Below are 72,089 nucleotides of genomic sequence, written 5' to 3'. Positions count from 1 at the left end.
ATTTTAGGGATTTTATTTGCTCATTTTAAGAATTACACTTGTTATTGTTCATTTGCTCAGTCATGTCTGACTCTTTGCCACCCCATGGACTGCAGCATGCCAGGCTTCCCTGTCCTTCACCATCTCTCAGAACTTGCTCAAACTCATGTCCATTGAGTTGGTGATGCCATCCAACCATCTTGTCCTCTGTCATCCCCTTCTCCTTCTACCTTCAATCTTTCCCAGCATCAGGTTCTTTTCCAATGAGTTGGTTCTAGCATCAGGTGGCCAAAATATTGAAGCTTCAGTCTCAGCATCAGTCCCTCCAATGAATATTCAGGATTGATTCCCTTTAGGATTGACTGGTTTGATCTCCTTGCAGTCCAAGGAACTCTCAAAGCATCAGTTCTTCAGTGCTTAGCCTTCTTTATAGTCCAACTTTCACATCCATACATGACTACTGGAAAAACCATAGCTTTGACTACACAGACCTTTGTTGATAAAGTAATGTCTCTGTTTTTTAACATGCTGTCTAGGTTGGTCATAGCTGTTTTTCCAAGGAGCAAGCATCTTTTAATTTCTGCAGTCACCATCTGCAGTGATTTTGGGGCCCAAGAAAATATAGTCTGTCACTCTTTCCATTGTTTCCCCATATATAGCCATGAAGTGATGGGACCAGATGCCATGATCTTCGTTTTCTGAATGTTGACTTTTAAGCCTGCTCTTTCAGTCTCCTGTTTAACCTTCATCAAGAGGCTCTTCAGTTCTTCTTCACTTTTTGCCATAAGCATGGTGTCATCTGCATACCTGAGGTTATTGATATTTCTCCTGGCAATCTTGTTTCCAGCTTGTGCTTTATCTAGCTCAGCATTTTGCATTATGTACTCTGCATGTAAGTTAAATAAGCAGGGTGACAATATACAGCCTTGTATTACACCTCTCCTAATTTTGAACCAGAATTACATTGGGTTGATATTTTCTTTAAATGTGTATGTTTTCCAGATAAATAGGTTGATACAGAAATACAGTTAAATGTATATTTTGTTGTTGTTCTGTCACTTTGTGACTCTTTGCAACCCAATGAACTCAGCATACCAGGCTTCCTTGTCCTTCTCCATCTCCTGGTGTTTGCTCAAATTAATGTCCATTGAGTTGGTGATGCCATCCAACCATCCATCTCATCCTCTGTCGTCCCCTTCTTCTCTGTCCTCAATCTTTCCTAGCATTGAGGTCTTTTCCAGTAGGTCTAAATAGAAAATAAGATGCTGATTTTTTTTCTAGTTTTGAGAATTATTTTCCAGTCTTCTTCTTGTCAAAATAACATAGTTTATAGAAATAGCACCAAATTTAGATAGTCTGAGCTCTAATAATTAAGGCATGAGATGAAACTTATTTCCTTCTATAATACTAGCTCAAGCTACCTGTTTCAGCAGTATCAATCTCTCTGGAGTTGAATTACAGTTGTCATTTGATAAGAGATATAAAGAAGTGATTTTTTTTTTTAAGTGTAAGAAGAAGATCGTAAAAAGAGTGAGTAGTGATTCTACAATTTAGTGATCCAAAAAGGCAAAAAAAGACAACTGGCATGAGAGAGACAGGGTGGGACAGGATGACAGTTGTAGATGTCTACAGCCATGCACAATTCTTATCACATAGCCTGTGTTTAATAAAATTGTATTGGATGACATGATGAAGGCCATAGTTATGGTATTATGATCTTAAATTTTAAGGCAAATTAAAATAAGAAATAAGACTTTATACAGATTCTAAACATAAGAAAAATCATAAAACAGAAAAAAAATATAAGTACTTTTAACAACACACAGAATCTGTCACGTTTATGATTATCTGTTGCTCCTCAACAAACTCATATTCATTAAAGTAGACAAAGATGAATTGGCTTGGCCAAAAATTTCATTCAGATTTTTCAGTTACAGAAAACCTGAATGAACCTTCTTGCCAACCCAATACTTCCTGACTTATTTCCTCAATAGGGAGTGTTCCCTGCCACCCTCTTCCTCACTATTCAAAGTCCTCGCCTCCTATAAGCTAGACTTGTCAGTTAAAGAAAGAAAGAATTTAGATCATGCTACTCTCATATTTGTATTTTTCCAAGATTCCCATTGTACTTCAAAAACAAGCAACTCTGTATCATGAGCTGCAAATGCCTGCATCATTTGGTCTCTACCTACCCCAGCTTCCCACCTCCCATGCGTATTCTCCTCTCTCTGTCCCATTGTGCTAAAACCCTCTTCTCAGTTCAGAAATATACCAAGCTATTTCCCAATTCAAGGCCTCCAGGGGCACAGCTCATTCTTCCTGGAATAACAGACTCCTTCTTCGCCGGGACACAATGCAGGTAGGTCCCAGCTTATGGTGACCCCTAAGGAGGGACTTTCTCCCATCATCCTGAATCTTTGTAGATTTCCTGGTGTTAATTGCTCTCTTACTGGTCACTGCTTTCTCCCTTCATAGGACTTATCACAGTTGGGAATTATAATTGTTTGTATGGCCATTGCCAGTCTCCTATTTTTGAGTGGGAACTCCATGAAGGTAGAAGCATTTCTGTTGGGTTCACCACTTTATATTAAGCACCTGTAGTAGAAATCTTGCCATACAGTAAGTGCTCAGTATTTCTGAGATAAATTTATGAATTACAGTAATATGTACCAGGAGTCCACTTTAATTATCTAGATAAATTTTATTCTTTATTTTGAAATGGCAACTTAATGGCAAAGAAAGATTTAGTTCTACCTAATTGTCCAGGGGAAAAAAAAAATTACAAAAAGCTAACATGACTATGCAATTAGGACAATGAGAATTGAATCCATTTTGTGTCCTATACAAGAAATCTTAAAGCTTAAGTGGGACTAAAATATTTTATTCACTTAATTTTTTTATATCTTATTTCATTGTGTTAAGAAAAATTAACTTGAGATTTACCCTCAACAAATTTCTTAATGCACAATACAGTGTCATTGACTGTTCAGTGTGGTCCAGGTTGTTTCTAGAGCTTACTCCTCTTGTTTAACTGAAACTTTATGCCAAAGTATGATTGTTTCCCCCTTCCTCTCATCTTCTGTCAACCACATTTCACTCTTTGGTTCCATGAATTTGACTATTTTAGATACAGCATGTAAGTGGAATGATGGAGTGTTCATCTTTGTGACCGGCTTATTTCCCTTAGCATAACATGCTCAAGTTTTAGCCATGTTGTTGCATATTGCAAAATGTCCTTATTTTTCAAGGCTGAATGATATTCCACTGTATGCATATGCCACCTCTTCTTTATCTACCCACTTGCTAGATTGTTTCCACATCTTCCCTATTATGAATAACACTACAGTGAAGATGAGAGACCTAATATCTCTCCAGGATCCTGATTTCAGTTCTTTGGGATAAATACCCAGAAGTGAGATTGCTGGATCATATGGTAGTTTTATTTTTAATCTTTTGGGGAACTTCCATACTGTTTTCCATAGTACCTCACAATTTTACACACCTACCAACTGTGCAAAGTTTCCAGTTTCTCCACAATTGTATCAATACATTTGTCATTGGTATTTTAAACTTATTTTTAAAATTTGAATTTTTTAAATATTCATAAATATTTATTAAATTCAATTGTAAATAACACTAAATCAAGCAGTGGAGAAATAAATAAAAACTTATGTCCAGCCTCCATTCTAAGGCAATGAATATAGTGATGATGATTCAGTGATGACCCAAATGATAGCTGACACTTTCAAAAAGCCAGGGTCACATATTGAAGGAAAAGGAATTCAAATGCTTGCTCAGGACACTGTCACAATTTTCATTTTAAATTTTCAATGCAAAAAAAAAAAATTATTCTGCAGGATTTTCATTTCATTTGAAAGACTACTGTTTAAAGAGGAAAAGAAAATAGCAATTAAAAACTGTTTAACAAATATGCTCAAAAGACCATGAGAAATGTTAATAACCAGACGCACTGAACCATGTGGATTTGGGCTCATAAAGTGGTCTTTAAGTGATTGGAAAAACAAGTGCTCTCATCTGCTATTCTGAAGTGCATTTAGGAAAGTCAAGAATTGCAACAAAGAAAATTGTTTTTGGCTTTGTAAATACTTCCTATGAACTTTTGAAATCCAATCTGGTAGCTTTATGTACACAATTACCACAAGGATAATAACTGCAGATGGTATGTGAACTCTAAATCCCTAGCCGTCTGGGATTTTTCATTCCTAATTTTTGTTATCATAGCTTTTTACCAGCATACTATGTAAACAGATCCTATTTTTAGATATTTTGAAAGCAAAGGAAAAGATCTATATATCTCTACTGTCATAATTCTTTTTGGCTTACTTATCTAATAGAGAGATGTAGTGGTATAGTAAGATATCTAAAACTTTATTTTAGGGAGTTGATTAAAAGAATTTTAAAAAATGACTTTTTTTTTAAAGCCTTCATTTCCCTGCTTTGAGGAAATGTCACAATACCGTAATATGCAGAGGGATTTTGTATTCTCCTCTTAAGTTTCATCCATTACATCATTTATTTAAATAATTTTTTTGGCTGTGCTGGTTCTTCATTGTTGGGCAGGTTTTTCTCTAGTTGTGGCAGCAAGCCGGGGCAATTCTTTGTTCCAGTGCTTGGGCCTCTCATTGCAGTGGCTTCTCCTACCGCGGATCATGAGCTTGGGGCATTCAGGCTTCAACATTTGCAGCGTGAGGGGTCAGTAGGTGTGGCTCCCAGGCTCTAGAGCACAGACTCAGTAACTGTGGTGCGCATGTTTCATACCATATGCGATCTTCCCAGACCAGGGATCAAACCCATATCTCCTGCATTGACAGACGGATTTTTACCACTGATCTACCAAGGGAGCCCCATCCATGACAGTTTAATAGAATTTCCCAATGATCCCCAAATCAGGGACTTTCCAGAAGACCAACAATGACAGATCTGTAATGCCAATTAATCCAATTAATTTTTGAATACAAGGGATTTTAGATAGAGCCTGAAAGCTTACTGGAAACTAAACAAGCTCCAAACCTATCTAGATAGAAGTGGAGATGGATATGTGGTGATGGATGTAGGGTGGAGATGGGGATGGAAATGGTGTGGAGAAGGAGAAGAAAGAGGTAAAGGTTGAGAGAAATTCTCATGAACATAAGTTAAAATGTAGGACAAATGTAAAAGGCACCTGTCAAATGTTTTAAAGTACTTAGGTTATTAGTTTACAACAATATTTTTCTTAATTTCTCATTGAGATGATAAGTACTTTGTCAGCTACAGATTAAAATAAAGCACGTACAGAAGATATGACCAATAAGTGACAATACACCGAGAAGCAATAAGAACGAATAACCCAACAACTGATAGATTACACAGGCTTCCCTGACAGCTTGGTGCCTGCCAGCACAGGAGAAGTGGGTTTGATCTCTGGGTCAGGAAGATCCCCTGGAAAAGGGAATAGCAACCCACTCCAGTATTCTTGCCTGGAAAAATCCCATGGACAGAGGAGCTTGAAAGGCCACAGTCCATGGAGTCGCAAGAGCCAGGCATGACTTGGGGACTGAACAGTAACAGATTATATAGTACTCTTAAATTTTCTTGTCAGGTAAGAGTATTTGGGAAGTCACAAGTTGCATCCAGAGAAATATATAAAATTAAGTCCTCTATTTATTGTTATTTATTTGCACCTATTTGTGTAGGTCACAGACTTAATGTCTTGGCAAACCAGCATTTTATGTATCTTCAGCAAGAGTGTCATTATTTCCCAGTAAAAGAATTCAGTGTTGATACTTATCTCAGGAGCAAAATGGAAGAACATGATCCTCATTTCTATATATACTTCACTTTGTTTTCTTTTCACTTGGAGAAGTGTCCCACCTCCATTTAATATTAATCCTTCTATATGTGATCTTTGTATGATTCCTTCCCAAATTCTTGAGGATAACCCAGTATTTATCACTCTGTATCCTTCCCTATGGTTACCTCAAAGATGCTCAAATTCTGCCCCCTCCCCCACTACCTCTGAATAATCATTTTTCCCTCTTACTTATTTTACTAAAAAATTTCAATTAGTGGATTCCTCCTGCTACTGATTCCCAGATACTCACTTTTCCTGAAAACTGGCTTTTGCCTCATTGCTACCTGAAGCTATAAAGTCTCTATGAAGTCTTCTAATCATAAAATCTAGTAGTTTTCTAAGTCCTCATTCTCCTCCTGTACATTGTTGACAGGTGTTTTTTTTTTTTTTCATGAAAGATAAACCACCCTCTCCTTCCTTGACAATATGCCCTCATCTCCCTTTTCTGAAAGAGCATTTACTTTAAAAACATGTAATTGTGTCAATCCCAAATGCATGTTTTTAAAGTATATAAAATAGATAACTAATGAGAACATACTGTCTAATACAGGGAACTCAATGTACTGTGGTGACATAGCTGAGAAGGAAGTCCAAAAGGAAGTGGAGATATATATATGCTACTGCTGCTAAGTCACTTCAGTTGTGTCCAACTCTGTGGGATGCCACAGACAGCAGCCCAACAGGCTCCCCCATTCCTGGGATTCTCCAGGCAAGAACACTGGAGTGGGTGGCCATTCCCTTCTCCAATGCAGGAAAGTGAAAAGTAAAAGTGAAGTCACTCAGTCGTGTCCGTCTCTTAGCGACCCCATGGACTACAGCCTACCAGGCCCCTCCATCCATGGGATTTTCCAGGCAAGAGTATTGGAGTGGGGTGCCATTGCCTTCTCCGGAGATAGATAGATAGATAGATACACACACATATATTGCTGATTCATTTTGCTATACAACAGAAACACAACACTGTAAAAAAAATTAAAATTAATTTTTTAATGGTAAATTCTTTTTTTTTTTCCCCTTTAAGGTGTAAATCTTCTCCTAGCCCTTTTCCAGTTTTACAACCTAGGGCTGACTTTCTCTAGGACCTGGAATTATTTCTTTGGATATAATCGGGAAAGATAAAGCCCATCTCTCCCAATTTCTCTGAGAGGGTAGGAGCTTAACATCAGTTCCCTTGTGGCTCAGACAGTAAAGACTCTGCCCACAATGAGGGAGACCCGGGTTTGATCCTTTCATTGGGAAGATCGCCTGGAGAAGGGAATGGCAACTCACTCCAGAATTCTTACCTGGAAAATCCCATGGACAGAGGAGCCTGGCAGGCTGCAGTCCATGGTGTCACAAAGAGTTAGACATGATTCAGCAACTAAACAACAAACCTGGTGCTTAAGAACTATCTTTTGTTTCAAGGGAACTGAAGTCAATCTCTCTCTGGGCTGCAATAGTCTTGAATAAAGTCTTCCTTGGCTGTTTAATTCCATCAGGTGCAATTTTTCTTTGACTATTGTCACCTCAAAGAATTATTAGCATAACATATGCATGTTAGATTCAGAAAGGAGAATTAAGAAAAAAAGCTTTTGCATAGCCTATTCAATACTTTGGCAACCTGAGGTGAAGAACTGACTCATTGGAAAAGACCTGATGCTGGGAAAGATTGAAGGCAGGAAGAGAAGGGGATGACAGAGGATGAGATGGTTGGATGACATCACTGACTTGATAGACACTAAGACTGAGCAAGCTCTGGGAGTTGGTGATGGATAGGGAAGCCTGGCACGCTGCAGTCCATGGGGCCGCAAAGAGTCAGACACAACTGAGTGACTGAACTGATGACTTACTGATTCTGAACTAGTTATTCCTGTTAAAGACAAATTCATATTCTTTAATAACTGGTCCCTGAGCATCATTATCAGAGACAGATGACTGAGTGGAAGTGGACAGAATGCTGAATTCATGACAGAATCTATTTATTTGGTCATTTTTTGCATCCATTCAGTGTGATTTTTTGGCAGCTTCTAAATATTAGGCAGGGTGAATAGGCATTTACTATTAGCAAGATGATAAAATCTAGTCTCCTCCCACATGGACTTCACAGTCTAGGCAAGGGTGACAAAATGTAAACGGTCATTACAGTACCATGTGATCAGTGCTCCAAGAGCTCTGATGCCAATGATTATGCCAACCTCTCACCCTTGTCACATGCCTCAAGTCTCCATGGATAATGTTTCCTTGTGAAGCCACCCAGTCCCAATGCCAACCAGCAGATGGCTTTTTTTTACCAACAAATATTTATTTATTATTGGGTATAGTTGCTTTAGAGTATTGTGTTAGTCTCTGCTATACAACAAAGGGAATCAGCTATATATTTTCATGTATCCCCTCCTTCCCACCCTCCTCATCACCCCATCCCTGCCCCCCACCAGGTCACCAGAGCACCACAAGCTGAGCTCCCTGTGTTATACAGCAGGTTCCCATCAGCTATCTGTTTTACATGTGGTGGTGTATACATGTCAATCCTAACATCCCAATTCATTTCACCCCTCCTCCCCTACCCCATCATGTCCACACATCAACTGCTCATGCAGCTCAATATATTAAAAAAAATCAAAAAATGATTAGACCTAAATAGACATTTCTCCAAGGAAGACATACAGATGGCCAAGAGGCACACGAAAAGATGATCAACATCATTAATAATGAGAGAAATGCAAATAACTACAATGAGTTATCACCTCACACTGGTCAGAATGGCTATTATCAAAAAATCTACAAACAATAAGTGCTGGAGAGGGTGTGGGAAAAAAAGGAACCATCTTGCACTGTTGGTGGGAATGTAAATTAACACTGCCACAATGGAGAACTGTATGGAGGTTCGTTATAAAGCAGGTGGCTTCTTAATGAAAAGAAACAGCAGAATTCACAACTCTAGTTACTTCATTTCTAGATTCCAGAAGGTAAATTTTCTCCATCCAGGTGCCCAAACTTCTGAGCCTTGTTCATGTTTGCTGAAATGCAATTGGCTTTGTAAGATACTGTTTTGACCTCTAACGTTTCTTCTTTGTTAATCTAAATGTCTCTTCCATTTCTCTTACTATTCTATTAGATGAATAGCAATTAACCTTCACTTATGCTTACTCTGACCTTGAGTAGTTTGTATATTAAGGTTAGAAACTGATATTAATAAGTGGCACTGCAATTTAGAGCAGTTAAATAATCATTTTCCTCAAAACTGATATTCTTTCACCTGTTTCAATTTTTAGGTCAGGAGAATAAAATGCCAGAAATGAAGAGACTTGCAGCTAGTACTGGTCACCTTTACATTTAGATTATATAAGTGCTTTGAGGAAGTAGAGTTTGGTTGATACCATTTTTGCTTGGGGAACAATAGGAGACAATCTCTTCTCCTGTCCCTGATTACTGATTTATTGTGCTTGTTGCCATAGTGACAAATCCATAGCTCCCAGGAGATGACTGTTTTGAACTCTGAATCTTTGACCCTCTGAAACAAGCAATATAGAAAAGCTGGAAAAGCAACTTCTAAAATCCCTCAAGTGGACAAGTCTATGAAAATGCATGTTTTGCTGCTCTGTTCCAAACTCTATCCAATGTAAATTCCCAGCATTTCAGAATAGAAAAGTGTGAATAGGCTCTGTGCCTTGAATTATCAAACTATTGTGAAACTAGTTTTATGAAAAATTCTGTTAGAACCTGTCCCCAGGCTTCCATGAGTAACAACTTTGACCTTACAAAAAACATCATGATTAACTTTTTAGATATTTGGTTTTTGAGTTTACAAAGCATGCAATAGAGTGTACAAAAGTAGGTCTTTTCCTACAGAAATTTTATAGTTAATTTATATACTAAGATTTCTAAATAGAAAACAAAACAAAACAAAATACTACATATAAATAACAGTTTTTCTTTACTTCAAAAGTAGGAAGTACCTTAAACCTTCAAGGTTAAGGTACAATTTAAGGTAAAAATGAACTGACCACATCTTCACATAATATTTCATGCATTTATGCATTTGTTTATTAATTCACAAAATATTTGTGTGCCTACAATGTGCCTATGTTGCTAGAACTGAAGACATAAAAGTTATGCATTATGTCAATTGTCTTGGGTCTTGTAAAACTTCCATTCTAAAAGGGAGATAAAATGTAAACATATATATTTGATTGTATGTATATAAATAAGTATAAATATCTATTGATGCCACTATATATGCATATATGCACGTGTGCATGCTAAGTCACTTCAGCTGTGTCTGACTCTGTGCCACCCTATGCACTGCAGCTGCCAGGCTCATATATATGTATATACACTTACTATATTTGCACAAACACAGACACACAACTTTGGATAGTAACTAGACACAGGAAAGAAAGAAAACAGTGACATAAGAGATTATGGTAGGCATATTCAGGACCAAACAAAAAGCAAGAAGATCTAGTAAATAGAGTGAGTAGGAGAGAGGGAAATGGGAAGGAATAAGGCCAGAGAGAGAGCCAGGAGCCAGATCTTGTAGAGCCTGTAAGAGTATTTTAAAGTATCTGAATGTATTCAAAGTACAGTGAGAAGTCATTGGAGGGCCTTAAGCAAGGAGAGTTAATACAATTAGATCTGCATTTCCAGAAGTAGCTGCTGGATATTTTATTATTTACAGCACTAATTTGATTATATATTTAGAAATTATCAAGCAATTTAATTTTGCACAATTTTGTATGACTTGGTCATTAAAATGAATGGATCATCCATGCATAATGCTAATGATTGCTGGAACCAATTGCATGTCTAGACAGGACATCAGTATGAATCACCTTAATTTTTGTGTGCCCTAAGCTCTGACTACTGTAATGCTACTGATGACAGCAACGATGATAATGAAGCCACCATTAGTAGAAGGAGCCATCTATTAAGAACTCTCTATGTTTTAAATACCATACTGAATGATTTGTATAATACGTTATATTTGTTACTTACCAAAACCTCATTCAATGTCTATTTTATAGATGAGTAAATAATCTTGGAATGATTAAGAGTTCTCCCTGATTTCAAGCAGATTAGATAATGAATTATGAGTTGATTCAAGATTTGTCTAACTTCATAAAGCAAAGGGATTCATAAAGCCACCAGGGATTCCTTGGTGGCTCAGATGGTAAAGCCTCTGCCTGCAATGTGGGAGATCCGGGTTCAATCCCTGGGTCAGGAAGATCCCCTGGAGAAGGAAATGGAAACCCACTCCAGTACTCTTGACTAGAAAATTCCATGGATGGAGGAGCCTGGTGGGCTACAGTCCATGGGGTCACAAAGAGTCGGACACGACTGAGTGACTTCAGTTCATAAAGCAAAATTTTAGATGTTGCACTTTTCTGTCCTGAAATGTAATCTGATAAAGTTTCTTTTAGAAAATCCTAACCCAACAATTTTCTTTTTAATTTAAAGTTTAAATTTTCTCCACTAAGTACATATGACAACAACTTTTGATTTTGAGTAAAGATCTAGAACTCCATTCCATTAGTATTCATTATTTTTTCTTTTACAAAGAAGCAAGATTAGAACAAATTACAATATTGGCACTGTCATTTAATCTACAAAGTTTTGGTCAATACAATACTTGGAAATTGTACTGTCCCTGAAACATGTTAATTTTAAGAGGCATTAGCAAAACAAATCCATTTAAATCAGTGGCATATCAGTCAATAAAAAAAAAGAAAAACAGAAATAAATTAAACCTGCTGTAGTGTTTTCTGTCTTGATTGACATCGTGGCAACCTCTCATAAATGAGGGAGTGAATCACTCACCTTTTTCCCATTCTCCAAATTCTAACAGGTTGAAATTTTTAAATCACTAAGTAAATCTTTCCTTAATAATGAATTCATCTGTGCTTTTCTTTCAGAATAACTGGGGCCTGGAATACAACCAGAAATAATCCAGTTTTTCCCTTACAAAAAAAAAAAAACAGTGCTAACTATTGTTTTAGTATCAACCTGAAGTCTTCCGGTAGACCTGTAGCCAGAACACCACTTCGTTTTTTGTGAACTAATTTTTACTTAGAATTTTATAAATGTCTTTTAACTAGTTTTGCTTTCTACTTATCATTAATCATCTAATACTCACTACCATACAGTTTCTATTTTTTAAAAATAAACCTAATAATCACATATTATTTCCATATTCATTTCTCTCTTTTGACTTTCTATCTGCTGACTCACATTAACACACCTTGCACACCTTGACATCACCCATCCGTACATGTTGCTTTGGGGGAAAAAGTAAGAAAAGAAGGAAATGAAAAAAGTATTGAATGAGTTTATACCCTCTGATTCTCATTAGATTCTTTCTGATGATTCTTCTAATAGCAGTGTGATTAGTTTAATATTTGGAAAATTGACAAGGAGCTGTTACCACTCTCATTTCAAGATGATGTAATGTTAGTTGTAAAATCACAGAAGTGGAAATTCATGGCAAGTTATCAAGATGTTTAGTTTTAGCTCAAGGAAAAAGACATACTATTCCAGGGTCTCTCTCTTATACCCCAGCACACACATACTATGGAAAAATAGGTGATCAGTCATTCTTGAATGATTCATTATCCAGTCACTTCTGGGCATTTACTCAAATATTATTTGAGTAATTTCAATGTGCTGTGGACCAAAAGGGTGCTTCTTTTGCCATCCCTTCTTGCAAAACACATACATTCTTGGAGGAGGGAGATAATACAACATAAATACCACAGTACAGGTCTGAATATAAGTTCATGAAGAGGAGTGCAGAGCTCCAGATTAAATCATTTTAACTAAAATGATTAGGGAAATCTTTATGGAGAGTAACACCTAATCCTTTCAGGAAGGGAAGGATTTTGACAGGCAGAGAAAGGGAAGGGAAAGTTTGTTGGAGTGAGAAGAAAAGGCAAGAACAAAGTAAATTTTGTGTAGTGGAAATAGCATTGGTCTCTGAGTCTGGGATCCAAATGGCAGTGCAAATCCTTTTACTTATAACCACACGGTCCTCAATCTCTGCATCTGTTCAGTGAGTATTGAGTGAGATCATCTTCAAGTTTTCTTCAAGCTCTAAAATTCTATGATATTTTAAAACCCAGAGGTGGTAAGTCGTAGAGCATACGTGAAGAACAGCAAAGCATACAGCTTATCTGAAGACTATCTGATACACACAGGTATTGAGAAATGAGATGGGAAGACTTGACTAGGGTCTCAGGGTTTTTAAATGCTTGTCTAGGAATTGGTTCTGTAGACAGTAGTCCAGGGAAATCCAATGAAGATATCCCACACCATCCAAGATTTATTTTAGATCAATCTGATAAGTTTGTAGGGTGGGAAGGGATCAAGAGGTATGATTAGAGTGAAAATATAAATGGCCACAGGACTGGAAAAGGTCAGTTTTCATTCCAATCCCAAAGAAAGGCAATGCCAAAGAATGCTCAAACTACCACACAATTGCACTCATCTCACACGCTCTAAAGTAATGCTCAAAATTCTCCAAGCCAGGTTTCAGCAATACGTGAACCGTGAACTTCCTGATGTTCAAGCTGGTTTTAGAAAAGGTAGAGGAACCAGAGATCAAATTGCCAACTTCTGCTGGATCATAGAAAAAGCAAGAGAGTTCCAGAAAAACATCTATATCTGCTTTATTGACTATGCCAAAGCCTTTGACTGTGTGGATCACAATAAACTGTGGAAAATTCTGAAAGAGATGGGAATACCAGACCACCTGATCTGCCTCTTGAGAAATTTGTATGCAGGTCAGGAAGCAACAGTTAGAACTGGACATGGAACAACAGACTGGTTCCAAATAGGAAAAGGAGTTCATCAAGGCTGTATATTGTCACCCTGTTTATTTAACTTATATGCAGAGTACATCATGAGAAACACTGAACTGGAAGAAACACAAACTGGAATCAAGATTGCCGGGAGAAATATTAATAACCTCAGATATGCAGATGACACCACCCTTATGGCAGAAAGTGAAGAGGAACTCAAAAGCCTCTTGATGAAAGTGAAAGTGGAGAGTGAAAAAGTTGGCTTAAAGCTCAACATTCAGAAAATGAAGATCATGGCATCCAGTCCCATCACTTCATGGGAAATAGATGGGGAAATAGTGGAAACAGTGTCAGACTTTATTTTTCTGGGCTCCAAAATCACTACAGATGGTGACTGCAGCCATGAAATTAAAAGACTCCTTAACTCCTTGGAAGGAAAGTTATGACCAACCTAGATAGCATATTCAAAAGCAGAGACATTATTTTGCCAACAAAGGTTCGTCTAGTCAAGGCTATGGTTTTTCCTGTGGTCATGTATGGATGTGAGAGTTGGACTGTGAAGAAGGCTGAGCACTGAAGAATTGATGCTTTTGAACTGTGGTGTTGGAGAAGACTCTTGAGAGTCCCTTGGACTGCAAGGAGATCCAACCAGTCCATTCTGAAGGAGATCAGCCCTGGGATTTCTTTGGAAAGAATGATGCTAAAGCTGAAACTCCAGTACTTTGGCCACCTCATGCGAAGAGTTGACTCATTGGAAAAGACTCTGATGCTGGGAGGGATTGGGAGCAAAAGGAGAAGGGGATGACAGAGGATGAGATGACTGGATGGCATCACTGACTCGATGGATGTGAGTCTGAGTGAACTCCGGGAGTTGGTGATGGACAGGGAGGCCTGGCGTGCTGCGATTCATGAGGTCGCAAAGAGTCGGACACGACTGAGCAACTGATCTGATCTGATCTGATCTGATAAATGGCTATTATAAGACCAAATTATGAGTAATAGGGGTTCAGCTACAAATTGGTACTTGCCATCTACTTCAATAAGAATTAAACCATGCACTACTACAACTGTTGACTTTCAAAACCCCCAAAAGGAATTCAAAGTGGAGATCAGGAATAAGGCACTCTGTGCTCTTAGAAAAACTAGCAGAACAGTTCTTTAGCTAGTTATATATTTTCAGGAGATGATTTTATAGCCCAATTCTTGCATCTCTTCATATCTAGAAAAGCACTAAAATCCTTCATAGTGATGGCTGCTCCTCAAGACTAGCAGAAACCTTCAAAAAAAAAAAAAGAATGTTTGATTTTGTGTACTCTCTCTTCACTAAAATCACATATATACTTACCTTCCTCTCTACCTCTTTGGAGCAGTTTCTCAGAGCAATCTAATATACTGTCTCCCAAGCTATAGTCCTCATTTTGCTCCAAGTAAAACTTGATTAGAAATTCGCACATTGTTCATTTTTTAAGTCAGCAGGGGAGAGAACTAGTGCTATTGTGGTAAGAATGGAAATAATATTATACCACCTGAGAAACATTGTAAGAAAGCTGCATCTATCCAAGATAGCCTAATTCACTAAGTCATTTGGAGATACACCTCAAGAAGAGCATTCTTTTTCATCAAAAGAAAGTCAGCCACATGTACGAGTCTCAAGGCCAAAATGTTTGAAGTCACTAGGAATTGTCACTCTCTTTATATTATCTATTCTTTTTGGCTTTCCTCTCGCCTGTGGTGTATGTCTAGGGCCTTAAGGTGATCAGAAACAAAAAGAGCACTATGTGTTCCCGACAAGATGGTGAAGAACTGTTGACTTTTGGCTCCTTCCCTCAATTCACTAATGAGTGTCAGAACCATAGCATTTGGGTGTCTGTGTGCTTCTGCCACAGTAATAGGAAAACAAAAAATAGAAAAATAGACTAGTATATGAAGTCCAGAAGTAGGCCCAGGAGAACCTGAAATATAGTAAGCCTGGTACCTCAAAACAAGGAGAAAATGATAGATAATTTGGTAGATTATATTAGGAAAACTTGATAACTCTATGGAGAAAAAAATTGTATGCCTATCCTATGCTCTATACAAAGATACCCTCCCATATTTTAAAATTATAACTTTAACATCAGCATCTTGCATAATAAATTTCATGTTCTCTTTAAAAGCTAAAAACCAATTATGCATTTTAAGTATGAATTTCTTGACTTGATAAGCCTTTTGTATAATAAAGAGACCAAAGGTATGGTGCCTAATGGAAAAAGTCTAATTCTGTCCCATTCCCTGATGTTAAATTTTAGTAGCTGGAATGAGGCCATACTTAAATTTCAACTGCTTTAATGATTCCATGTATAAGGAAGGTCTTACTCTGATTATAATAACACAATGGTCACATTATGAATCTCAAGTGATTTGATTCTGCAAATTATGTACTAAGTGTGATACTCTATGGTTCCTAAGTGAATTCATTAGGAAAAAAAAGTCAGCAAAAGTCAAATATTCTAAGACCCTCAGTTTCAGTTTCAGCAATCTAAAATCTGCAAGCTGGGGAAAAATGCTTTCACCAGATATGGTCAATAAATAGCCGATCTTCTTGGTAAGTATTATGAAGATAACCTACTTAATCTCTCCCTATCTCATCATCACCTAAGCAGCTAGTTATTATTGACATTTGACATCCCATTAATGACAAGAAAGTCAAACCTATAAACAGATACCAAAATAAAAAGTTAAAATTTGGCGATTTTTAAAAAGAATGTGAAACATAAAGAACAGAGAGTTAAAAAAAAAAGAATAGAGAGTTAGAACACCACATAGGTGATTTTAAATTTAATTTAAAATTTTAAATCCAACGTCTTATATACACACTTAAGTTATCTAGGAACTAGCTAATAATGTAGCAAGATCAAGCAAAAGTATTTTTGATGTGTTACATCTTTTTTAAGTAGGGCTACATTTTCTTCTTTTCATAAAACCATTCATTATTTAATAGTACACTCTTGCCTGGAAAACCCCATGGACGGAAGAGCCTGGTGGGCTGCAGTCCATGGGGTCGCAAAGGGTCGGACACAACTGAGCGACTTCACTTCCACTTTTCAATTTCCTGCATTGGAGAAGAAATGGCAACCCACTCCAGTGTTCTTACCTGGAGAATCCCAGGGACGGGGGAGCCTGGTGGGCTGCCATCTATGGGGTCGCACAGAGTCGGACACGACTGAAGCAACTTAGCAGCAGCAGCAGCACAATACAATTTTAACTCAATAATATCTTTAAAGGATAGATGTTTTAAGCTCTTTAAAAACTAAACTATCATTCTTTAACAGTTTAAATGAGTCTAAAATTAACTATATTTAATTTCCCACTTCTCATCCTAGATACTCTCTATTTTTATGAGTTTGACTACTCTAAATAGCCAATATAAGTGTAATCATACAGTAACTGTCTTTTTATGACAGGTTATTTGTCTTAGCATAAGATCATCAAGGTTCATCCATGTTGTAGCATGTGTCAGAATGCTTCCTTTTCAAGTTTAAGTAATATTCCATTGTGTACATATACCATATTTCTTTTTCCATTCATCCACCTATGGAGATCAGGTTGCTTTCTCTTCTTGGCCATTGTGAATACTGTTGTAATGAACATGGGTGTACAGTTATCTCTTTGAAATCCTGCTTTGAATTATTTTGGATACGTACCTAGAAGTAAAATGACTGGATCATATGGTTCTATTTTTTATTTTTAACAACTTCCTCACTGTTTTCTATAATGGCTGCACCATTTTTCACTCCCAGCCCCAGTCTATAAGGGTTTCAGTTTTCTGCGTCTTCAAGAACACTTATTATTTTCTAATTATTTGATAGTAGCCATACTGCTGCTGCTGCTACTAAGTCGCTTCAGTTGTGTCCGACTCTGTGCGACCCCATGGACTGCAGCCTACCAGGCTTCTCCGTCCATGGGATTCTCCAGGCAAGAACACTGGGGTGGGTTGCCATTTCCTTCTCCAAGTAGCCATACTAGTTGGTGTAAAACCAGACAAACTTCTAAGTGGAGAAAGAGAGAGGGGAAAGAACTGGCTTTCTGGCAATTATGCTAACACTTGTTGACCACGAGTTTAATGTGAGCCAACAGTTTAACAGCTACTAGAATGTTGCTTTAATTTTAGGCTACATGAATTGAATTTTCGAGTTCAAATCATAGTAGGTAGATAAGACTCTCCCTCCGCACTGAACTGCTTAGATTATATTAAAACATTATTTTCAATTTTGATCATTTTATAAGGCACAAAGTAGAAGATGGCTTGAGAAATTTTATTAGAATGATGAGAGAGGTATGAGAATCTTTGATTAAGGGAAATAATTGAAGGAATTAGAAACTCTACTGGGTAGAAAAGAGGCCTACCGGGAGACACAATAGTTATTTCAAATATGGAAGAATATCAAGCAGGAGACTTTGTTCTTGTTGCTCCAAAAATCAAAATGAAAACTGAAATAGGAAACAACCCAAAAAATGAACATTTAGGACTGTCTGATGATAGAATGAGCTCATTTGGCATACTGATTATTCCCTTTTCAGTTGATGGTCCAAGGAGAGAGTCAATGACAGTTTTTCATGATACTGTAAAGAGGAAATTACAATATTATGGACTCAAACTACTTTAACTCTATATGCCATAATTACATTTTTAAATAGTGAATAAAATAATTTTCAATATCATGAAATTAACCTCTTTCCCAGTTCTACTATGGAGCACATATGTGTACACGCCCACTCACAAAGAGAGATTTTAAAAAATCTCCTAGTAACTAGTGTCAGTTCCCCTCCCCTCCAAATATCTTTCCCACTCCTCATGTTAAATAATTACCTGAAAGCATAGCCAAAATGATCAATAGAAAAGATAAAAGTCAACACTGTAGTCTCCATTAGTATTGCTCACATTCTCAGCTTTTGAAATTTGATTGATCATTTTTGTCACTTTCAAGATGTCTTTCTATAAGTAATCTTTGGTAAACTACAAGCTACAAATGCCGGTGACTTGTAGCATACTGCAATTTAAGTTTGTTGCTGGGAATGGCTGGTTTTTGTCCATCAGATATATAAAGTATGCACAGTTTGGGCTTTGGCAGAACAAAAATATTATGTTCAATTTCCCTGAATATAAGAAAGGCAAAGGTAATGTTTTATATTCAATTTAGAGCACTGAGAATTATTACTGTAAAATCTCTTTACAATGTTTTACAGTGTTAGGTCAACAGAAACCACTTATGAGAAATTTTTAAAGGAAATCTATTTTTTAAGTGCTTCTCTTTAGGAGTGATCAGAATAAATGTGTATAGAACTAGTGATTCAAAGGGAAAGAGGAAAACATCTACTCTATTCTTGATACAGAAGATGAAATTACATATTTAGACTCCTCTCCCTACTTTCTTACACATCAATTTCACCCCAGACTTGCTGTTTGAAAAGTCAAAAAGTTAAATATATATTAGGAGGTTCATCCGTATTTCCTTTGTGTGGTCCAGGGAAGGGCACCACCATTTCCTTATAATACAATGACATATAATCTATTAATATTAACCTGCTCCTGTATAGAAAAAGAATTCCATTTCATAGATGATTTGTTTGAGTCAAGTGATTATTCCTGGCTGATTACTGTTCTCAAAATATCACTGTAAGTTCATTACAACCTAATGAACTTCTAATGAAAAATATCTTTTTTATATCAGCATTGAAAACTGCAACTCCTATTTCTCCCACCAGTTCATTTTATTGTTTTGAGTAAAAGCAAGGCATTTCTCCACATGAATCTGCACTTTGAAATTATGATATTACAAGAAATTTGGACTTGTTTCATTTGCACTTTATTTGTTATTTTAAAGAAATCTTAACCATGTATGTTTGTGCTTCAGCCTTAATTTTAGAAACCACATATTTGTTTCTTGTTTGTGATCTCTGTTTTCATGATGCCAGCATATGGATCTTCAGGTAGAGACCAAAAGTCACCACTTAAACTCACTGAGGACAGTGAGATCAGAGAAAACACTATGGAAATCCTCGAAAAAACTGAGTAGTCAAAGAACAAAACTGAAAAAATATACATATTAAGTGACTAAAAGCCACCTAATAAAAAAAGAAAAACTGGCAAGCTTTCAGGGGAGTACACACACAAAAGAGCAATTCTGTTTTCAGTCTTTGAAAATATACTTAAAGGATATTCCCATCTTGGGTCTTTTATCTGACATCTTGGCCTTCTAAATCCTTTCAATTAATTTTAAAATATATCAGATTTTCTTATGGAATTCTCTCTGTCCAAGAATTCAGGATAAATGTAATTTTTTGAAAAAAAAAAGAGACAGTAATTAATATATTCATAGTTAAAAATGCATTTTACAAAGGAATATTATTTAGTGACAAAAAAAATAAAATACTGATATATGATAGAACATGGATGAACATTGAAAATATGATGCTAAGTGAAAGAACACAGATGCAAAAGAACATATACTGCAGGATTTCATTTATACGAAACATCTAGAATAGGTACATAGAGACAGGAAGCAGATTACCAGGATTTTTAACTTATGCTAGTTGATGCTCTAAAGCTAATATTTCATATTTCTTTTAATATAGATTCACAGTAGACACAAAAAAATGAATGTTATTATATACTGCTATTTCAATAAAATATCACCATATAACAAGAAGGAAAAATGTAAAAATGTGTCTACAGTAAAGGTTTTATAGAAATATTCAACCTCAGAAGTTGGAAATCACCATATTCAAAGTCATGTAAATCATTATTTGCCAGATTTCATATTTCAATGTCTCTCCTTGAACCTCACTAATTGCCTTCACTGCTTGCATCCACTCTATTAGAAACTGAGGCATCTCTATTCAATCAGTAAACCCTGCTCAGAACCAACAAGGGGATTATTGTTTACAGATCTCAGAAGTAATTTCTTCCTGTCTCTTGTTTTAGAACATTCATTAAAGTTTTAACTTACTCGGATATGGGTTCCTCCTTCTCCCTATCAGTGTCATCTAAAACCTTTGAAGCTTACAGCCAACACCAATTCAACGCTTCTGAATCCTTCAAATAGCTTGATATGGAGATGCCTAGAAGATCTCCATATCAAGATCTTGATCAAGATCAAGAAGATGGCCAAAGATTTATAGTCTTCTGGGATCAGAGCAAAGTGAGTTTTCAGTGGCTCAGTATTCTTCATAACAAGTTCAATTCTATGAGCCTCAGAGGGATCAGGTACCAGGCTGGCAATATCTTGCTATACTTGCTCTTTTCCACATACATTTTAGACTACTTCTCCTTACAGTTTAGAGGATCATGGTATTGATGAAAGAAAGTCGGTACTCGAGTTTTGCTCAAAGTCTTAACTGGTGAATTGACATTGCCAAGCTCTTTACACTTAAACCCACTTTGAAATTTTTATTCCATTGTAACCACTTTACAGGTCCTACAGGGAGATCATGTTTGACATCTGTAGCACCTTTTAGGTTTCCCTTTTCCCCACGTTCTCTGTATTTTTCAGTTCTGCAGCCCTAATACCTGTCCTCTTAAGAAGTATTATCATTTCTCCTAACATACTTTGGTAATGTCTCTGTGGTTTCCAGACAGTGAATAATGGTGATATTGAATGTAAAACTATAAGATGAGGAAATAAAATTCTATTCCTCAAATCATCTTGCAACCTGTCATTTCTAATTTTTCATGCCTAATTATAGCCTTTTTTTTAGTTTTATTCTTTAAAATTTGCTTGCTATGCTCCAAAAATAGAGGATAGTATTACTGATATATATGAATATTTTTCATCCTCTCAGCTGAATCTTACATCCATAATAATAGTGCAAGAGAATTTTTAAATAAATTTTGTGAAGAGGGAGTTACTGGTGGCAATTACCAATATGTGTGAAATTAGAAAATAATTAAAAACCTTTTAGGATTATAGCAGGAATAAAATGTGATCATGTTGGACATAATGTTTTAAAATTGGTGTATATATGTTACACAAATGAAAGTGTTTCATGATATTATGACTATGATTTTATCTTATATTCAGTTAGTATCTTCCCCAGAAGATGTGAGAAAAAGATCCACAGCACTTCTTTCATGCCCTCTTCGCTCCGTAACCTAGGGGCTTCAGTTCAGTTCAGCCGCTCAGTCGTGTCCGACTCTTTGTGACCCCATGAACCGCAGCATGCCAGGACTCCCTGTCCATCACCAACTCCCGGAGTCCACCCAAACCCATGTCCACTGTGCCAGTGATGCCATCCAACCATCTCATCCTCTGTCGTCCCCTTCTCCTCCTGCCCTCAATCTTTCCCAGCATCAGGGTCTTTTCTTAGGGCTTACCAATGACAGTTCTCAAGATCAATTTAATCAGAATTTTGGTGTTTGGATCCAAGTACTGGTATTTGCTTCCTTTGTGGCTCAGCTGGTAAAGAATCCGCCTGCAGGAGAGACCTGTGTTCAATCCCTGGGCTGGGAAGATCCCCTGGAGAAGGGAAAGTCTACCCACTCTAGTATTCTGGCCTGGAAAACTCCATGGACTGTATAGTTCATGGGGTCACAAAGAGTCGGACACCACAGAGGGACTTTCACTTTCACTCTCACTGGTGTTTGTAAAAGCTCCACAGGTGATGAAAGGGCACAATGGCAGCTGAGTGTTGGGCTGAAAATCACTCATCAAAACCTGCCAGGACTTAGCAGCAGCAGCCACGCAAAAACATTTGTCTTCTATATGGGGTGAATTTGAATGCTTTCAGTGTTTTTTTGTTGTTGTTTTGTTGTTTTTTCTTTATTTTTTATATTTTCAAGTTATGAAAGAAGTCTTTTTTTTTTTTGAAAGAAGTCTTCAATCCTTAACAAAGGACCTTTGTTTCTTTGCCAACAAAGACCCATATATTCAAAGCTATGGTTTTTCCAGTAGTCATGTATGGATGTGAAAGTCGGACCATAAAGAAAGCTGAGTGTCAAAGAATTGATGCTTTTAAAACTGTGGTGTTGGAGAAGACTCTTGAGAGTCCCTTGAGCAGCAAGGAGATCAAACCAGTCCATCCTAAAGGAAATCAATCCTGAATATTCATTGGAAGGACTGATGCTGAAGCTGAAACTCCAATACTTTGGCCACCTAATGTGAAGAGCTGACTCACTGGAAAAGACTCTGATGCTGGAAAAAATTGAAGGCAGGAGGAGAGGAACAAAGGACAAGGTGGTTGGATGGCATCACCAACTCGATGGACATGAGTTTGTGAAAGCTCCAGGAGATGGTGAAGGACAGGGAAGCCTGGCGTGCCTCAGTCTATGGGGTCGCAAAAAGTCGGATACAACTGAGCAACTGAACAAATTCTTAGTAAAAAATATTTCTTTATTCAGAAAGTGATATTATTTGTAAAAACAAATCCAGACTTCTGTTTTCAATGCCTTATCTGTCACATTTGATATATTTGCCTTGAATTATACTTTGATCTTTATTTTTATTCATATCAATATTTTACATATCTACCCTATTACATTTTAATGTTTATTATTTTACCTTAAATGTTTCTACATGGCATGATTTGCTAGGCAATGGTATCTTAAAACAGCCTTTGGGTTTGGCATCTACAAACCTAAGTTTGTGTCACTGCTCTTTCAATTCCAATTACCAACTGTTCTCAAATTGGGCAATTAATTTAACCTTTCTAAAATGAGATCTCTTATCTTTAGAATGGGGGTAATAGTACCATGCGTCTCACAGAGCTGTTATGAGGATTAACTAGGGCAGTTTGTAAACTGTAGAGTTGTTGGCAAATGATAAAATGATAGACATTTCATAAGTGGAATAGCTAGGGCTAGAAACCAGGTCATCCAATCCCAGAATCATTTACATCCCACCCAGGCTTACCACTTTAAGACAATATGCTAACGTAGGCTTTTGGTTTGTCTTTGGGATGTCTCTGTGAGTTATAGACCAAAGCCAGCTTTCAACAATGACTAAAAAGGAAGAATAAATAAATGGAACAGCAGCAGTCCTATTTTACTTCTGTGTGCCTTTGTTTCTCCATGAATTTGTCTTTCAATCCGTTCCCAAAGCCCAAACAAGCTAGAGGCAAGTCTCCTGTAGCTTCAACTGATTAGTCAGACAGAGAATATGAAACATAGTAGGTACTCTTGCCTGGAGAGTCCCATGGACAGAGGAGCCTGGTAGGCTCCAGTCCATGGGGTTGCTAAGAGTCGGGCACGACTGAGTGACTTCACTTTCACTTTTCATTTTCATGCATTGGAGAAAGAAATGACAACCCACTCCAGTGTTCTTGCCTGGAGAATCCCAGGGACAGAGGAGCCTAGTGGGCTGCCATCTATGGGGTCGCAGAGTCGGACACGACTGAAGCGACTTAACAGCAGCAGCAGCAGCAGATAATGTCACTATGACAACCAATGAGGATCTTTGGTACTCCACCATCTGCATTTTATACAGTGTATGTTTGGTCAAAGAGTGACCTAAAAATGTTCATGCAGTGAGATATTGAATTATGAATTCTATCCTCTTCTTAAAACACTTTACATTTGTTTTTTCCTATAAGGTTTCCTTTTACCATGTAAAATTGCATAAGAAATAGAAAAATGATTCTCTGGTAGTACCATTAAGCATGGCAGAACTATAGAACATGAAAAGTGATGTCCCTCTCCTCTTGACCTTGCCAAGACATTGCTTTCCCAAAGCAGCCACCATTGACGTGTTCCTGCACATCCTTCCAGGACGTACTTTAGGCATAGGAAAGCACACATAAACACACTCACACCTTACAATGCCCTCATTTGATGTAAATGTGCATGTGTTTTTTATCATCTACTTCCTTATTTTTATGGGATAACTTCCCCAAAGAGGGACTGATGAGTACAGACATATACATATATTTTTTCATTTTCATTCTTTCCATTAGCATATCATTTTGTTAACATAAAAAATCACAATACATATACAAGAGTAGGGAGAGGAACAGCATGGGGATGGGGAGCATTAAGGAGAAGTAGACAGGGTGATGGAAGAAGGAACTGTTTCATTCCTGAATTTAGAGTTTCTAAGAGTCCCTTGAGAGTTTCCTTGAAGCCAAACATACTTGCTTTTTTGCATTTATATGAGCCCGTAAAAACTCTACTTTTCCGGAGCTAATTTACATATAGTTTTTGCATTTACCCCTGAAATGGTTCTCAGTTCAGTTCAGTCATTCAGGCATGGCTGACTCTTTGTGACCCCATGAACTGCAGCACACCAGGCTTCCCTGTCCTTCACCATCTCCTGGAGCTTTTGCAAACTCATGTCCATTGAGTTGGTGATGCCATCCGACCATTTTATCCTGTCGTCCCCTTCTCCTGGTTTCAGTCTTTCCCAGCATCAGGGTCTTTTCCAATGAGTCAGCTCTTCACATTAGGTGGCCAAAGTATTGGAGTTTCAGCTTCAGCATCAGTCCTTGCAATGAATATTCAGGGTTGATTTCCTTTAGGATGGACTGGTTGGACCTCCTTGTAATCCAAGGGACTCTAAAGAGTCTTCTCCAACACCACAGTTCAAAAGCATCAATTCTTTGGTGCAAAGTTTTCTTTCTTTGGTCCAACTCTCACAGCCAGACATGACTACTGGTAAAACCATAGCTTTGACTAGACAGACCTTTGTCACAAAGTAATGTCTCTGCTTTTTAATATGCTGTTTAGGTTGGTCATACCTTGTCTTCCAAGGAGCAAGCATCTTTTAATTTCATGGCTGATGTCACCATCCACAGTGATTTTGGAGCCCAAGAAAATAAAGTCTGTCACTGTTTCCATTGTTTCCCCATCTATTTGCCATGAAATGATGGGACAGGATGCAAAGAGCTTTGTTTTTTGAATGCTGAGTTTAATCCTGCTTTTTTACTCTTCTCTTTCACTTTCATCAAGAGGCTCTTTAGTTCCTCTTCACTTTCTGCCATAAAGGTGGTGTCATCTGCATATTGAGGTTATTGATATTTCTCCAGGAAATCATGATTCCAGCCTGTGCTTCATCCAGCCAAGCATTTTGCATGGTGTACTCCACATATAAGTCAAATAAGCAGGCAACAATACACAGCCTTGATGTAGTCCTTTTCCTATTTGGAACCAGTCCATTGTTCCCTGTCCGATTCTAACTGTTGCTTCTTGACCTGCATACAGATATCTCAGGAGGCAGATCAGGTGGTCTGGTATTCCCATTTCTTTAGAAATTTTCCACAGTTTGTTGTGATCTACACAGTCAAAGGCTTTGGTGTAGTCAGTAAAGCAGAAGTAGATGTTTTTCTGGAACTCTCTTGCTTTTTTGATGATCCAGTGGATGTTGGCAATTTGATCTCTGGTTCCTCTGCCTTTTCTAAATTCAGCTTGAACATCTGGAAGTTCTTGGTTCATGTATCGTTGAAGCCTAGTTTGGAGAATTTTGAGCATTACATAGTAAGCATGTGAGATGGGTGCAATTGTGAAGTAGTTTGAGCATTCTTAACATTGCCTTTCTTTGTGATGGGAATGAACACTGATCTTTTCCAGTCCTATGGCCTCTGCTGAGTTTTCCAAAGTTGCTGGTATATTGAGGGCAGCACTTTCACAACATCATGTTTTAGGATTTGAAATAGCTCAACTGGAATTCCATCACCTCCACCAGCTTTGTTTGTAGTGATGCTTCCTAAGGCCCACTTGACTTCACATTCCAGGATGTCTGGCTCTAGGCGAGTGACCACACCATCATGGTTATTTGGATCATGAAGATCTTTTTTGTATGGTTCTTCTGTGTATTCTTGCCACCTCTTCTTAATATCTTCTGCTTCTGTTAGGTCCATACTGTTTCTGTCCTTTATTGTGCCCATCTTTACATGAAATGTTCCATTGGTATCTCTAATTTTCTTGAAGAGATCTCTAGTCTTCCCCATTCTATTGTTTTCCTCTATTTCTTTGCACTGATCACTGAGGAAGGCTTTCTTATCTCTCCTTGCTCTTCTTTGAAACTCCGCATTCAGATGCGTATCTCTCCTTTTCTCCTTTACCTTTCACTTCTTTTCTTTTCTCAGCTATTTGTAAGACCTCCTCAGACAACTATTTTATCTTTTGGCATTTCTTCCTTGGGGATGGTGTTGATCACTGCCTCCTGTACAATGTCACAAACCTCTGTTCATAGTTCTTCAGGCAGTCTGTCTATCAGATCTAATCCCTTGAATCTATTTTTGCTTCCACTGTATAATCTTACGTATTTGATTTAGGTCCTACCTGAGTGGTCTAGTCTTTTTCCCTACTTTTCTCAATTCAAGTCTGAATTTTGCTATGAGTTCATGTTCTGAGCCACAGTCAGCTCCCAGTATTATTTTTTCTAACTGTATAGAATTTCTCTATCTTCAGTTGCAAAGAATATAATCAATTTGATTTAATATTGGTATTGATCATCTGGTGATGTCCACATACAGAGTCATCTCCTGTGTTGTTGGAATAGGGTGTTTGCTATGACCAGTGCATTCTCTTGGCAAAACTCTGTTAGCCTTTGCCCTGCTTCATTTTGTACTCCAAGGCCAAACTTGCCTGTTACTCCAGGTATCTCTTCACTTCCTACATTTGCATTCCAGTCCCCTATGAGGAAAAGGACATCTTTTTTGGTGTTAGTTCTAGAAGGTCTTGTAGACCTTTCAACTTGTAGACCATTCAACTTCAGCTTTTTTGGCATTAGTGGTTGGGGCATAGACTTGGATTACTGTGATATTGAATGTTTTCCCTGGAAATGAACAGAGATCATTCTGTCATTTTTGAGATTGTATCCAAGTACTTCATTTCAGACTCTTTTGTTGACTATGAGGGCTACTCCATTTCTTCTAAGGGATTCTTACCCACAGTAGTAGATATAATGATCATCTGAATGACCATTCACTGAATAAATTCACCCATTCCAGTCCATTTTAGTTCACTGATTCCTAGAATGTTGATGTTTACTCTTGCCATCTCCTGTTTGACCACTTCCAATTTGCTTTGATTCATGGACCTAACATTCCAGGTTCCTATGCAATATTGTTATTTGTAGCATTGGACTTTACTTCCATCACCAGTCACATCCATAACTGGGTGCTGTTTTTGCTTTGATTCTGTCTCTTCATTCTATCTGGAGTTATTTCTCTACTCTCCTCCAGTAGCATACTGGGCACCTACCAACTTGGGGAGTTCATCTTTTCATGTCCTATCTTTTTGCCTTTTCATACTGTTCATGGGGTTCTCAAGGCAAGAATACTGAAGTGGTTTGCCATTCCCTTCTCCAGGAGACCACATTTTGTCAGAACTCTCCACCTTGACCTGTCTGTCATGACCCACCAATAAAAGGATACCGCACATCAAAGGGCAAAAGAGAACCCCCCAAACAAGATGTAGAAGGGCATAATCACATTTAGAATCAAACCCCAACCAAGCAGAGATGCTCAGAGGGCTCAAACAAAACCTTGTACGCACCAGAACCCAGAGACCCCACAGAGACTGAGACAGATCTGCCTTTGAGTGTCTCTTGTGGAGGCGCTGGTCAGCAGTGGCCTGCCACAGGGACAGGGGCTCTGGCTGCAGCAGACCTGGGTCATGTAACGTGTGGCATAAGCCATCTTGGAGAAGGTTGCCATTAGCCACACTATAGAGCCTCTGAGCAGATGACACACAAACTGCAGAACAATTATACCAAAGAAACTCTTGCACTGTTAAGAAAGTTCTAGAACCCACAACAGACTTCCCATCCAGGGGATCTGGTAAAGGAACCGAGCACCCCCAGGGAATTTGACTTTGGAGACCATGGGATTTGATTACAGAACTTCCACAGGACTGGGGAAACAGACTCTTGGAGGACACAAACAAAACCTGGTGCACATCAGGAGCCAGGAGAAAGAAGCAGTGTCCCCATAAGAGACTGCGCCAGACTTGCCTGTGAGTGTCCAGGAATCTCCAGCGGAGGCGTGGATTGACTTTGGTCTGTTGTGGGGTCAGAGGCACTGAACACAACAGTGTGTGCACTAGTCATTTTGAAGGAGGTCACCATTACCTTCATTTCCCCTACCATAGTTTGGCCTCAGGCCAAACAACAGGGAGGGAATACAGACAGCCCTGCCCATCAGTAGAAAATTGGATTGAAGATTTACTGAGCATGGTCCTGCCCATCAGAACAAAACCCAGTTTCCCCCACAGGGAGTCTGTCCCATGAGGAAGCTTCCATAAGCCTCTTATCCTCAGCCATCAGAGGGCAGGCAGGATGAAAACCACAATCACAGAAAACTAACCAAACTGATCACATAGATCACAGCCTTGTCTAACTCAATGAAACTATGAGCCCAGCTGTATAGGGCCACCCAGAAATGGTTCTAACTAGTAACAATCTACAAGAAAAGGAGATTAAGTCTGCAGTACCAAGAAATCATAAGTAGTCTACTTGTTTCCTCATTTTTGTTCCAGGGCCGTGTTCTTGGTACTGACCTTAGCATCAGGTGAAAGCACTGTTCACTATTGTACTACTTTCCGTCATGAATGCTACCTTCTCCTAACCTGTGTGAGGGCATTTCACAGCATTAAAACTGCCTGCTGATTTGAGAATTCCTTCTAGAGTTCTCTTCTAGTCACAACACCTTAGCTTTCACATGTTGTCACAAAATACCCCTTGCACTTCCAGTTTTCATGAGGGTTATATGTATTATTGGAGAAGGCAATGGCACCCCACTCCAGTACTCTTGTCTGGAAAATCCCATGGACGGAGGAGCCTGGTAGGCTGCGGTCCATGGGGTCACTAAGAGTCGGACATGACTGAGCGACTTCACTTTCTCTTTAAACTTTCATGCATTGGAGAAGGAAATGGCAACCCACTCCAGTGTTCTTGCCTGGAGAATCCCAGGGACGGGGGAGCCTGGTGGGCTGCCATCTATGGGGTCGCACAGAGTCGGACACGACTGAAGTGACTTAGCATAGCATATGTATTATACGAGGCTTCCCTAGTGGCTCAGATGGTAAAGCGTCTGCCTGCAACGCAGAAGACATGGAAGACTAGGGTTCAATCCCTGGTTCGGAAGATCCCCTGGAGAAGAGAATGGCTACCCACTCCAGTATTCTTGCCTTGGAAATTCCATGGACAGAGGAGCCAGGTGAGCTTCAGTCTAGGGGATCACAAAGGGTTGGATATGACTGAGTGGCTAACATTTCCCACTTTTTATATATACCAACCACTCTTCAAGTATCTCCTCATGGTCCCTCTCTCTCTGGGGTTTAGACTTATCTGAATGATGGATCTGGCCAGCGGACAAATAATCACTACATCATTCTGTCGTCCAAAATTTCTGCCATTGTTCTCCCAGGAGCCTTTCTACTAAAACTTACTTCTCTCTTTCCAGAAATTCTTTAACTCCCAAACCAGTCTAGTTGGTACAAAACTTGCATATCACTTCAAAGTTTTTCTTGCCACAATAAATGTCATGAAACATATTTTCTCCAAACAGTGACCTTCAAAAGGAATGAAACTCATAGATCCATTATGTGTCATTCTCAACAATGAGACATTTGCCTAACAACATAAATGTTGATGACAGTTGTATTCTGTCATCACAAGCACAAATATACACTAAGTTTATGTACTGATTCCAAATGACAATGACACAGCTGTGAGTAGGAGACAAAAAAATCAAAAATAACCATTGGAGAAAGTAACCATGAAGGCTACTCCTATAAAAAAAATTATGACTGACAAATATATTTAAGTAAGTTTAGTTGTTATTCATGTCTGTATATTTGGCACGCTTTCAAAACTACTTAATGCATTTACTTCAGTATACGATGCATAACTTTTAAAAACAACACTACCATTATGCTAATTTCTCCAATTTAATTTTATCTTATATTGACAAAAACTTGGGGGAATTTTCTGAAATTATCACAGGTTTAACTATATACCATGACCATTGCTTCTTTCTAAAATATAGATGAGACATTTTTGCTGTTTGAGGTCCTTTGCAGTTTCATACAAATTTTAGTATTTTTTTTTTCTATTTTTGTGAAAAATGCCTTTGGAATTTTGACAAGGATTGCTAAGAGGGGAGATCCTAAGTGTTCTCACCACACACACACACACACAAAAATGTAATTATGTGTGATAGTGGATATGTTAAGTAATTTGACTGTGGTAATCATCTCACTATGTGTATATATATATTAAAGCATCACTTTATACACCTTAAAAAATCATATTGTGCAACCTGAATATATACAATTTTACTTGTCAGTCATACCTCAATAAAGCTGGGAGAAAAAAAAATAGCTGAGATTCTATTGCCCACCTCTCCTAATGTCAAAATATTTTGGGAAAAAAATAATTGAATTAAATCCCTGATTTAAAAATATCTGACTAGTTGCAATGATGGCCAAATGTGGGATATCTTTTGAATAAAATCTGCCTGGTTTTGATCTCATGATGATTTTGTGATTGATTGAATCATAAATAAGATAGGCTTAAATAAAATAGAATGTCAGAATGTTTGGTACCCTTGCCAGTATGGTACACAGCTAAGAAGATCAAAATTGTAAAGATGCAGATGAATGCCCTAACAGATTTTTTTCAGTCAACATTATTTTGGTTGAGAAGAAGAAGTATATGAAGATGAGGAAACAAGCTGATGCTAATAACAGACCAATCACCAGAAAGTGATGATCAAAAGAGATGTATAAGAAGGAATCAGGATCTATAAAACTTAACAGTCATTATAAGAAATAAACACTGAATGTAGTTTCTAGGGTGTGTGTGTGTGCTCAGTCTCTCAGTCGTGTCCGACTCTCTGCAATCCCATGGACTGTAACCTGCCAGGCTCCTCTTTCCATGGGATTCTCCAGGCAAGAATACTGGAGTGGGTTGCCATTCCAGGGGATATTCCCATCCCAGGGGATCTTCCCAACCCAGGGATTGAATCTGTGTCTCTGGTGGGTCCTGAATTGATGAGTGGATTCTTTATCACTGAGCCACCTGGGAAGCCCCAGTCACTAGGATAAATCAAAGTAATTGTTATGGGTAATAAATATCTCGCAGGTGGACAACCTTGGAACATTAGTTCCTCCATTGTGTCTGGAATACTTTGTATCTTTCAGTCTATTGCCAAGCTCATTTGGAAGAATGTGATTTTGAGGTTCCTGAAGACAAGTGTTTCTATGGTGAGTAATTTATTAAATTTTCAGAGAGTGAAGTGTATATAAAAAGTTGAAAAGATAATCCACTTTGAAATTAGAATATTAAACATGTCAATGACACAAAAATGCACATGTCCATAGACATTTGTATATAGGTCCAAATATACATGTCTCCACTAATATGTTTATTATAGCTCAATACATAAGAATGAAACTACCAGGAAAGAAAAACTCCTTTATGGGATTTCCTGTTCTGGCAGAGATGGACCAGTTTGTCTAGACTGACCCCTAAACCAAGAATAAAAAGACGTAGATGAAATATAAAACCATCTGTCTGAAACATCAGAGAGCTAGCTTGGCAGCCAGCATAGCTGCCTGATAAAGATGAAAGGGAAACTCACTGACATGAGAACAACATTCTGCATTATTTTTATCCTTATTTTGAAAGCAGAAATTAAAAAACCAAAAAGGAAGTATTATCAGCAGTGTCGTAGATTGGGGGAAAACACTATTGACTGTCAGGTCCTAATAAGACTCCAGCTTTAAATTGGAACTCATAAAGAACAGTAGTATAATGTATTCATAAATCAAGAATACATCAAGCCTTACAAACAGTGAACATCAAGACTGAGTGAATTCACTCCTTCTTCATCAAAACCGAAAGGAGGAAATGATTTACAGAAACAGCACCATCCAAAGCCTTTATAACTTTTATAAATTTGGCTGGCATTCAAAAAGAAAATTACCAAAATACCAAGTTATTGGATGAAGAAGAAGAAAAAGATAATAGAAACAGTCTAAGGATTATTCAGTTATTGAAGTTATTAGTTATTAGATTTTTAGACATGGAGACTTTTTGCTGCTAAGTCGCTTCAGTGGTGTCTGACTCTGTGTGACCCCATAGATGGCAGCCCACCAGGCTCCCCCATCCCTGGAATTCTCCAGGCAAGAACACTGGAGTGGGTTGCCATTTCCTTCTCCAATGCAGGAAAGTGAAAAGTGAAAGTGAAGTTGCTCTGTCGTTTCCAACTCTTCGCGACCCCATGGACTGCAGCCCACCAGGTTCCTCCGTCCATGGGATTTTCCAGGCAAGAGTACTGGAGTGGGGTGCCATCACCTTCTCCGAGAGACTTTTTAAGCAGCTACAATAGATACATTTAAGAAGGTAAATAAGAACAAGGAAATTTTATCAAAGAATTATAATTTTTAAAATAATCAAGTGAAAATTCTTAAACACAAAACTACTAAAGATAAGCAGTCAATAGATGAATTTCCCAGCAGATTAAACACAGATATATAGGAAACCAGTGGTGATTTGGAAGACAGATCATTTTTATTGAGATATAACTGACATACACACCATTGTATTAAGTTTAAGGCTTATAGCATAGTGCTTTGGTTTATATACATTGTGAAATGATGACCACAATAATTCATCATCTCTTGTTGATACAAAACAAAAGAAAAATAAACCAATTTTCCTTGTGATGAGAACTCAGGATTTACTCTCTTAACAACTTTCATACATAACGTAGAGCAGTGTTAATTATCTTAATTGTGTTTTATGTTACATCTCTACTACTTATTTATCTTATAACTAGAAGATTGTACCTTTAACCACTTTCATCAAACTCCTTCTCCTCTGCCCCTATGTTTGGTAACACAACTCTGACCTCTTTTACCATGAGTTTGTTTTTGAAGTAGAATTGACCTGAAACACTGTGTTAATTCTCGGTACACAACACAGTTATTTGATACTTCTGTAATTACAAAATGATCACTGTTAAGTCTAGTCACCAACTGTCACCATGCAAAGATAGTACATTATAACTGACTATTTCCCAACACATTTAATTCTCATGACATTTTTATTTTGTAACTGGGAGCTTATACCTCTTAATCTCTTTCATCTATCTCTCTCATCCCCTCTTTCTCTCCTCTGGTGTTTATCTGTTTGTCTCTGTATCTATGAAGAGTTCCACCCATCTCTAAACTATGACTACTGCTTAGTAACTTCAACTTTCTCATGTTTAAAGATCATCAAAAGAGGAAAGAGTCACTACACTTACAGAGGTAATTAACACTGTCAGGAGAAGGCAGAACTTTTATTTCACAGAGAGCAGACAAGAACAGCTCAGGTTACAGTGTTAGCCCAGGTGATCCACTGGGCTATCCCTGATCCTCTGTTTTAACAGTGAAAAGACAAGTACAACAGCCACAGACCATCACAGGAACAGTGAACAGGGTCTGAGACCTCGTATAACAACAGAGGTGCCAGCAAGAAATAAGGGAAATACAAAATGGGTAGTGAAAACAGACAGTGATTGTCACCTGTAACCTTAATGTTAACTGGAACAGTAAAGGCTGTATTTGTCCCACTAACATAAGTTTCCTCAGATACAAGACTCATCAATATTCTGAAAAATCTATTCTCCAACATCAGGAACTTACTATAAAAAGCATGCATAGTTGAGAGATACTAATGGTGACCTAGTGTGTACTCTGATGTCATACAGACCATCTTCAGCACTGGAAGACAGATAATTTTAAAAGCCAATTCTGAAACTCAAAAAAAGCACAGATACAAAAATAGAAAAACAAAAATGAGCTTAAAAGACAATAGGTTAAAGTTACTAGGTCTAACATACATGAAATTAGCATCTAGAAAGAAGGAGAGAAAGAGAAAGTACAGGCCAGAAGCCATTTTAGAAGAGCTAATTTCTGAGAATTTTCCAAAAGTGAAAAAGACAAAGGACCACAGATGTATGAAATACTCTGAAATCCAAACAGGATAATTTTTTAAAAAGAGTACATAATAGTCAAACGAATGGAGGAAAAAGGCACATTTTATTCAAAAGACTACTAAGAAGTCTTAAAGCTTTTTTAAACAAAAAACTTGGAAGCCTGCTGCTGCTGCTAAGTCACTTCAGTTGTGTCCAACTCTGTGTGACCCCATAGACGGCAGCCCACCAGGCTCCCCCATCCCTGGGATTCTCCAGGCAAGAACACTGGAGTGGGTTGCCATTTCCTTCTCCAATGCATGAAAGTGAAAAGTGAAAGTGAAGTCGCTCAGTCGTGTCTGACCCTCAACAACCCCATGGACCACAGCCTACCTGGCTCCTCCGTCCCCAACAAACTTACATAAAAGATATGATCTATATGTATATCTATATCTATATATATATATATGCTCTTATCTAATACTATACACATTCATATCTATTAAATGAATTAATCAGGAATATTAAACTCTCATGGACTTGCTGGTTTCCATCAAGATGGAGTAAGCCCACTAAATCTAATCTCTCCCAATGTTTACCACTAAAATCTCTGGACATTATATTGGGCTGGCCAAAAATTTCATTCTGGTTTTCCCAAAAGATGTTACAGAGAAACCAGAATGAAGCTTTTGGCCAACCAATACAAAAAGCAACTACATGTGGCCCTGAAAATTACACAATAGCATGAGAATTGGGAAAGTAAGTAAAAATGTACAGAATGACTTGTATCAAGACGAATCTACTTCATCTCTCTCTTTCCACCGTCTTTATTTCTTAGAGAGCAAATTGCACAGAATGCGAAGATGGCAAAAGAAAAAAAACAAGAAAAATCTGAAAAAATGCCCTTGGACAGAAGAGGACCTCTGTAAATCAGAGAGTATAGGTGTAACCGCCCCTCCCCCATGTTATTGTTTTCTTGTTTGTTTTTTGGTCTTCCTTCCTTCACCTTTGCCTAAACCTGCCCCATTCGCAAAGTTGCACTGCAATGGCAGGACACGGACACCTAAAATCTCAAGAAAAATGTCTCTCTGGCCAGATAATCCAAGAATCTTGTGTTCCCAGGAATGTAGAGAAAATTCATCTTTTTTTTTTTCCTTTTTCTTGCCATTTTTCCCTGAGGGTAAAAGTCATAGAAAACTGCAAGAAAGTTCGAGAAACTAAAATTCTACATAAAACTCTAGCTTTCTAGCAAGAGGGCAAGGAAAATGTGTCCCTGGGAAATGGAGAGCATAGAGAAAAGTCTGGAAAGGATAGAGTTAGTAAAGAGGATTGCCTACCACTATGAACTGGCACAAGTCTTGGGCTCATTCTCATGCCGAACAGAATATATGCAAAGTAGAGAACAATATCTTTGAGAACTGATCTATAATATAAACCAATGCCCAAGTCCCAGACCAAGTTTTGAGGAGACTACAGACGAAACAGCATGCAAAGACTTTCAAAACTGAATTTACTTTGGGACCACTGCCCACAGAAATCTGAAAAGAACACATTCTGAACCTAACCAATTTGGTTGCCCACTAGGACACAACACAACACACCACACACACACATCATAAAGAATTTTAACAGAACTCAGAGTCCACAGCATAATATTTTAAGGGTTCAGGATGGAATCCTAACTTTCTAAATATAATAGATCCAAGACAATACGACAATTCTCAGAGGAAAAGATCATCAGGAGATGCTAATTCCCACATGATCCAAATGTTGGAATTATCAGACTAGAGAATCTACTCACAAATGTCTTGGTTTTATTTTCCAAGACTTTAAAAAAAATCATTGTTTCCATGTAAAACAAGTTTAAAACCCAATGAAAAAAAGTATATGTGCATAATATGTAAGGGACTGACCTTTGTTTATTTTCTTTCAGGGATGATTCCTTATTGAAGACTAACAAGTAAATCAATGATTCTCAAATTTTAGTGTGCATGCAGCATACCTGGAAACCTTGTCAAAGCGAAGATAATAATCCAGTAGGTCTGGGATGTGGCCTGAGATTCTACACTTCTCAGGTGATCCAGAGCCACTGGTCCTCAGTTCATACTTGGCAGCAATGTAATAAAGAACTTGGATTTGAAAAGTTAAGTAGAAAGTATCGAAGGCCATGCTATTATTGATACTTCTCAAATGACCCAAGGACTTTGATCCTTAAAGATTTTCTTAAACTGTCAATATTTCATCATCCAACAATTACTTCTTGGAAATGCCTTTGATGGAACTAATGGAAGGGTTACTTCTGTGTCTTCACTAAATGACTAAGAAGTGAACATGAAAAATATATATGACTGTTGTCCAAGTTGTTTCCTACTTCCTTTAATATTGTTTTAAATTGAGGGCAGGAGGAGAAGGGGAAGACAGAGGATGAGACAGTTGGATGGCATCACCGACTCAACATGGGATATGGGTTTGGGTGGACTCTGGGAGTTGGTGATAGACAGGGAGGCCTGGCGTGCTGAGGTTCATGGGATCGCAGAGTCAGACATGACTGAGCAACTGAACTGAACTGAAATGCTTATCCTGACAACTAACTTCCTCAATCAAAAAAGATATACATATATGTGTGTATACAGATTGCTGTTTTTCTTCAGTCACTAAGTCATGTCCAATCCTTTGTGACCCCATGGATTTCAGCACACCAGGCTTCTGTGTCCTTCACTAGCTCCTGGAGTTTGTTCAAACCTATGTCCATTGAGTCGGTGATGCCATCCAACCATCTCATCTTCTGTCACCCCCTTCTCCTTTTGCCCTCAATCATTCCCAGCATCAGAGTCTTTTCCAATGAGCCAGCTCTTTGCATCAGGTGGTCAAAATATTGGAGCTTCAGCTTCATCAGTCCTTCCAATGAATATTCAGGGTTGATTTCCTTTAGCATTGACTAGTTTGATCTCCTTGCTCTCAAATGGACTCTCAAGATTCTTCTCCAGCACCACAGTTTGGAATCATCGGTTCTTTGGTGCTCAGCTTTCTTTATAGTCCAACTCTCACATGTATACATGAATACTGGAAAAACCATAGCTTGTATACATATACACATATGTGTGTGTATATAAATATACACATAGCAAACTGCCTAACAATCACAGTAATGTTTTGTACTAGAATGAGATATTCTGTGATAAAAGATAATCATTACAAACATGACATGTTATAAGTCACTTTCCTTTATATATAATATCAGAACTTTGTTCTGATTTTTGCTCATTTTTTTGTTCATTTTTCTCACAGCTAGTTAAATTTCAGGTAAGAAAATATTGAAGTGCCTCATAATTGGGTAGTTCAGTTTCTTCAAGCTTTCAGAAAAATATTAACAGAATTCAACCTAGAAACTTAAAATTACATTAAAACATCTCAAATTTTACCGAGAATGAGAAGATTTTAGAAAACAATAGCAGGTCATAAATGGTGCAACAAAATGGGAATGTTTACCATGTAACACCAGAAAGGTCAAGACTGTGATTAAACCCCACTGATTACAGACTACAGGTGACTTAACAGAAAGTCTAAAAGCTAGGAAATCCTAGGGCTCCTCCACAAAGAATCTGTAAGTCATTGTGTTTTATTTCAAAGTCTAGAACAAAATGAAGTGGGGAAAAAAATCCTTCTGCAAAATGACAGTCCTAAAGTGAAACACTTTTCTGCATAGTACAGAAGCTTTACAAATGACATGGTATCCAAGGCAACACAGATAATGACTAAGTGGTAAAATTTGAAATGAAGCACCATAGGAAAATGCAGAATCTTAAACTAATAGAGTCTACTTTAGAAAGCAGATATTTAGCTAGCTCTACTGTTTCTAACAATACATCCAAAATGTCCGTAATGTATAATAAAATATTCTTCTATTTCTAATACAATCCATTATAAATTTCTCCTACAAATTTAACCAATAAAAATTGTATGAGCCTGGTTGTACGCATTAATACATGTGGACAGTGCATTATTAGAAGAAAAAGATGTCTTTAAATTTTTGTATGGGACTACTGTTACTAGAAAAATAATTACACAAATCAAAATTTTTTATGATGCAATATAGTTGAAATTCACAGGTAACAGATATTATAATTATTCTGGTACTATTAAAATTATACTAAATATCATCTCCATGTTTTCACTGTACTTGGGTTGTATATTACTAAACATATTTCTCATATGTTGATAAGGTTTTGCTATATTTTTACTTCTGTTACTATTTTGTGAACAATTTGAAGACGTAGATTATATCTTTTTCATCTTTGCGTCTCTCATATTAGTGTCTGGTCCGTGGAAGTTCCCAAGAAATGGTAAATAAATATATATTCACTTCAAAGTCTAGTTTTCTTTTATGGTAAAAAATGATATTTTGATGCCCTTTGAAATGATTTTCAAATTCTTAAGATGAATGTCAATTTTAACATGACCATCAGTGAGCATGTTAATTGTTCTGCACTTTAGGAATTCACAGAGCTCTATGACCTTTCCATTCAGAATACTGATGCATTCTTTTATGCCAGGCCTGATCTTACAGTCAGGAGAATTACTCAGCTGCCTGCATGGATCACCTCCTCTTAACTGCTCTCCAGACCCTAATCAAAAATACTAGGATCATTTAATAAAAATTTATTTTTCAGGATCTATTCTCTGTCTAGCACTGAGAAAATACATAAAATAAATAGAAACTTCAACCTCATTTGCTATCCAGTTGGGAAGAATAGATACACAAATAGTTATTAAACATTCTATACTATCTCATGCCAGTGAGAATGGTCATCATTAAAAAGTCTACAAATAGCAAATTCTGGAGAGGGTATGGAAAAGAAGGAACCTTCCTGTTGGGGATAATATAAGTTGGGGTAGACACTATGGAAGACAGTATGGAGGTTCCTTAAAAAGATAAAAATAGAGTTGCCACATGGTCCAGTAATCCCATTCCTTGTATATATCTGAACCAAACTATAATTTAAAAAGATAAATGCACCCCTATGTTCATAGCAGTACTACTCACAATAGCCAAGACATGGAAATAGCATAAATGTTTATCATAGATAAGTGGATAAAGAAGATATCTATCTGTCTATATATATATATACTGCATATATATATGCTTCCCAGGCAGTGCTAGTAATTAAGAAGCTGCCTGCCAATGCAAGAGACATAAGAGGTGGGATTTGATCCCTGGAACCCTGGCTTGGGAAGATCCCCTGGAGGAGGACATGACAATCCACTCCAGTATTCTTGCCTGGAGAATCCCATGGATAGAGGAGACTGGTGAGCTCTCATCCATAGGGTCACATTGGAACATTACTCAGTTACTAAAAAGAATGAAGTAATGCCATTTCAGTAGTCCAGCTAAATGGATGAATTTAGAGATTATGTACTACACAAAGTAAGCCAGAAAGACAAATACCATATGATATCACTTACATGTAAGATCTAAAATATGACTTAATGAACTTGTCTACAAAACAAAGACAGACACACAGAACTAGAGAACAGACTTGTAGTTGCCAAGAAGAAGGGGTGGTAGGGGAGGGATGGACTGGGAGTTTGGGGTTAGCAGATGCAAACTGTTCTATGTAGCATGGATATATAACAAGGACCTATTTTATATAGCCTACCAGAATCCTCTGTCCATGCAATTCTCCAGACAAGAATACTGGAGTGGGTAGCCATTCGTTTCTCCAGGGATCTTCCTGACCCAGGGATCAAACCCAGGTCTCCCACATTGCAGGTGGATTCTTTACCATGGTGGGCCACCAGGGAAGCCCACTGAATAGCACAAGGAACTTTGTTCAGTATCCTGTGACAAACCACAATGGAAAAAATATTCTGAAGAATGTACTGGAGTCATTGAATCATTTTTCTGTACGGCAGAAATTAACATTGTGAATCAACCATACTTCAATGTAAAAAGAGCATTCCTATACACCAAAAGTGTTGGATCTATACTCAGAAATCATTTTTCTTGGTTTAACTGGCTCTGCAGTTTACAACTGTTTACTTTGGAAGCTTACTCCAACAATACTGCTGCTGTTCAGATACCACTGAAATTCATCCTTTGGTATTACCACAATGGAAGTTTACAAGCTATACACAGGAGTTAGTCTTACTACTCTATAATACTGGGGACATAAATTTTAGTTGCCTGAGCACCCACAACTCATGCAGTCTCTTCTATAGTAATTTTGTATCACTAGGCAAAATTAAATCAGTGTTAACCTAATATTAACATTGATAATACTTAATGATTGTCTCTATTAAAATACCTTGAGCCCCCACCCTACATTAAGGACAACCCAACCACTCAATGCTCTGTTATTTCTTCTACTCATTTCTTACTCTCTGCTTCTGATAAATTATAATTCTCAGTCTTCTCTCATGTCAATGGCTATTCCCTTCTGTTTGGCCACCTGGACCCAGAATAGCTCACTTTCTTTCTTTTCTCTGATGAAAAATCAACAGACAAACAACCTTATAGGCACTGGTGTGTTATAGGTTTTATTGAAGTTTAAAGAATAAAACAAAAAGGTTATTTCACAGCAAACAAAACTGAGAAGTACCTATTAGACATCTGTTTTTTTAAGTCTCTCTTCTATTTCAACCATTAGAAAAATTTCAGTCAATTAATTTTTAATAGGTACTATAATCTCAGTGCAAAAAGTACAAAAAATGTATAGAGGAAAAGCAATTTCTCCCAACCATGTCTTCTAGTTCCTTTCCCCAGTGGCAATCACTATCACTGATTTCTTATGTTAACTTTCAGAGATATTCCTTCATTTGGACAATTTTCACTGACTAGTCCCTCTCTTTGATAGCTGGTGGAGGGCTCTTTCTTTATCTCCCAAAAATTTTTAAAAAGATAAATGAATAACTTTGTTTCCTGTAAATAGTCCTGTTTAAATTACAGGGGTGGGAAACAGACTCCTCAGGGTAAACCAGTATTCAGACCAAAATCATGTTCAACTCAGCAGTGTTTTCCTTTAATCTTGTTTATTATGATAAAATAGATATAACACAAAATTTACTATTTTAAAGTCTAAGTTCAATGGCATTAAGTATATGACCAGTGTCATACAACCACCACCACTATATAGTTTTAGAGCTTTTTTTTTTAATCACTCCAAACAGAAACCTCCTACCTATGAAGCAATCACTCTCTACTCCTCTCCCTATCAGCCCTTGGCAACCACAAACCTGCTTTCTTTCTCTATGGATTTGTGTCTCGTGGACATTTCATATAAATAGAATCTTATAGTATTTGGCATTTTGCGTCTGCCTTCTTTCACTTAGCATCACATTTTTTTTAAATTTTATTTTATTTTTAAACTTTACATAATTGTATTAGTTTTGCCAAATATCAAAATGAATCCATCACAGGTATACATGTGCTCCCCATCCTGAACCCTCCTCCCTCCTCCCTCCCCATACCATCCCTCTGGGTCATCCCAGTGCACTAGCCCTAAGCATCCAGTATCACATTTTCAAGGTTCATCCTTACTGTAGCATGTATCTGTATTTCATTCCTGTTTATGGCTGAATAATATTTCCTTGTGCAGATAGATCACATTTTATTCACCCATGCATCTTTGATGGACATTTAGGTTTTTCCATCTTTGAGTAACTGTGAATAGTGTTGCTGTAAACATTCATGTGCAAGCTTTCTTTGAAAGCCTGTTTCCAATTCTTTGACGTATATACATAGGAGTGTAATTGTTGGGTCATGTAGCAATTCTATATTTAACTTGTGAGTCCTCTTTCATAACTTTTGGACTGTCTTCTTTCTTTAAAAAGTTTTTTGGAAATTCCACCACATTTTTCTCTCTAATGTACTGTGAAAACCCCAAATTTACCTCATCCTCCTGTGCAGAGTAGTTCAATCCTTCTTTAATTCCATCATCTCCTTTCAGATAATAAAATGAGCCTGTCTTCACTAATCCAGATTGTCCATCAAATGCTTGGCTGAAAATAAGATCATTCTGTTCTTTAAAAAAAGAAACCTTTGTATGTATTTTTCTGATATAGTCATAAACCATAAATAACAGTATTGTAATTTATTCACCTACTGTATTTATCATAATTGGTTATATAAAGGAATTGGTGCTTTTTCTCCAAGGCACAATTTATACACTGAATGTATAGTATACAGTTGATTAAGAAATTTTCTTTGAATTAAACCCACTGGTTTTGGTTATGACAGGGTTGTAGAGAAGAAATTAACTTAAACTAATAGATTTTTGTCTACAGGAAAAAAGTTTTAGGTTTCAAACACAGATGGAGTAATAAAAAATTATTTTTTAATTGTTTCAAGAAAAAATAGCTATATTATTTGAGTCTCAAGCCTATAACATACTTCCTAAGGAAACAAGTGGATTTCCATGACATGATTGTTGGTAATAGGCATTTTATTGGAAAGCCAGCTACTACATTATGCTGGAATAATGGATATTTTAGGTCATGAGGAAAATATAAAAAGTCCAGAAGACAGAAGTTTTGTTGGCCACATTATCTGATTACTGTTCAAAAAGAACATAAACTAATAATATCATTGTCAATTGCAAAATATAGCATCTTGTAAATTAAAAAGCATCTTCCTAAAATCCTTCCTAAATCAAGGAAAAATACTGTGAGAAAAAAATAACCATCAGTTATTTTTGTAAATCAGTAAAAATAAGAACCTAAAATATCAAAAGCTAGGTGAGTGGGCAGTGTTATATTCAAAAATAAACACCTTAAATTACATGTGCATATTGTTGGAGAGTGAGAAAGAATACAATAAATTCAGCTTCCACTTTAAATTTCATATAAATACAAAAAAAAATCAATCCTTTGGGACACTGGGGAATTACTAGAGAATTACTAAAAATTACAACAGAAACACAAATATTACACAGTGGAATTGATAAATCTAAGAGCGAGTTCTTTGAAAATTTAATAAAATGACAAAACTATGTTAAAATCATCAAGAAAAAGGCAAAACCCACAAACTAATGCAAACAGAATACAAAACATAACGAAAATGTTTTCAAATTGTCACCATACAGTGAATTTACTAAGAAGTAAATAGCCAATCTTAACTAAAATGAAGTAGAAGCCAAAAGACAACTGTTCCTACACTGAGAATATTTTTAAACTACTCCTGAAATTGCTTGACTAGAAATGTGATCATTAAATCAATGAATCAAATAATAATAGTATCTCTGTTATTTGATATTGTTTGGAAACAGATGGAATGGTAAGAATTGAAGCAAAAAAATAAGCTTTACGTAGGAAAGAAAAAGACAAAAAACATATTTATTGGCCATTTATGGGATTATGTTCCTAGAACTCGAGGGAAACATTAAAAATAATAAGTATTAATAAAATAGTAGGGAAAGTTGGTAGTTATAAAAACATACAACAAGGGAAATATCATTCTGTTCTATCAATTAATACTTTCCTCACTAGTGGGATCATTAGACTACTATCCTGCTGCTAAGTGAAATCCTCAAAGCATAATGTTTTTTGGGGGGTTGGGGGGGTCACCCGAACATGATACAAATTTAAATCTGTTTCATATAATATTTTCTAACTAGAGACCGTTGTAGGAGTAAATTGATTATTTTTTGGAAATCAGAATGCTAAAATGCTTTTTCCTACATTAACTAATTTTCATTTTGTGTGAAACTTCATTGTATCAGAAAAAAAGGAGTCATTCAAAAAATGCTGTTAACTTTCCAAGAGACTTTATGTGAAAAATCATAACCTGAATTACATGGTAATGATTCATAAGAAAATCTGCATAAGAAAGCAAACCCTGTCTTTGCCTCAAGTGCTGTCTTCTTGCCTTTTCCCATTTTGAAAATTCACTTACTTTCTATTAGCCTTTCTTTAGTCTTTCTTACACTTGATTTGCCCTGAAGGAGGGCACCACATCCCACTTGAGTGTTCTTGCCTGGAGAATCCCATGGATGGAGGAGCCTGACGGGTTCAGTCTATGGAGTTGCAAACAGATACGACTGAGCACATACTTGATTTAATTGCATTATAGTTGAAAAAAAATTTTTGCTTATCTGCTACAAATTATTTAAAATTTGTTAAAACTTGTTCTATAAATCTATAATGTGTCCAAATTTTTTGCAAAATTTCATGTGTCCTTCAGAAAAAAATGTGAATATTCTCTAATTTGGGGGTATCTACATGTGACCATTTGTTCACATTTGTAATTGTGTCAAATTTCTAAAATGTATGCAAAATTTCAAAGAAAGTATGTTTTTCTTTTGCAAGTCTGGAGGTTTTCTTTTGGTATCTTTGTTTCATTTTTTAAAATTAAATGTTTTGTCATTCCTATTATATTAAGCATAACTATTTCATAATTGATATCCAATTACACACACAGTTCAAAGTTCTCTGTATTTTAATATGTTCTTTCGGTCTCCAATGACTATAACTAATTGATAATTGTTTCCTTTTGTATTTGTTATTTTAAATTGCAAAGTCAAGTTTGATGAAATTTCATTCATGGGAAACTTGGGAGAGCTAAGTTGGAGTGAGTTCTCTGGAGAGATTTTACATTTGCTTCTTCTAGGTGTCCCATAAGTATTGCCCATCAAGAACCATTTTGAAATATTAATTTTTATTTTTCACTAAAATCACATTGGTACATAAATTCCAAGTCCAAATCCATGCACAGAGAGGGATAGAGAGACAGATTATCACAGTAGATTTTTATTTTAATCTCTTCAAAGTACAAAACAAGATGGGCAAACTTGCCTGTCATCTTCCTTAGACAGTAGCAGAGATATTATACAGTGACATTGTCCTTTAAGAATTCTAGAATTTATGAGGTTTTAATTTAAACTCCCTTCTTTATAGGAGTTTAAAACCTTATCTCGCCACTCCACTTCCATGTAGCCATTACAACTCAAGTCCCTTGACTATAAAAATATACAATATTCCTCTAAACTCTACAGAACAGCCTAGATTCAGAGTGTCTTTCTATTCTCCTTTCCAAGTTCACCTTCATCACTAGTCCTTGAAAATATGCTTCTTTAGGGTTAAGTTATGCACTTAAACAGATGAGAATCCCAGACCACCTTACCTGTCTCCTGAGAAACCTATATGAGGGCAAGTATGCAGTTAGAACTGGACATGAAACAACGGACTGGTTCCAAATTGAAAAAGGAGTATGTCAAGCTGCATATTGTCACTCTACTCATTTAACTTATATGTGGAGTACATGATATGAAATGCTGGGCTGGATAAAGTACAAGCTGGAATCAAGATTGCTGGGAGAAATATCAATAACCTCAGATATACAGATGACACCACCCTTATGACAGAAAGCAAAGAGGAGCTAAAGAGCTTCTTGATGAAAGTGAAACAGGAGAGTGAAAAAGCTGGCTTAAAACTCAACATTCATAAAACTAAGATCATGGCATCCAGCCCCATCACTTCATGGCAAATAGATGGGAAAACAGTGGAAACAGTGACAGACTTCATTTTCTTGGGCTCCAAAATCACTGCAGATGGTGACTGCAACCATGAAATTAGAAGATGCTTGCTCCTTGGAAGAAAAGTTGACAAAACTAGACAGCATATAAAAAAGCAGAGACATTACTTTGCCAACAAAGGTCCACAAATCAAAGCTATGGTTTTTACAGAAGTCATGTAGGGATGTGAATGTTGGATTATAAAGAAGGCTGAGTGCCAAAGCATTGATGCTTTCAAACTGTGGTACTGGAGAAGACTCCTGTGAGTCCCTTGGACTGCAAGGAGATCAAACCAATCAATCCTAAAGAAAATCAACCCCGAATACTCATTGGAAGGGCTGATGCTGAAGCAGAAGCTCCAAATACTCTGGCCACATGATGCAAAGAGCCAACACATTGGGAAAGACCCTGATTCTGGGAATGATCGAGGGCTGGAGGAGAAGTGGGTGACGGAGGGAGAAATGGTTGGATGGCATCACTGACTCAATGGACATGAGTTTGAGCGAACTTCAGAAGATGGTGAAGGACAGGGAAGCCTGGCACGCTGCAGTCCATGGGATAGCAAAGAGCGGGACACAATTTAGCAACTGAACAGCAATAGATTGTTTATCACATAGCCTGTTCATGAATTTTGTGTCAAGGGTATTTTAGAATATTTAATCTATCTGGCATTACTGGAAACACACCATATAATATTTTCCTAGATTCATTCTTCCTTTTTTCATATATATTTCTTACCCAGAATTACTTCAGAGGACACCTCACCATTTGCACTTGGGTTGATCACAACAAGATATTCTTCCAAAGGAATCCCCTTTTCCTTTTGACCACAAATATACATCTTCATATGAGAAGTTAACTAAATACAACAAAGAACATAAAAGAGAACATAGAGTAAATAATTTATTTTGTTTCTTGTAATTCTGCTCTTAACTATCTCTTAAACTTTATGAGAAAAAAAAAACAGCTTGCCATTTTAAGCCCAAGACAAAACCAAAAATACTCTGAGCAGCTAGAACTCAAACTCTTTTTATAATAAAATTTATTTTAATCAGACATATTTTAGAAGAATTATTTGTCTTTGCCTACATTGCTATACTACTGTCCTAATTTTTCTAATTATCTCTAGTGGGACATTTAGAAATTGAAACATATATGACTGTCAATTTTAAACAGGATTTCTTTTTGACAGGAAACAGTTATAATCTGATGGCAGGATGTCCCGTGGGCATAGCAACAGCAAGACGTGGCTTGATTACCGCTTCCCCCACACCACCTGGGGTGTGCTGTGCAAATAGTCAATGTCCAATAATAGCTTGTTCATTAATTTATGAAGTAATTATTCACCTGGCATAAATTACCAAACATCTTCCATATGTCGATGTCTTTAGCTAAATAAAATGCCATTTACACTTTAGAAAAAGGAAGTCAAGTGTTTGCTAACACCGTGCATTTGCAAGGTGGTGATGAACCAAATTTGTCATTTTAGTTTTCCCCTGGTGAGTTTCTAGACCATGCTATCTTTTGGCTTTTCAGTTTTATATGTTGTATAAACCTCTGTACTTTGTTCTTGAATTATTGATGAATCCATTTGGGGGAAGTTTTCATGCACTCTTGGCCTTTTACAAATGTAATAAACAAACCCTTACTTTTAGGGCCTTTCAAATCAAAACAACAATGGGACAGAAAAGGACTCTTCAAAAGTCTTTCTTTATTCAAGGCATAATTACTGAAAATGTTTTCTATTTATATAATGTGTTGAAATATTCTTTTTTCCTACCGGTCATAATATATTTTTCAACATTATCTGAGGTTTCTAATGCCAGTTTTCACCACCTGAAAACAGGCAGCATTTTCTTCATCATTAAAAGGGAATTAAATGGCCTCTTCATTTATTCAGGGACTAGTATCCATCAACCTCACATTTCAGAATCAAGAAGTCAGCCAAAGAGAGTTCTGAGAGGCCAAAATAGACCAGGTTCACATGAGACTTATAGAATAATGATGAGAGAGAGAGAGAACAGAAGGCTGAATGCTAGCATAGTGATAGAAGTGACAGCTGGGATTTTCACAGTGAGGAAGAAGACAGAAAACTATGAAAGTAAACACCTCAAAAACACAGCAGTCTGCAGTCATTTGAAACCGGGACAAATGAGCTTATATATCTAAAAGCGATAGAGAACATCAACTTATTACATAGCAACTGATCATTACAATGATATCTGCAGTCAACTGAAAGAGATTTACTGTTTGAAAAGTAAATAGAAGTTCAAACTATTCAGTATTATATGATTATTTTATTTAATTCAATTTGGAAATGTTTCTATAAAATTTAGTTGTTGTTGTTCAGTTGCTAAGTCGTATTTGACTCTTTGCGACCCCATGAACTGCAGCATGCCAGGCTTCTCTGTCCTTCACTATCTGGCTGAGTTTGCTCAAACTTATGCCCATATCAAATTTGGTTAATTAATAATAATCCCCCAAACACATTTTGTTTGAATATGTTGGCCCTTCTGTGTTATAAATAAATTAGCATATTCTGTCTTGATGTTGACAGTAAATAAATAATTCATGTTTTACAGTTTCAGATTAACTCATTTCAATAATGATTACATTTTCAAGTGCTGCATACGTAGGAAAGATTTTCTGTGGCGTTAAAACATTCAACCTCAAAAATCTAAAAAAAAGATACACATCAGTAAAATACATTACAGTAAAACTCTTATACTTTTAAATAATGGGGAAAAGTCCAGTATAGTGGTAAGCCTTTCACGTATACAATATTTCTGAAGAAATGAAACTGTATTTCTTTTAAAGGTTGTATAAGAATTAATATGTAAAAGTAAAAATATATTTCTATTTGGTAAATGTGCATTTGTGTTACATAACTATTATATAATAGTAAATATGTAGGAGAGAATCAGGCTTCCCTGATAGCTCAGACAGAAAAGAATCCACCTGCAATGTGGGAGACCTGGGTTCGATCCCTGAGTTGGGAAGATCCCCTGAAGAGGGCATGGCAACCACTCCAGTATTCTTGCCTGGAGAAACCCCATGGACAGAGGAGCCTGGAGGGCTCTTGGGGTTGTAAAGAATCGGAAACAACTAAGCAGATAAGCACAGCACAGCACAGGAGAGAATCAGTAAATATGTTAATGATTCAAAAACATACTTAAAATAATCCCTATTATATAATAATTTTCAAAAACATAAGCCCCTTTAACATAAAGTAATTCACTGTTTGATACAGAACTTAAAGGCATTCTGAAAAATTGATGCATTTCTTGAGCTCCAATTTTTATTGTGGCTTCTCCTTTAGAAAGGACAAGAGGAAATATCTTTAAACTATGCTTGTAAAGAATATGTGTAATATTTCTCAAGTATCTGATGTACAGAGTTAGTAGAACTGTGATAAAGACCCTAGAATCCATTTCTACTTCAGCTGGGCTAGAATTACTTTGAATCTGATGAGCTTTCTCATTATTCCCCAAGTCAGAGGAGGCTCTGCTGTTTTTTAACACAGCTCTTCATTTTGGATAATTTCCATCCATTCTCATTTTTAGGCTACTCAGGACTCTCAGTGCAAGTGACAAAACTCAACTGAAACCTGCCTTCTGAGATAAGTAATAGGTTGCCTCACAGGACTGAGAAGTCAAGCCTAGAGCTGGACTTGCCAAATGCAGATTCAGGGATCAAATAACCAAATGATTGGTCATCTCTCTCTCTCCATTATCCATAAGATGTACAGAAGGCCAAGTATTGTCACAAACAATTCCAGTTATCAACTCCAGCAACAAAGAAAAAGGGAGAAACTCTGTTATCTCTCCCTGCTTCAGCGGTATGTATGTGTGCCTATGGGATGTGGTGTGTGTGTGTGTGTGTGTGTGTGTAGGGAAGAGGACAAAGCACATATAATAGGGGACTCTGACCCAGATTTGGCCAGTCCTGGATCATAAGTCTATCTATCTGACTATAAAGACAATGTATCTTTATACTTTCAAAATTTTTATTAGAGTATAGTAGCTTTACAATCGGAGAAGGCACTGGTGACCCACTCCAGTACTCTTGCCTGGAAAATCCCATGGACAGAGGAGCCTGGTGGGCTGCAGTCCACGGGGTCGCTAAGAGTCGGACACGACTGAGCGACTTCACTTTCACTTTTCACTTTCATACATTGGAGGAGGAAACGGCAACCCACTCCAGTGTTCTTGCCTAGAGAATCCCAGGGATGGGGGAGCCTGGTGGACTGCTGTCTATGGAGTCACACAGAGTCGGACACGACTGATGCGACTTCGCAGCAGTAGCAGCAGCAGCTTTACAATATTGTGTTAGTTTCTACTGTACAACAAAGGGAATTTGCTATATGTATACATGTGTGTGTTGTGTGCTGTGCTCAGTCATGTCCAGTTCTTTGTAAGCCCGTGAACTGTAGCTCACCAGGCTCCTCTACCCATGGAATTTTCCAGGCAAGAATACTGGAGCAGGTTGCCATTTTCTACTCCAGGGGATCTTCCCAACCTAGGGATCGAAACTGTGTCTCTTGCACCTCCTACATTGGCAGGTAGAGATTCTTTACTACTTTTCTACCTGGGAAGCTCATACATATATCCCATTTTGGATTTCCTTCCCATAGACAACTGAGTCGCTGCAGAGCATTGAGTAATTTCCTGTGCTATACAGTACGTTATCATTAGTTACCTATTTTATAAGTAGTATCAATAGTGTATATATGTCAATCCCAATCACCCAATTCATCCCACCCCTCTCTCCCACTTGGTGTCCATACATTTGTTCTCTAAGTGTGTTTCTATTTCTACTTTGCTATCAGATTGCCTACACAAATTTTTTTCAGATTCCGCATATATACATTATTAATAATATACAATATTTATTTTTTCTCTTTATGACTTACATCACTCCGTATGATACTCTCTAGGTCCATCCATGTCTCTCTATTGATTGCTTCACTAGAGTGGTAAGGGAACAGGAATGGAGTTGGGACACTGCTGATACCAGACAAAGAGGGCAGGCCTGTTAGAGGACAGTAAAAATGTCAACTACATCTACATGGTCTCTTACAAAGGTGAACTTAGATTCCTCCTTTCCTACCAGTAGACTTCCAAGTAAGGAATTCTCTGCAGATCATGGTGGTTTAGTTGTTAAGTCACGTCTGACTTTTGCAACCCCATGGACTGTAGCCCACCAGGCTCCCCGGTCCAGGGATTCTCCAGGCAAGAATACTGGAGTGAGTTGCAGTTTCCTTCTCCGGGGTCTGCAGATCACAGACTCTTTAAAATAAACCTCAGTTGTCTATAGTTCTTATGTAAGTAGAAGTTACATGATGGATGTTCTTTTGGAGATGATTCAGCCAGTCACCTGCAGGCATCTTCAGTCCTCAACTGAAGCCCTAAACTCCTTCTTGGGATAAGGGTTCCAGAGAGCAAGGAAAGTGTCCAATGCCATGGCCCATAGAAGAAAGGCCATTTGCTCTAATTCTCCATTGTGTTAGGGGACTGAGCTTCATTATCCAATGAGACAGTTTTTACCAAAAAACATAAACTTGAAAAGTGTCTGGGATCCCCAGTCTCTACTTTTGTGTAGTTCTATGTGGGACACCCAAACCTGGCAAAAAATACCCAAGGCTGTTTCCAATTAAAATAACTGACTTTCACATCTGCCTTAAGGTTTCTGCTGATTCTTCACTGTTAATGGGAAGAAAGGTTATTATATTAATAGATTTGGGGAAAAAGCTCATTTGAGAGCACTGTGTAATGAAGAATTGGACAAGAGAGAGTATAAATGGGCAATTTTTGGAAATGTGTCTTCAGTCACAAGTTTACAAATATGCACTCAACCAGGAAATAGCAATTCCCATAGAGAAAACAGCCCCTGGAGAAGGGAACAGCTACCCACTCCAGTATTCTGGCCTGGAGAATTCCATGGATTGTATAATCCATGGGGTCGCAAAGAGTTAGACACGACTGAGTGACTTTCACTTCACTAGAGAAAACAGCACCTAAAGCAAAGGGAGGGAATTCAAGTGATCTGAAAGGGATCACGGGCAGGTAGCAGGAACTGGCAAAATCAACCAGGGGAGCTTGCATTCATACTCTAGGTAACAGCAGTAACCAGGAGAACTGGAGCACAGTTATCTTAAAGCCCTTGTTCACTGACTTTAGTGTCTGGATTTCCTGTGGGTCTTTGTCTATTTTCCATTTATCTTTTCACGGTGTTTTGATCATGTAATCTCATTTCCATTCCAATTGCCAGTTTGTGATTAAAAGGCAGGAATTTCATCTGAAAGGTTGTAGAGCTAATCTGAGTCTCTGAATGAGCACCCTGGCAGGCATTTATGGTCAAGATCTAATCCATCTGGCATCGAGCTGCTTCAAAGCAAAACTTCGGCCTTTGTGAAGGACACTCTTTATAAAAAACCACTTATTCCGGGGGTATAGTCCATCATCAATGTTCAGTGAAGGACTCCAGTATATATTAGGACCTTCCTTCTTGATAGTCCCTGGACTCTAGTTTCTAATTCTATACCACCCCCAAAACTGACAGAAGATTTTCTCAGCTTCTAAGCATCTCAGTGATCTCTATTAGAATAGGCAAATGATTTAAAGGGAAAACTGGTACCAAATTTGGTACTGGCCTATTTTGCTTTCTTTTTTCTTTTTTGGGGGGGGGGGGGCTTTTAGCCCTTCAAGTCCTTGCTGAGTTGGTAACTTCTAATTTTTTTTTAAATTTTATTGGAATATAATTGTTTTACAATATTGTGTTAGTTTCTGCTATACAGTAAAGTGAATCAGTTATAGGTATACATAAATCCTCTCCTCCTTGAGCCTCCCCCTCTAACCCTCCCCTCTAGATCATCACAGAGCACCAGGCTGAACCAGGTCTTCTGCATTGCAGGTAGATTCTTTACCATCTGAGCCACTAAGGAATATTGTATATAAGTTTGTGCCTGTGGTATGTCTATATCATAATATTTTACAGTAAATATTATGTATGTGTCAGTAAATGTGTCCTTGTATTTTTCCCATGCCTTGAATCTGCAGTCAGTGAGAACCGGTGAGGCACATTCTACTGAGCAAAGACTCTCTACCCTTTTATCCAGCATTGAGGATATTCTGCAACAAGTGTTTACTCAGCTGTGGACTCGTTTTCTGCCATTGGCTTTGTGTTCTGACAAACAGTGTCGACACTACTGGATAACAAAAGTATGCAAGTGATAACACCGGATCGCCTTCAAAGAATCAAAAGGAAATGCATCAGGCTAGAGGTGAAAGTACAAAGTTTATCGTGACTTGAGTTGCTTCTAGAAATGAGAGAGGATTTCAGAAGGTAAGGGCTAGCAAATGACTTGGGATTTATGAAAGTCCTCTGATGGAATGAGGGGCATCATACAATCCCTGCTGCCTGGGCCGATTGACTAAATGGCTCATGGAACATACTTGGGAGAAAATGCACAGAAAATGAGTACGTTTTCAGAGAAAGTGAAGAGAAAAAAACAATCATTACTGTAGTGTGAAGCAAATATACATAACTATACCTCCCTTTTTTCTCCCTGATGCTGCTGCTACTGCTGCTAAGTAGCTTTAGTTGTGTCTGACTCTGTTGCAACCCCACAGACAGCAGCCCACCAGGCTCCTCTGTCCCTGGGATTCTCCAGCCAAGAATACTGGAATGGGTTACCATTTTGTTCTCCAGTGCATGCATGCATGTTAAGTCACTTCAGTCGTGTCTGACTGTGCAGCCCTATGGACAGCAGCCCACCAGACTCCTCTGTCCACAGGTTTCTCTAGGCAAGAATGCTGGAGTGGGTTGCCATTTCCTTCTCCATTTTTCTCCCTAGAGTAGTCTAATTCATAGAGTCAGAAAGCACACTAGTCAATTGCAAGGATCAGAGGGCAGGGGTTGGAGAGGAGAGAAACGGGGACTTGGTGTTAAATGGAGACAGAGTTTCAGTCTAGGAAGATGAAAATTTCAGGAGATGGATGATGGTGAGAGTCGTACAACATTGTGAATGTATTTAGTGCCACCGAATAGTACAGTTAAATGTGATTAAAATAGTATGTTTTATTCTGTTATGCGGCATTCACCACAATAAAAAAGAAAAAAAATTTAAAAATGAATACATAGCCATAGAGACTAGACTTCAAAGTCTCTTTGGTGCTCTGAAGCACTGGTTTGCTGGCACTTCCGTTTGATTTTATGCTTCTCTGTATCTCAATTCCTTACATTCCTTACATGGACTGTGTGTACAGAGTCACCCACTCTAGTTGGGGGTGATTTAAAAACAATTCTTAAAAAAATAATTAGCACTTAAAATATATAAGTTAGCAAATATCATCAAGACATATTAAGTAAAAAAATGCAATGTGTAGAATAATAGGTATGCTATAACTTCATATTCTTTTAAAATCCTCGAACTATATAGCTACGTCCATTATTCATCTATATTTGCACATTATGAAAAATTTCAAGAAAAACACACACTAGATTTTTCCAGAAGTTACATCTAGGGTAAAGAGTTAATGGGAATAGAGTAGAAAAGTAAAATAAACTTTAGTTTATAGGTAAATGTTCTCTGAATTTGCTTAACAAATTTGTATCTAAATAGAGAAGTACATAGAATAAAAAGCTATAATCCTAGTTTTTATTGCTGTGTACCTTGCGGAATTATCTATTAAAATTAATTCACATTTTACTTTAATAATCATATCCCTAAAATAATCAAATTTGAGAGTGATATTATAACAATTTGAAGAAGGAAATCAACTCCAGTATTCTTGCCTGGGAAATCCCAAGGACAGAGATGCCTGGTAGACTGTGGTATGTGGGGTCACAAGAGAGTCTGACACTACTGGGCACACTTGCATGCATAATAACAATTGCTATTTTATGGACTTGACCACGTATGGTACATGGCCTGTCTGCAGAATGTTGTGCTCGATGTTATGAACTTCAGCTCTTACCACCTGAAACCTGCTCTTCTGACTGAATTTCTGAAGAACAAGAAAACCTTTGGTAAAAAATGAAGAAAAGAGAAAGAAAAAGAAAGATGAGGCTCCATTGAAGAGAACTCTTTTCGTGTGTGTGCTAGAAAAGCGAAAGCCTTTTTATCAATATATTGTCAAATCTTTTACAGAATTATATTGCCAGCGAAGAAAACCTTTCTAAGAAATTAAACTACTTTCTTCAAACTTGAGCTTAGATAAATATTGTATATGTTTCTTCTCTCTCTCTCTCTTTTTTTTTTTTTTTGGTCACAATGTGGGGATGTGGGCAAATACAATTTCTCTTAGTAGTTTCTAAAATGTAGTGTGTGAATGATGGTAATGACAAAATGTCAATAGCTGGATAAACACAAAATATATCACCTCCTCAACTGAGCATCCTTACAAAAGAAAGTTCATTTGTTTTGGGTCATCATGAAGCTGATAGCAATATGAAATATTTCCTCAATCCAAAAAAATAAATGAAAATTAGCTATTTTTACAACAATGAATATCAAAGGTTACTGTTTCATTTATTTCATTAAAATTTATTTTCCCAGACTTGATGATAGGTTTCCTATCTGCTGGAAGAATAGTCAGCTAGAAGTTATCAGATTCTGAGATCTCACACTAGCCATCATCATCACTTCCTTCCCCCATGCCACCCTACTCTAAATTTTCACTCTTCAGTGGTTAGGAACTATAACCAGGAGCTTCTGCACAACAAAGGAAACTATAGCAAGGTGAAAAGACAGCCTTCAGAATGGGAGAAAATAATAGCAAATGAAGCAACTGACAAACAACTAATCTCAAAAATATACGAGCAACTCCTGTAGCTCAATTCCAGAAAAACAAACGACCCAATCAAAAAATGGGCCAAAGAACTAAATAGACATTTCTCCAAAGAAGATATACAGATGGCTAACAAACACATGAAAAGATGCTCAACATCACTCATTCTCAGAGAAATGCAAATCAAAACCACTATGAGGTACCATTTCATGCCAGTCAGAATGGCTGCGATCCAAAAGTCTACAAGCAATAAATGCTGGAGAGGGTATGGAGAAAAGGGAACCCTCTTACAATGTTGGTGGGAATGCAAACTAGTACAGCCACTATGGAGAACAGTGTGGAGATTCCTTAAAAAACTGGAAATAGAACTGCCTTGCTGCTGCTACTGCTGCTAAGTCGCTTCAGTCGTGTCTGACTCTGTGTGACCCCATAGACAGCAGCCCACCACCAGGTTTCCCCATCCCTGCGGTTCTCCAGGCAAGAACACTGGAGTGGATTGCCATTTCCTTCTCCAATGCTATGAAAGTGAAAAGGGAAAGTGAAGTCGCTCAGTCATGTCCGACTCTTAGCGACCCCATGGACTGCAGCCTACCAGGCTCCTCAGCCCATGGGATTTTCCTGGCAAGCGTACTGGAGTGGGGTGCCATTGCCTTCTCCAAGAACTGTCTTATGACCCAGCAATCCCACTACTGGGCATACACACCAAGGACACCAGAATTGAAAGAGACACGTGTACCCCAGTGTTCATCGCAGCACTGTTTATAATAGCCAGGATATGGAAGCAACCTAGATGTCCATCAACAGAGGAATGGATAAGAAAGCTGTGGTACAAATACACAATGGAGTATTACTCAGCCATTAAAAAGAACACATTTGAATCAGTTCTAATGAGGTGGATGAAACTGGAGCCGATTATACAGAGTGAAGCCAGAAAGAAAAACACCAATATAGTATACTAATGCATATATATGGAATTTAGAAAGATGTTAACAACAACCCTGCATGCGAGACAGCAAAAGAGACACAGATGTATAGAACAGTCTTTTGGACTCTGTGGGAAAGGGAGAGACGGGGATGATTTGGGAGAATGGCATTGAAACATGTATAATATCATATAAGAAACGAATTGCCAGTCCAGGTACAATGCAGGATACAGGATGCTTGGGGCTGGTGCACTGGGACGACCCAGAAGGATGGTATGGGGAGGGAGGTGGGAGGGGGGTTCAGGATGGGGAACACGTGTACACCTGTGGTGGATTCATGTTGATGTATGGCAAAACCAATACAATATTATAAAGTAATTAGCCTCCAATTAAAATAAATAAATTTATATTAAAAAAAAATAAAAATAGAAAATTAAAAAAAAATTGGCTAGCTAGGGTCCTTACAAACATTTGATTCAAAACCTATTTTCTCAGTATCAAATGTTTCTTCTTTAGCTATTCATATATTTTAATGGAAATCTTCAGGTTTCTGCTTAACTAGATTATATTCTACCTATTAGCTTCATTACCCTGGTTGAGACTCTAGTTCATTACCCTGCTTAACCTCTCTAGGCCTCAGCTTCTCCTACGTCAAATGGAGATAATGATTGTAAATACTTCATAGGACACTGATGAGGACTAAATTAGTTAATATATCTAAAGTGTTTAGAATGGCACCTGCTACATAATAAGCATGCAAAGAATCATTTTGTTGGTGTCAGAGTTGGTATTGATGCTTACAAAAGGAGCTCAAGAGATGAGACACTTTTACTCCTAAGTTTCCTCTCTTTGCTTCCTGATACACCCAATAGAAAATATTAGTTGGATCTAAAAGAAATCTCAACCTAGAAAAAAGGAAAAACTTATAGTCCACAGATCCCAAAACCACTTTCTAAAAGAAGTCAGAAGGATTCAATTGCTGTGGTCGAGTGTGCATTGATTAGATGGTATGCTTCTCCAATTTCAGCATTATATGGGGGACAAGAATCTATCTAGCAGTCTCTAGAGCTCTCTTTTTTAGGCCATTTAAGCTCAATTTTGGAGAAAATAAGAAAATGAGGAAATTTGCATAGTGATATTTCTGTATTTCCTATCTTTTTTTCTAGTTTTTAATTCACTTTAATAATAGTATAAACCTCACTTAGAAGTAGTAGGGCACAACAATAATGCCACATTGAAACATAATTTAATAAAATGCATAAAGATAATTCATGTACTGTAATACTCTATACACAAATTCTTATTCAAGACTGAAAACACTGATTAGATAAAAAATTTTTGTTATTTTTGTTAAAAAAATCAGCTTATTGGAGAGTTTGAAAACACTTCATTGAGACCACAGTACTCAGTGACTTTTGTGAAATGGTGTGTCATTTAGCCATCATCTTCCCGTAGTTTTGATGCGACAAAGCTCCCACTACTTCACCACTTCATCCCACAGTGATTGTTTGAACTTTCCCATATCTATGCATGTTGTGTTTGATTTCTAAGTGCTGAATTCTATTTTATGGGGCACACTGAAGGAAAGTGTGTCCCTCTGACAGGAGGCTGTCCTGGTCAGTTCAGTTCAGTTACTCAGTCATGTCTCACTCTTTGCAACCCCATGGACTGCAGCATGTCAGGTCTCCCTGTCCATCACCAACTCCCAGAGCTTGCTCATACTCATGCCTATCGAGCTGGTGATGCCATCCAATCATCTCATCCTCTGTCATCCCCTTCTCCTCCCACCTTCAATCTTTCCCAGCATCGGGGTCTTTTCAAATAAATCAGTTCTTTGCATCAGGTGGCCAATGTATTGGAGTTTCAGCTTCAGCATCAGTCCTTCCAATGAATATTCAGGACTGATTTCCTTTAGGATAGACTGATTGGATTTCCTTGCTGTCCAAGGGACTCTCAAGAGTTTTCTCCAACACCACAGTTCAAAAGCATCAATTCTTCAGTGCTAAGTTTTCTTTATAGTCCAACTCTCACATCCATACATGACTACTGGAAAAACCATAGCTTTGATTTATGGACCTTTGTTGGCAAAGTAATGTCTCTGCTTTTTAATATGCTGTCTAGGTTGGTCATAAATTTTCTTCCAAAGAGCAAGCATCTTTTAATTTCATGGCTGCAGTCACCATCTGCAGTGATTTTAGAGCCCAAAAAATAAAGTCTGTCACTGTTTCCCCATCTATTTGCCATGAAGTGATGGGACCAGATGCCATGATCTTCGTTTTCTGAATGTTGAATTTTAAGGCAAATTTTTCGCTCTCCTCTTTCACTTTCATCAAGAGGCTCTTTAGTTCCTCTTCACTTTCTGCTGTAAGTGTGGTGTCATCTGCATATCTGAGGTGATTGATATTTCTCCAGGCAATCTTGATTCCAGCTTGTGCTTCATCCAGCCCAGCGTTTCTCATGATGTACTCTGCATATAAGCTAAATAAGCAAGATGACAATATACAGTCTTAACATACTCCTTTTCCTGTTTGGAACTAGTCTGTTGTTCCATGTCCAGTTCTAACTGGTCCTGGTCACCCTCAGGCTATCTTCCCACCTGAGATTTTTCAGTCTTTTGACTTCACTTGCATTCTAAATTATCTACTTTCTTCACCCCAAGTTATTCCAAATCAACTATTTGACTTTTTGCTTAATAGAGTTCTATGCAAAGATAAACTGTAACTTCATAGACAAGTGTTCCCCTTCCCCATTAAATTTTAGATTCTGAAAAGATAGAGAAGTTGCATAAAAATGGTCCAGAGTTGCTATTGATAAGCAAAGCTAGCAAATTTGAATATATTATATACTGTGATGTTTCCTGCTTAATATTTTTTCAAAGCAATATTTTACTGGCAGCACCATTTCTGTTATTCATCTAATCACAGAAAAAACTAAAATACAAAACACTTTCGAGTCCATAAAATCATCACTTGACCAATACTTCAAGTAGCTGGCTGGAGTAACTAGATGCACATGCATTTGAAGGCTTTACAAGTGATATTGATAAACCATGTCACTTCTAAAGACAAAAAGAAAGGGTGAAAATTCAGCATTGCATGCCTTTCTACTTGAGAGTAGAGCAAAAAGACTAACTTTTTCAAGTTTCAGTATTTTCATTTCTTTATATGTGGCATCAATATATCTTGAAAATATTATTTAGTGTATAGCAAAAGCTATTAAAATTTTTCAAAAATTATTTTAAAGTTTTGAATTAAAAAGATGGCATGTACTATTCAATAAAAGATGTCAGGCAAATTTACTATTGAGAAAAAAATCAATGTTCTACTCACATCATAAAACACATCAGGATAAATTCCGTATCTATTAAAAAGAGAACTATAAAATATTAAAACCATAAAAAAGCGATATCTGGATGGCACAGTGCTTTCAAGTCACAAAATCAATCTACCAAAACAAAAAAATTAAAATTTCTACAGCTCATAAAAAGCCAACATAAAAATATTGCAGGGAAACCAAATGGGAAATATAGTTAACCATAACTATGATAGTGAATTAATATATTTTAAACTCTTACAAGTGAAATACAAAATGGATTCTAAAAAATTCAAGCAAAAAGCATCAACTAATAATTTATTAAATTTAAAAACAAAGTTTTATGTATTCATATATGCATAATATGAACTTACCAGATGGCTCAGTGGTAAAGAATCTGCCTGTCAATGTAGGAGACACCGGAGACGCAGGTTCAATCCCTGAGTTGGGAAGATCCTCTGCAGAAGGAAATGGCAACCCACTCCAGTATTATTGCCTGAAAAATCCCATGGACAGAGAATCTTGGTGGGCTACAGTCCACGGGGTCACAAAGAATCAGACATGACTGAAATGACTGAGCATGCACGCATATGCATAATATAAATTTATATATTTATACATGTGTGTACACATCTGAAATATACAAACTTACTAACAAGGAAATGTAAACTAAGACAAAGAGCTGCCATTTTCAACCAATATGTTAGTAATAATTTTCTCAAATAACAGAATGTTGGCATGAAATGGTATGATTGTCTCTCTCATAGACTCTACAATGAGAGTGGAAATTTCCATAGCCTTTCTGGAAGGTAATCAGTTGAATTAAATCTTGAAATTTTCTGAGCTTTTGACACACAAATTCCCTAATTAGAAATTTTTCCTAAAGCACATAGAAACAAGAAAAATATAAGCACCAACATTTTGCTACTTAGTTTCTAAATAAAACTAAAGAACATATTTATCATTAGGGAAATGTCTAAATAAAGAACATTCATACTAAGAAATATATAAACTTTAAATGATACCATCACAAAATTTTAATGAAGTGGAATATGTTCATTATGTATATTATGAAGCAAGATAAAAATATATATTATCGTATACACTATGTTTTATGTGTATATAAAATTATTCCCCAAATAAGACTTTCTGCATTGTATTTCTGTACTACCAAACTGCATGTCACGTGAGCGCAGTGCATGCACACATGTATGCACACGCACAAACATGCACAAACACACACACATTATTCAGTCCTTCTCACAGTGTATAGCACAGTCCTTCTCACAGTGTATATAGCACATTGCCCAGGATCAGCATATGTTTCCTTAATCAGTTGAATAAACTCGGCAAATAAGTATATGTAAATACTTAAGAGGATGGAATGAAATTTATCAAAGAGTTAGCGACTGTGTGACATGAACTTCTCCCTTCTTTCTCTATTTTTACAGTAAACATTAATTTTATAAACTATTAAAGAAACAGCTTTAAGATCTAACCAAAAAAAAAAAATACATTTCATAGTCAACTGTAAACATTAGAGAAACTTGAGCAAGTATTGCTTTATTTTAAATGTATGTGAACTTGACGTTGTTGATTCTTCTAATTGGTTTTTTTTCCAAGTGTTTGGACCTCAGTGAAGGAAAGGCTGGGTGTTCTCTCCGTGTTTGTGTAGGGCCGACAGATAAAAGATGAGTAACTTCAGTCACAGTCCTTTATATTCCAGCCAAAAGAAACCTACTGAATAACAACAGATCCACAAAGAAAGCAAACTAACAAATATGGAGTAGAACAAATAATCCTCAGATTGAATCCAGGGCTCCCTGGCTACTAAGCGTCTCATTTGCAAAGAGGAACTTGAGTTCCATTTGAGGTGATTTGGAAAGTCAGAAAACAAATTATATCATGAAGCAAGTTTTCATGCCAATCTGCTACAACTTGTGTTGACTTTTGCAGAGGACTCAGTTTGTAGCCTTGGTTTCCTTCTTGAAAAACAAGGAAGACAAAGCTTTCCCTGCTCACTAAGAGTCCAGATTTCTTGAAACATTCTCTAGTTACTGTATGGATTATTGCAACACCCGAGTGGCAATAAATAAGTTTATTAGAGTAGAATATATACATCAAAAATACAATGTACTGTTCAAATGTATGTTATTAAAAGCCTCCAATGAGGTGAAGTGATATCTTTATAAGCCAATGTATTTTTCATGATACTCTGTATGGTTTTTGTACTAATATTAATTTAATGAGCACTTCTGTTTGCTACAGATTGGCTAATACATTTTTTATTTCCTATAGTTTGGGTCAGGCCTCTAAGTAATTGGTCTCTAGACAATTGCATGCAACACACCAACATTAATGGAGGTCTAGAGAAAGGGTGCTGTTAAACAGTCTGCTTATGAAAGATTATTTCTAATCTGATATCTGTGTCAGATGATGTACCCTGGAGGGTTGCCATCTGGTTCATGTATTTTTAATAATTTCAAGATTAGGTTGCTAGAGTTCAGATCTACAGCATTCTTTGTTTTATTTAGTTGGGAGTTAAAATGAGTCACTGCGAGGCCAGAATCAGCAATTTCATATGATTGAAAGGCTTGTGGGGTGAAGATGCCCAATTCATTTGTAATGGAAGCATGTCTTTAAAAACAACATTTACATCTCAAATACAAGCTCAACTGGGAATGATTCATAACACAAGTGACAAACCTTTTGCTTGTAAGAATTTGACACCTTGTGAAATTTTACCATATTGGGGCAGCTTTGATTGAGGAGTACTAATTTAAAAATTACTTACTTAAGTTTTATTTTTAAAAAATTTTAATAAGGAAAAGTTGATAGGCTCAAAGTCTTATTCATGTTCCTAAGAAACTATGTGAGAGAATATTAAACCTTCTAAGTGAGTCAGGTACACTAGATGCTGCTTTAATCGTTTGAGATCACTGGACCAGTATTTCTTAAAGGACAGTGAAAGGATATCCTAACTGACTTAAAGAATTATCACTGCCAACAAAGTGACTCAAATCTAGCAAAGAGGAAATAATGCACAAAGAGTATCTTTTTGTGATCTTTTCATTTGTTTTCTCAGTAGAAATAGCAATTTTTAGTTTATACTTTGTTTCCTCCTTTCCCCATAATATCTTCTCTTAAGTGGTTATGACTGGAAGTAACAAATTGCATTTTGTGCTAGTAAGGTTTCAGATTAGAAACATATCTGACAAAATATGTGTGCCAAAATTGCTAGGCACATCATATTTTGGCATTTAACCAACTTAAAAATCAATTTGTTCTTTAAAATCCTAAATATTGTTTTTTAGTGTATTTCAGTATACTTGCTGAAGAAATACATTTTCATTTCTACATTAGAGAACATGGAATGAAGTTAAAGGAGAAATGAGAAAGCATTTCTACATTCACCCCTCTGAGAAAATCATTTAACAGTGATTGATAGGGATATATTGTCTTTTGTTCACATACTGAGTTCAGTTCAATTCAGTTGCTCAGTCGTGTCTGACTCTTGACAACCCCATGAATTGCAGCACACCAGGCCTCCCTGTCCATCACCAACTCCCAGAGTTCACTCAGACTCATGTACATCGAGTCAGTGATGCCATCCAGCCATCTCATCCTCTGCCATCCCCTTCTCCTCTTGCCCCCGATCCCTCCCAGCATCAGAGTCTTTTCCAATGAGTCAACTCTTCACATCAGGTGGCCAAAGTACTGGAGTTTCAGCTTTAGCATCATTCCTTTCAAAGAAATCCCAGGGCTGATCTCCTTTTGAATGGACTGGTTGGATCTCCTTGCAGTCCAAGGGACTCTCAAGAGTCTTCTCCAACACCACAGTTCAAAAGCATCAATTCTTCAGTGCTCAGCTTTCTTCACAGTCCAACTCTCACATCCATACATGACTACTGGAAAAACCATAGCCTTGACTAGACTAGGACCACAGCCTTGTCTAACTCAATGAAACTAAGCCATGCCCGTGGGGCCACCCAAGATGGGCAGATCATGGTGGAGAGGTCTGACAGAATGTGGTCCACTGGAGAAGGGAATGGCAAACCACTTCAGTATTCTTGCCTTGAGAACCCCATGAACAGTATGAAAAGGCAAAATGATAGGATACTGAAAGAAGAACTCCCCAGGTCAGTAGGTGCCCAATATGCTACTGGAGATCAGTGGAGAAATAACTTCAGAACGAATGAAGGGATGGAGCCAAAGCAAAAACAATACCCAGTTGTGGATGTGACTGGTGATAGAAGCAAGGTCCAATGCTGTAAAGAGCAATATTGCATAGGAACCTGGAATGTCAGGTCCATGAATCAAGGCAAATTGGAAGTGGTCAAACAGGAGATGACAAGAGTGAACATCGACATTCTAGGAATCAGGGAACTCAAATGGACTGGAATGGGTGAATTTAACCCAGATGACCATTATATCTACTACTGTGGGCAGGAATCCCTCAGAAGAAATGGAGTAGCCATTATGGTCAAAAAAATAGTCCAAAATTCAGTACTTGGATGCAATCTCAAAGATGACAGAATGATCTCACACACTAAAGTATGTATATAAAATATACTTACATAATTAAAATCACAGCATATTTCCGGTAGACTCTACTACATAATTATTTTGTTCTGTTAATATTAACAACTCTTTAATAAGTCATTTTAAATGATCGTATCATGTGACATCCCATCATTATACTATACTTTATTGAACTCTCTGTTGTTAGGTATTTGTGTTGCTTTTAGACATAATTACAGAAATATTTATTCAATTTTCTGAATGGATTTTTTAGAATAAATCCTAAAAGGAGTTGGGTGGGGGCAGTGGGCCCAGTGGCTCTTGGTACATATTGCTAAATTATTTTCTATATAAAGTTTTTCACAATTTATACTCTGACTAGGCTTCCTCGGTGGGAAGAATCCACCTGCCAATGCAGGAAACAAAGGAGATGTGGGTTTTATCCCTGGGTCATGAAGATGCACTGGAGAAGAAAATAGCAACCCACTCTAGTACTCTTGTCTGGGAAATGTCATGGATGGAGGACCCCAGCAGGCTCGGTCCACAGAGTAGCAAAGAGTTGGAAACGACTGAGCGACTGAGACTGTATGTATGTACACTCTGACGAGCAATATAAATCTCACCCTTCTCATCAGCATAAAGTATGGCATTATTTTTTAAAATTATTTTGATGCTTGAAATGTGATATTACAAATTGGTATTCCCTTGATTACCACTGAGCATCAACATATTCCCATGTCTGCTCATAAATATTTAGTCTTCTATGAATATTTTGTTCATACCCTTTTCTCAGATCTTAAATTTACTCTTCTCATGCTTGCCTTTTCTTTGTATCGGGTATCCATAGCTCTCTGCAGTGCTTAAAGTAGAGAAAAATGAAAGCAATGTCAGTTTTGTTGCAATGAATATGAAGGAAGGGCATGGAGAGGCTTATATCCTACCTTACTTTTTAAAGCCTGGTCAGTTCTGTGAAATTCAGAGCTTAAAGTCTATTTAAAGAGAGAGCAGGAGAAATAAGGTAGACAGAAATCAGAAAGTAGAAACATGTTTTCAATACTTTATTACATTCTTTTGTAGATAAGAAAAGTGAGGCTTTATAAAAACTGAGTAATAGCAAGACCAAGATTAAAATTGAGGTCATCAGACCTCAGATTAACACTGATTCACATTTGCAAAGACAGAACCTTCTGGATTCCTTTGGCACAGTGCCTCAGGCCTGTCCCAGTCAGAGCCAGAGCACATCATTGATTTGGGATTAGAGGGAAAGGGTATTGAGTCCACACCATGGGGAACACTGCCAAATTGCCATTTTCGTCCTCTCTACTTTGGGGGAGTATAAAATTTCATTGCTCTGAAAAGTGTAATTAATGTCCTAAGAGATTCTGGCTGGTTTTGTCCTGGGGCTTAAGATGTGGCCTTATTTCAGGCCACTGGCACACCTGCATTAGAAACAGCATAACAAAAGCTGATTTGGACAGGACCCTGCCTAAAATGGCAGTGATACAGAGTTGATTAAGAAGATTTTGGCCAAAACCCAATGAACTTGCAATTCTAATGTGCTGATATTGAAAGAGGAAGACTCAATAGAAAGATAAATTACAGTAATTGAACCAAAGTTGCAATCAGCAAATGTTTGCACTGGGAAACCACCTGGTTCTTGAACATTTCTGTTTTTGATAGATCCAACTGAGGTTTCCAAATCTATTAGTATTCTTATGAGGTTTTGTTTCTTCTTTCACAAAGATAGCTGATGGGTTGTACCATGTATTTTTAATAACAACTGTTTGGATCCCTGGTATAGAAGAATTCTGAGTCCTCGATAAAAGGGATCAGAATTACAAGGATAATTGGGGTATATCTACCACACGTGCATATTTGTCACATCTCTGTGTCATCACCAATGTTCAGAAAAGGGCATGACAAAAATGTTGCTGATGGACACCAAAGGAAAAAGCCACTCGATTATCCCACACTGTGGGTCTTGTAGGCTCAATAAGCTCTACCTACACCCCATCCTTAATCGCACTCAGGGAAACCTTACAGAAAAATAAAAGTCATCTTGAAGATTCCTTCCAATGAATATAATGACTTGGTTTTAAATCTCCCTTAAAAGGAGTAAAATTTCTAACTTGGCTTTTTCAATTATTTCCCTTTGTAGATTCATATTAAAACTGGCCTCCAACATGTTAGACGTATGACACAGAGAAGAATTTACCTGGTTCCTCCCATTTCACAGTGAGTTTAACTGACATGAACAATCAGCATAGATATATCTACAACAGTTAGTTTGTTCAACTTAACCAGAAGTGCTGATAGTTACAAAGTGCCAACTCTCTGTTAAGGAAATAAAAATACAACCCCAAATTAAGAACTACATATCTCAAGAAAAGTAACTTACAAACAAAACACAAATATAACCCCGAAATAAATTTCACATTTCTCAAGGGAAAGTAATTTCTACTTTTTGAAACATGCAATTTACCAACAGCTCCTGTAATCACAGCAATTCTCACATTAGCATAGAGCACATGCTTATAACTTTGTAATCTAGCAGTACATTGGACGAGTTTTTTTTTTTGTCGTTGCTATTTAGATCTTGAATTTAACACTCATATATTCTAAAAGGACATGAGAGAGGAAATTGAGCTTTATTCTTTGAAGTATCTTCATATTTAACTCATTTATCCCCTTTGAATTAAAAATCATCCACATACTACTATTTCCAGCATATATACTACAATTTTCAAAGTACATGTCAGACCCAAGGAAAAAAACAATTCATTATGTCTGGAAAAATGGATCCTGAATCCATTCACCCAGATCTTTTCTGATTCCAGACACACATTTCCAACCTTCTTGTAGACTTCTGCATTGATATCTCATGTCCCCATTTTTATTAAAGTATCACCAACAACTTTGAATCAGAACACTCTTCTGGTTTTCACTCTCCCTTGTCCCATTATTCTCACATGTGATAATCATCAAGTTCTTTTTCATAATATTATTACACTGTTATTCTTCTTGTTCCTATAAAGAATCATGATGGTGGTGGTGCTGCTGGTGTAGTTGCTAAGTTGTGTCCAACTCTTGCGTACAGTCCACAGAGACTGTAACCCACCAGGCTCCTAGGTCCATGGGATTTCCCAGGCAAGAATAGTGGAGTGGATTGCCATTTCCTTCTCCAGGGGATCTTCCTGATGCGGGATCTTCCTGATCCAGGGATCAAACCATCAAACCATGTTTCCTGCATTGCAGGGAGTCTCCTATATTGCAGGTGGAAAGAATCACCATACTGACAAACAAATTGGGAGACGAACTCAAATCATTAGCTCCAATCTACACCCTCTAGAGTAGAAAAAGCACACAATAGATACTAACACACAAAACCCTAAGAGGCTGCTCTTAGTACTTCAGCTTAAAGACTCCAAATCTAAATTATCTCACGAAGCAGCTCACATGATCTACCGTCACACCTGGGACTCTGTTAATCTCAGGGTAAGGCCTACAAGCAGATCACAGGCATGCCAGGGTTACTGTTCTTCCTCGGTCTTCATTCATAAATAGCTATGAGAAATTTTCCAATGGCAAAGGCCTTTTCTCAACATGGATGGTGGCTTCCAGGAAACTCTTTAAAACTTGTGAATACATAGCTTCCTCACACCACCAACCTCCTCCCTGGATAATGGCAGTGCTCACCACAAGATCTTAAGAGGGAACCCACCTATTTTTAATCCTAGATGAAAAATACAATTTGTCACACCTTGCATCCAGACGTTGTGAAATACATCCATATTCTCCAGTAAAAAGGAACCAGTCCACCTTGGAATGCAAAGGAAATAACTGACCCACGGACTGGGGCAGTAAATACAGGAGATGAGATTGGAGCATCTTGAAGTTCCAGAGACAAAGGACATGCCAAAAAATCACAGTGATGGAGACATGTCAGAGGGAAATGGGAGCATCAGATGTACAGAGCCAGGAGATGATGGGATGCTCAAATCCATGATGTCACATCTGCTTTGCAGTTTGTTGTTGTTGTCTTCTGGCTGGGCCAATGGTATGTGGATCTTTGTTGACTGATCAGGGATTGAACCCAAGCCCTCTCTCTGCATTAGAAGCATGGAGTCTTAACCACTGGACCATCAGGGAAGCTCCTGCTTTGCAGTTGTAAGAAATGAGATGGATCGTACAGTCTCCAAATGAGCTAAGTCAGTGACTGCTTGTCTGGAATAAGATTGTGGTACATTTACTGGCTATAAGAACCACCCTGGTATTTGTCTTGAGTATCACCATACCCATGTCAATCTTAACTTCAAGAAGAAAAGAAAGGAGTCCAAGGCTCTCAATCCAAACAGACCCAAGCTTTTGACTCGAGTGATAGCTTCGAGTGATGGCAGGAGAAAATTGGGATCCTTGATTTCTTCTGCTAAAGGCTTGAATTTTTTTAGGGATAACTTTTCTGTATGTAAGTACCAATACTAGCTGATGTAGGAATATAGGTAGAATATGTATGGAGATGATGTAATACCCCTTTTCTCCCAGCCTCAACCCAGCAGCTTTCAGCCCTCTGACTTCAGCAGTCAAATATTTCTGCATTATTCAGGGTTCACTGAGAAACCCAAAGCAAATTTGTTTCTATATGTGCACTCTCTGCCTTGAATAAACAACAGATCCATTAATAATAAGAGTAATTGCATTATGTTTCTAAAAAATTCATGAGGAAATCAGTCTCTGTTTCCTAACTAAATGAGTCCACATTTTACAAAGCTGCTACAATTCTTGCATCATTTTCTGACAAGATTATGATTTTTGTTTAAAGATTTATAAAGGAAGGGCCCAGTTTAGACTATAGAAGGTGAGTGGTCCCTGGAGGGGCAGATAATGTTTGATGCCATTGAACCAGGAAAGAGGCAAGATCTTAGGGGAGGAAAACCCCTCAATAGATAATCATCCTTAACCTTCCTTATTCATCTGAAAGCTGAGGGATGCAGGTAGCCAAAGAAAGCTCTTGTGAGACAGAGCTAGTGAACTTGTAAAGAGAGAACTTGTCAAGAGCTTATTTTGTCCATGGGAATGGACAAGATCTTACCATTTAGAGAAGAGGGTAGCAAACTGCAGCCTAACCTATAGCCTACAGCAAACCCTGTCTGCTTTTCTAAACTTTCATTGGAATTGTTTAGAAGATTCATAGTGTTCTTCTATGATGGTTAGATAGCATCATCAATTCAATGGACATGAATTTGAGCAAACTCGGGAGATAGTGAAGGACAGAGGGTCCTGGTGTGCTATAGTCCATGGGGTCATGAAGAGTTAGACGTGACTTAGTGACCGGAAAACAACAACAACAGTGTTCCTGTATGATTGCTTCCCTTTTAATTCTTGATTTTTGGTAACTGATATAAAAAATATTCTACCACATCTCAGTTCAGTTCAGTTCAGTCGCTCAGTCGTGTCCGACTCTTTGCAGCCCCATGAATCGCAGCACGCCAGGCCTCCCTGTCCATCACCAACTCCCGAAAAAATACGGAATGCTTCACGAATTTGCGTGTCATCCTTGCGCAGGGTCCATACTAATCTTCTCTGTATCGTTCCAATTTTAGTATATGTGCTGCCGAAGCGAGCACATTTCAGTTAAGTTATCGCAAAATAAGAGCAAAATCCTTTCTTTAATGTGGACCAGAAAGTTAAAGGACACCTCCGATGGCCATAATGGAGATAGCAAAGAATCCCAAGGGGGTGGTTACAGCCTCAGGGTCCAGCTCTGCCAGGAGATTCATGTAATGATATTCTCCTCTGGTGCCAGCCTCAATTGGCAGTATTTTTTTTCCTTATTTTTTCCCAAACCACAAAGATATATTTATTTGTGTGTTTTGTTTTTCACTTTTTAAATCAGCCTTACTGGTGTAGAATTAACATATAACAAAAGTCACTAATTTTGTACAGCCTTAAAAGATATAAATATGGTAGTCTCACCACCACCACACTCATAATGCTAAACATTAACATCACCCTCAAAAGTTCACTCATAATTCTTTGTAGTTAATCCCTTTTTCTACTTCCTGGCCCTAGCAAACAGTGGTCCACTTTCTATCATTACAGTTTTGCTTTTCCTAATTGCTCACATAACTGGAATCAAGATATAAATATCTTTTAAAATGAAAATGATATATATTTAAGTTATTAATATATATACAACGTGATGATTTGCTACTATATGTGTTTGTGTGTGTAGCTGTATGTGTGTGTGTGCTCAGACACTCGGTCATGTCTAACTTTTTGCAACCCCTTGGACTGTAGCCTGCCAGGCTCCTCTTTCTATGGGATTCTTCAAGGCAAGAATACTGGAGTGTGTTCCTATTTCCTCCTTCAGGGGATCTTCCTGACCCAGAGATCGATCTTGTGTCTCTTATGTCTACTACATTAGCAGGTGTATCTTTACCATTAGCATGACCTGGGAAGCCACAGATATATATATAGTGATGTATATATATAATTAGTATAGTATGCTAGGTTCAGTTCAGTTTGGTTTAGTCCTTCAATTGTGTCCGACTCTGCGACCCCATGAACCACAGCACGCCAGGCCTCCCTGTCTATCACCAACTCTTGGAGTCCACCCAAACCCATATCCATTGAGTCAGTGATGCCATCCAACCATCTCATCCTCTGTCGTCCACTTCTCCTTCTGCCCTCAATCTTTCCCAGCATCAGGGTCTTTTCAAATGAGTCAGCTCTTCGCATCAGGTGGCCAAAATATTGGAGTTTCAGCTTCAACATCAGTCCTTCCAATGAACACCCAGGACTGATCTCCTTTAGGATGGACTGGTTGGATCTCCTTGCAGTCCAAGGGACTCTCAAGAGTCTTCTCCAGCACCACAGTTCAAAAGCATCAATTCTTTGGCACTCAGCTTTCTTTATAGTCCAACTCTCATGTCCATACACAACCACTGGAAAAACCATAGCCTTGACTAGATGGACCTTTGTTGGCAAAGTAATGTCTCTGCTTTTGAATATGCGGTCAAGGTTGATCATAACTTTCCTTCCAAGGAGTAAGCGTTTTTTAGTTTCATGGCTGCAATCACCATCTGCAGTGATTTTGGAGCCCAGAAAAATAAAGTCAGCCACTGTTTCCACTGTTTCCCCATCTATTTGCCATGAAGTGATGGGACCTGATGCCATGATCTTAGTTTTCTGAATGTTGAGCTTTAAGCCAACTTTTTCACTCTCTACTTTCACTTTCATCAAGAGGCTTTTGAGTTCCTCTTCACTTTCTGCCATAAGGGTGGTGTCATCTGCATATCTGAGGTGATTGATATTTCTCCCAGCAATCTTGATTCCAGCTTGCGCTTCCTCCAGCCCAGCGTTTCTCATGATGTATTCTGCATAGAAGTTAAATAAGCAGGGTGACAATATACAGCCTTGATGTACTCCTTTTCCTATTTAGAACCAGACTGTTGTTCCATGTCCAGTTCTAAGCTTCCTAACCTGCATACAGGTTTCTCAAGAGGTAGGTCAGGTGGTCTGGTATTCCCATCTCTTTCAGAATTTTCCACAGTTTATTG

General features: G+C 37.5%; 1 long non-coding RNA gene and 1 other non-coding gene across 2 annotated transcripts; both read right to left on the bottom strand.

Annotated features, from left to right (window-relative positions):
- Positions 1-44,032: 44,032 nt before the first annotated feature.
- On the bottom strand, positions 44,033-60,535 carry LOC132346718 (uncharacterized). The gene is made up of 4 exons (XR_009496632.1): positions 60,384-60,535; positions 50,896-51,014; positions 46,722-46,842; positions 44,033-44,486 (listed from the first exon to the last, which is right to left on the bottom strand). It is a non-coding gene; the product is annotated as an uncharacterized lncRNA (long non-coding RNA).
- Positions 60,536-70,047: 9,512 nt separating this feature from the next.
- On the bottom strand, positions 70,048-70,154 carry LOC112449154 (U6 spliceosomal RNA). The gene has a single exon (XR_003037646.1). It is a non-coding gene; the product is annotated as a U6 spliceosomal RNA (small nuclear RNA).
- Positions 70,155-72,089: the final 1,935 nt, after the last annotated feature.

This window comes from Bos taurus, chromosome 12, assembly GCF_002263795.3.
Source record: "Bos taurus isolate L1 Dominette 01449 registration number 42190680 breed Hereford chromosome 12, ARS-UCD2.0, whole genome shotgun sequence".
Classification (NCBI taxonomy): Eukaryota; Metazoa; Chordata; class Mammalia; order Artiodactyla; family Bovidae; genus Bos; species Bos taurus.
Note: the sequence above shows the minus strand (reverse complement) of the source record. Positions and strands in the feature narration are given on the sequence as shown.